This window comes from Lissotriton vulgaris, chromosome 1_1, assembly GCF_964263255.1.
Source record: "Lissotriton vulgaris chromosome 1_1, aLisVul1.2, whole genome shotgun sequence".
Classification (NCBI taxonomy): domain Eukaryota; kingdom Metazoa; phylum Chordata; class Amphibia; order Caudata; family Salamandridae; genus Lissotriton; species Lissotriton vulgaris.
This window is the reverse complement of record NC_141685.1, coordinates 2,108,177,146-2,108,249,234: the sequence shown is the minus strand read 5'-3', so window position 1 is coordinate 2,108,249,234 and position 72,089 is coordinate 2,108,177,146.

Genomic DNA, 72,089 nt, shown 5'->3' with positions numbered 1-72,089 from the left:
AAGGAGCCGTAGTAAGTTTCCCTTGTTCAATGTGTCGTGTCTCCCCTTCGATTTTTACTGCGGTTGAAGAATTATTTTACACCTGTTTCTGGCATAGACGGAGGTTGGTGATGTGCCTGACACAGGTTCAGGGTGTTGGGTTTATTTGCACTGTGTCCCGCCTGATGCATTGTCGGTGTTAGTGTAAACAGCTTTTTGATTTTTTGAGCCTTCTCCAATTGTTTCCTTAAGAAACTTGTATTCAATTTCATCCCTAACAGTTTGATTTATTATTTGTACAATTGTATTTGTTGCTCCACCGTTTTCAGTGAGTATTAATTCCTGAGGCACTGGTGGGTTTGATGTAACATTTTCTGTGAGGTCGTCTTCACCCGAAGATTTATTTTGTTTTTGAGTTTTAGTGAATATCGGGTATAGTTTATTTGGTGCTTCCCTTTCCTGATTTGGAGGGGAAATAATTGTAACCTCTGTAGAGACATGCGTGCGCTGACCCCAGCTCCTTCTGAATTGTGTAGACTTTTGGAGCTTTAATTGTTTTTTTTTGCATATGTCGTGACAGATTTGAATCGGTTACTAGTTGAAATTTCTTTGTTCTTTTCTTTATCTATGATTCCTCTAGTTTCTATTGTTTGATTAGTGATTATTGGGTCCAAGTTTATGTTTGTGATTAAATTTGTACAACTCTTTTTTGTAATTTCTTCTTGGGTGATTTACTTCTTTGTCAGGATTATTACTGTTTGAGCTGATTGTGATTTTAGATCTTCAATAAGGGTAGTAAGCATTTCCGGGATTGATGCCAATTTGTCAATTGTTGGCCCACAGGCGCAATCTGTGTTTAAAGAGGTTGCATTAACTTGGGCTTGTGTTATCAGCTTGTTCAAGTTAGCTATTTTTTTTTATCAATCCCTGATATTGCTGGTGCCATGATGTTAAGCAGGTCCAATTGGACGTCCATCTTATTTGATTGGTAGTTCAGTGCTTCCAGTGTAAGTTGAGATGTTTTAAAGAAAATATCCCATATTGTTCCTGCGTCGTTCATTGCTTCTAGGTGTGTAATATCAGTATTTTGGCCGTAGTTGACCCTTCCCGGAGTGTTATTAAGAAAGGCTTCACTTTCCACTGTTGCATGAGTTAGGTGAGTTAGTGTGTTGTCATTATTTGGATACATATGTTCCGATATTTTTCCCGACCTGCTGTGGACTTCTGCAACATCTCCACCTTGATTTTTCCCTCCTGGGTCCTCATTTGTCACGATGTTCTGTGAGCTGGATGATGGTACTGTATAAGTTGATGATTGTTTTTTAGTATCCATTGCACTTATATCCACATGTTGATCCATGTATTTTGTGAGGTTTGTGGAGGGCTAATTGATTTGTACCTCTATCTCAATAGGTTGTTGGGCCCCAGTGATGTGAAATTGCTCTTGAGATTTTTGTAGCGTTTGTTTAGCAGGAGTTTCAGTAGAATGTTTGTACCGTTGTAATGAGAGGTCTCCGTTCAGCAACAGTGTTGGTCCTTGAAGACCACCATGATTGGTCCATTTGTTCTATATGTTCTTGGACCTGCTGGGGCCCGTTCAAAGTTGAGGGCTCTATGTTAATTTAATCATTCTTTAAATGTAGAGCCCTTACCTGAGTAGATGGTGGGATACGCACTAGTGACCAGAGATCCCATCCTCTCCGCTCGTGGTGATGGGATAACATTGCATCCGCTGGATCTTTTAAAAAGTTAAACTTATTTCGAATGCTATTCGATTTTGCAAACATTCTGTACACTGGTGCAATTAAAGGCTGCACCACACCCTCTAATTTTGCTTTATTGTTTTTTACGGATAATCCTTGGGATTTATTTTTCCTTTTTGTTAGTGGAAGTGTTGCTCTCTCTCGTCCAGACCTCATAATATGTGTAGAGTGTACCTTGTTGCTCTTTAATATGCCTTGTATTCAATAATGTGAAATTTATATTTTAGCAAAACGCAGCACTCAGAAGCTGCATTTAATATAGGCCTCAAAACGTATTTTCCTTCCTAGCATGAACTAATGTACTAAATAGTGTGAAGCCTATGAGAACTTTTCGTAAAGTTTCTACTTGATCTCTAACACTCAATAATTCCTTTCACGCTTGTAGCTTACTTGACCAGACTTGCAACAAATTTGTTACTTACTAGAGCACATGCTTGGGAAAGGACTGACAAAGGATGAGAGCATGGACTCACGGACATCCTAGATGTCATAACCAATTGGATAAATAGAAATCAGTGGTCTTCTGGAAAAATGCATAGTAATGGATTACTTATTCTTCTGGATTTGTATACTTTACTTACTACATCATCTCATCCTATGGAAACTGACGGTCTGATCAAATTGATGATGTCACCGGGTGTCAACCAGAAATTGATGGAATATAATTGCCTAAAGTACAGACAGGGGATGCCCCTATCTTGCTGACCTTTCCAGCTTTTCTAGGAAGATTTCTTGACAACAGCTGTGGCATTTGATGCTGCAGTGCGGACAGGGGCGGACAAACCTGTTCATGATCTGGAACTGGTCCTTTGGCGGATTTCTGAACTTACATCTGTAGGGTTTGTATGAGAGTTGTATGCTTTAAAAAACTAATTTCTCATGATACAAACCCCTTCAGTCGAGGAAGATTTCCTTTTAAATTGATTTTTACAGCTTTATTAATGGTTATTAAAATTTGATAAATCAATAATTTATTTAGCATGAACATTTTCTTTAGACGTGATAAAGATACCAACTGAGATAACTATTCTGCTGGTTCTGTTTGATTCATTTGTTGTGGTAATTTTATCTGTTTCCAAATTCATGTTACCTGAACAATCTGTGCCTGAACAAATCCATTTGGTAATGAATAAATACTAACTATTATATTTTTCCAGATCCTCATATGATAATAGTTCATCTGATGGTGAATCGAGCCATCACGTCAAATAGGGCATCATGAAGCCAAATGTTCTCTAATCTTTCTCTTTAAGCAAGCAGTGGACCAATAGTCAATTTACATAAGGAAACATGTGGTGTGCTGAAATAGGTCTACTGCAGGATGCAAACTCCAGTATAGATGTGTATTTCCATAATAAATCCATTATTGTGATGCACTTGCATTCACATACATTTGCAGCAACATCATTTCGTGTTTCAAGAAATTAAACGTGTGTTTTAAAAACAAGCCCTTGTTGACACGCATTTTAGTCAATGGCAGATCTTTTTTGTTCTTTTTCTTTTGAAGTATGTCTGGTGCCTAAACGGCAGACAGTGTTTTGCGTTGGTGCTTAAACATGGGCCAAATCTCTCTGAGAGCTGTTCTGAAGCCACAGGCTTGGAAACACGTTGGCTCACATTTCTTTTAGTTGCAATATCAATGCTCTGACAAGCATAAATGAAAAATATGTCAAAGCCTACTTTATATTCCATGGAGACCTTGAAAGACATTCAAATTCTTCGTCTGGAGAAAAAAAAACAAATATTTCCTACTATCACTCAGCAAGGAACAGCTTCACGCTTGGCTTTTGGGTGTGCACTTGCAATTGTAAACCCTTGTCATGTGAACAGATGGAAGCAGAGGCTCTCAGCTTTCACTGGGTCCGGGTTAAAGGTCTCCTGCCTGAAAAGGTGGGCAGGACAGGACCCAGCAGCGGGGGCTTTCTGTCGCGTGACAGTGAGGAGGCGAGGGGGCCTGCTGGGGGAGGATGAATTCTTAGACGCGCACCTCGGCAGGTTCTCAGCAGACTGGCACCAGCTAAGCCTCAGCCTTGTAAAAGCACTTCAAATGTGAAAGCATGTCTAATCCAATCACAGGCAGAGGGGAGCCTGCGCCTGTACCTCCCAGATAGCATATTCATGCAGGCTTAAAGCGCGCTGCATTTCCAGCCGGCCCTCTCTGTCGCTTATTGACCGATCTGAATAACCAATGCGTGCTCCTCAGGCGCGCACCAATAAATCAGTTTACCCAGGCTAAATGTTTACCAATTCTAGGTGTTCGCGTCTCAAGAGCACCTCGATTCAAACATTCACAGCACCAATAAACCTGGGATGAAGCCGGTTGATGAAAATCCAAGATGTTAGTTTGAATGCTGGTTGCACGCAGTAAAACTGCACATCTATGTTGCTCTATTTCTACAGCGGCCACTACTACAGTGTGTATCCTACCTACCCTTTGATATTCTCACTTGCCAGACAGTTCAATGTGCATTTACGCTCGACATGTTCCGGGATTTCAGAAGACACTCTTTTCGGGTCAATCAATAGGGTTAATTGTGAAATACAAATATTATACATAACACCTGATAACGGAAGCATTGGGTTCATTGTAAAGGTATGAATCCAAATCATGTACATATAGTCATCACGTGCATGCGCCCGTGGGAATTCCCTCATAGGAATACGTGAACGCACTATGCATCACTCTAGAGCCGGCGCCCGCTTCAATAAACCTTGATGTGAATTGTGAATCTAGATCAAATATGGTGTTGTCTACTATACAAACGGAGCAAGTGGAGTGCACTGAAAGTGCAATTGATGAAGTAGATAGGGCATCTTTAGGAGCAACAGATGTCACCGGTATGCTGCTGCTTTCAACGTTGTGCAATATTTTGCAGCGAGGAACAGGGCAACATATTATGAACTTGTAATCTGAGTACACTCCATCCACTAATGGATGGGTTTTTGGGATATTTACCTGTGACTCTGTGGCACCTAGTGTTTTCGCCCTATGGCTGCTACTATAAGCTATGTTATGGAGTCCCTGGCCATTTTTGCAACCCACTATGTTCTAACCTGTTTGTCATATATTGCGTTTTTAAACTTTAGTACACCCCTAGGATAGTTTTATTAGTGAATTTGCAATGCATTTTAACCATCATCACCATTTAAATGTCCCACTAATATTGATTAAGAAAACAAACTGTGGCCGGTCTTTGGTGGGCTGGTGTTTGGTGTAAGTAAAGACCGAAGACCGTGTGATATTGTTTTGTGTGTGGTATCATCAGGTAAGAGTTTGTGTGTATAGAGTTAATCCCATCATCATGATTCTGGCTACATTACTCCAGTCCAGGCAGAAATGTGCATGGTCCCGTTGTGTAGCTCACAGAGTATATTGCGAAACTCAGAAACGTTTATTGGTTTGTCTATTTAGTTGTCAAGTGATAGTGGACCACAAAAGGTAGATTGACAGAAAATATATAATTGAATGAAGTGACATGAAGATGCAGGAAGAGCAAGTGGTATGTGCTTTATGGTTGAATATAAGGATAGATTCGCAGTAAAATCCATCTATATTCATAGCACTACTGAAACATAAAAAAACAAATCTTTCTTAGTATTTATGGCTCTTCTATTTTCTATTTGGGTCACTAAAATTTCAATTGTTGCTAGAATTTAATTAGTTTGTTTTCGTTTTAGGGGCATTTCCAGCACTGGACCTGCATTCCAGACAACACTTTTTTATTTGGATGTCTGGTGTTTTAATGTTAGAAAACACTAATCTCGTACTCTGGATCAAGCAGGAGTGATGCACTCTTCCACCTCTCACCACAACCACCAGTGATCAGTTAGTATATGTTGGACAATAATATAAATGCTGAAATGGCACTGGAATAAGAGAGAAAACAGAGACATTGAATATCACCGCTTTGACTCCTCACTGTGCTGGACATTGATGTCTTCTGGCCAGAATGGGCATCTAGAGACTATAAAAGTAGCCTGTCATGAATATTCTGCATCTAACCTTAACATTGAAAGGATGTACATTAAAATATCACTGTGTAACTAATTCTCTGTGTTATTGATATGAAAATGGCTTCCTGAAACTGAATCATAACAAAGTTTAAGTGACTACTTTGAGAAATTGGGTTGTTGGGTTAGTTGGGTGTTAACCTTGCACAAGCAACAGCCACAATCCTTGTCAGGGTGAACCACAAAAGTCACTAAATTAACCTGTTCCTAACCCTCTGGTAGCTTGGCAAAAAAGCAGTCAGGCTTAACTTAGAGCAAATGTGAAGAGTGTTTATGCAGCACACAATAAAATGAAAACACAACACAAGAAAAGTCCCATGCCAATTTAGAAACATAGAGTACGCTTTGATAAATGAGTTGACACCAAAATGGCACATATCCAATCAGTAGAACCTCAGTTATGAATTTTTAAAGTTAAAGGAAAAAATAGTGCCTAAAAGATAAAAGCGTCAACCACAAACATCTAGTAGAGCAACGCCAGGTCAAAGTTGAGAACTATGGTTTATGGCGATGGAGCGCAAGTCGGATACAAGAAATGGATTGATTCTTTCTATGTAGTGGGAGGGGATTTTAATTCTCATTTCGAGCCACTCCCCGGCCTTCTGGACGGGTTATCATCGGAAGAAGAGGCCAGATGGGCAGTGCCCCTAGTGGATGCTCCACCCCCGAAGGCTTGGACCCCACTAGCACTACAAATTTCAGCCCTCACCTTAAAGTTCGGAATCAGAGCTTGCAACGGGTGAATGAAATCTGACATACCTAGTAAAACCACCTACAATAGACCGGGAAGAGAGTCCCGTCTGGACTATGTCTTGGCCCAAATGGTGAAGTGGCCGACAATCCAGGACTTTAGGGTGAGGGAAAGGACCGACAGTGACCACAATGCACTTGAGCTTGACCTTGCTCACCCTGGCCCCCAAGCTCCCGTGACCAACGCGGAAGGGAATAATCCTGCGCTTCTCCTGGACAATAGCAGGAGAAGAATCAGGTGGGAGCACTTGGTTACAAGCAAGAATAAACTCCCCATGCTCTATGAAGGGATAACTCCCATCTTGGAAACTGTGGGGAGCTTGGATACCGAGGCAAATAACAAAGACTCCCAGGTCAAACTGTACAAGGCGCATGAGGACCTCATAAAAGCTGCGGCACCTCATTTCACCTGTAGTTCACGGAAGCCAAGAGGGGGGCGGCAAGGCAAAACATCATGGTATAACCCAGTATGCAGGCGGGCAAAAACAGAACTCCTCAGATTAATCAAGGAGGGCTCAGGGGGGGATAGCCTTAAGCAAAGCAGGCGAGCTTACAAGAAACTCGTTGCCCATGCTAAGGCCGAATGGGAGGAAAACCAGTGGGAAGAACTCACCAAGGCCCTAGCGATCCAAAACCAACGCCTGTTTTGGAGGATAGTGAACGGGGGATCGGGGAATCTACAATCGGCACTAGAGCCCAACATTGCCCCAGGGGTGTGGCAAGCTCACTTCCAGTCCCTATACAGCTCTGAGCCGGGAGAATCTCCTGTTGACACTGAGGTGGGCTGGCCGGGTTATGAAGGGGAGCCAATAACGTTGGGCGAGGTCACTGCTGCCATTTCAGGTCTGGCCTCCGGAAAGGCGCCAGGACTGGATGGTTTACCAGGGGACATGTTTAAACAGGAGCCCATTGTCTGGGCCCCTTACCTTGCCGCACTTTTCAATGGAGTGCTAGGCGGCATGGAAATCCCTAGTACTTGGCTGGGGGCAGAGGTGGTCCCCATCTTTAAAAAGGGCTCGCCTCTCCTCCCAGCCAACTACAGACCAATCAGTTTAATAGACGTGGCACAGAAACTGTTTGGTAGGGTTCTGCTGAACCGGCTCCAGGACTGGATGGAGGAAGTGGGTGCCCTTAGTCCTTACCAGGCTGGATTCAGGAAGGGGGTATCCACAGTGGACCAGGTTTTCAGATTAAACCTAATCTATTGGAGGGCAGCAAAATTCGAGGGCGGTAGTCTGTACACAATTTTTGTGGACTTACGGGCCGCCTTCGACCTGGTGCCCAGGGGGAAACTTTGGAGCGTTCTGGCAGAGATGGGCGTTCCCCCGGACATCCTATTGATCTTACAGAGGCTGCACCACAATAATTACGCCCGAGTGAGGTGCGGGAGGTCGGGGGAACTGACCGATAGATTCCCCGTTGGCCGGGGGGTAAGGCAGGGTTGTGTGCTGGCACCGACCCTGTTTTGTCTCTTCGTCAACGGGGTAATCGCCCACCTGAACGCCACTGACTATACTGACGCCCCCAAATTAAATGGCAGCAGGGTGCCCGCAATTATGTTTGCGGACGACACCCTGCTACTATCTAAAACCCCCATGGGTATACAGAGGATTTTGGATTCCTTTGTGGCCTTCTGTACTGATAGGGGGCTAGAAATTAATGCGGCAAAAACCAAATTCATGGTCTTGAATCCGAGCCAAAAATTGCGGCCAAATCCGCAATTGGGAGCTGTACGGCTCGAGAGAGTAGCCACCTTTGAATACCTTGGTGTGACTCTTAACGAAACCATGACTTGGGGATCCCATCAGAGCAGGGCTAACCTTAAACTCATCCAAACCACTGGAGGTATCGCCCGGATGATGACCGGTTCAACATACCGTCCATTGGGGGCACTAATCCAGATATATAAGGCCCAGGCTAGGGGAGCGATTATGTACGGGGCGGAACTGTGGGGTCACACACCATGCCGGAGTCTGTCACTAACGGAAAACAAGTTTATAAGACAGATAGCCGCACTCCCGACCAGCACCCCGCTCCTCCCCTTGAGGCTTGACTTGGGTTTACGACCATTAGCAGATGAAATAAGCCATAGCCTTTTGGCGCAGGCTGTGGAGCAGCAATGACCTTGCAGAATACAGGGCGGAACTGGTCGAACTTTTGAATCACCCAAAAGCGCTCAATATCCCCTGGATCAAAAACATCCAAGTCACTTGCATGGAATTAGGGCTCCCTGACTTATGGACTAAGCCGGCGAATGCCGCACTAAACATCTCCAAAAGGTCCCTGGCTAATGTATATCACGAACACAAATTTGCCAGGGCCCAAGCTACCCAGGAAGAAGGGTCCTTATCCTCCGTATTTCTGCAAAGCAAGGATCTGTATAGGTTTGAGAAGGTACTAGATCCTATTTCCCCTGTACTTGCCAGAAAGCTGTTTCTCCAATGGAGATACGGCACACTGCCCTTCCGGTCCTTTACAAGCGCCTGGTCATCGGCTCCCACCACAAAGCAGTGTCCGGTATGTGATGCAACGGAGGAAACCGACTTGCATGTGGCTTTTTTCTGCCCAGCCTACAAGGTAGCAAGAAAATACTGGCTTCTCCCGTTGATAAGGAATATGGGATGCAGGGAATACGCACCTATGTACAGGATTTTAAAATCTGATATTTCTGGCCCAACTGTTTTTGCTTTAACAAAATTTCTAACCAATGTTTGGCATACGCGTAATCGTATTTTAAAGGTGTTGGGTCCCTCTTAAAAAATCCTTTTAGATGCATAGTTTGTATAGCATTTTTTAGCACATGTATTCCAATGGTTTTTATTCTTTTATGAAATGATTATCTGTGATTGTATATGTGTATTGTGTATCTTTTATGGCCAAATGGCCGAAATAAAGATTGGAAATGAAATGAAATGGATTGGGCTCGGTGGACTTTACCTTTAAACTTAGAGGACATTTAAAAAAGTTTTCTGAGAAGGTAAAGTTCAGCGAGGCAAGGCTGCAAGCGGTTGCAATGATGTGAGCAGCAGTCTAGTAGTTGGGGGTGGAGATATGGGAGGGACAGGAAAAGGAGGAGTCGGGGACAGGATAAGGGCAGAATAGAGTAGGGACCTGAAAGGAACAGATGTGAATAAATCACCTGAAAGAAATCCTCGAGTCCGTGTCGTCATTGCAGTTTGGACTCGACTGCGGTGTCCGAGGAGGGGGTGTCATCATTGTAATTTGATTGTTGACAGCCAATAAAAACAAGATTGATGCCCCAATGGGCACCAAAAATATAAATACATGTTGACAGTTAATGATATCAACATTTCAATGATTTTATAGCATAGTTTATAAAGGTAATATTTTACTAAATACCTCGTTATAAAAATGATCCACAGTGCCACACTATATCTGCATGAGAAGTAAATAAATCTTATGTATGGGGGGTCCAAGCCACCCAGAAGCATGACTAATATCCATATTGTTTGAGTCCCAGCTCAGTACAGTCATTTCAATTATTCTTCGATAGTAGAAACAGGATGAGGAGGTTCTAAGTACAACACTCTGTACTCTGCCCATCATTTCCAAATTTCAACATGTTCGTGAGGGCACCCTCTCGCTTCAAAGACAGAGATTTCAAGGCTCATGTTGAAGTCTAGGCCCTTATTCCAGACCGTCACTAACGGGAGGGATTCATCCTTCCACACTCTGGCAACGTCTCTCTTTGCCAAGGTGAGGCCAAGAGACAACAAGTGGTGCTTCTAACTCTCTTGCCACCCAGACCCTCAGTAATATGCAACATAACCAGCCATGGAGAATGCGGGACATCCCACCCCATAACCTCAGACAGGCACGTGGCCACTCCTCTCCAAAATCTCAATATTGTTGGACAAGCCCACACCATATGTAGAAAGGTATCTTCCGCTGTCCCACACCGTAAGCAATGAGGGGATGCAATCAGACCAGCACGCCACAATCTGTGTTTAGTGTAGTAAGCCCTATGCAGATATTTTTAATTTGGATGAGTCGCATGTGGGTCGCTATCACTGCGCTGCGCGGGGACTCCAATGCCTCATCTTCATCTAGTGGACCCAGGTCGTGCTGCCATGCGTCCCTAGTTTTTTGTAGTGTTGTAGGTTATTGTTAATGAGTGTGCAGTAGATTTTGGTTATTTTATGGTCTACCAGCTTGCCCATAAAGACCTTTGCCTCTACAGGGTTGAATTCAGGTATATCTGCTTGTTGGTAAAGTCGGGTTTTAAGTTACAATTTTCAAAATGCCACCATTAGAAACCTGGAATTTTCCTGTCCTAAACAGTAGGTGCCTGCAGCCTTCTGCCTGCTCCTTGACCATGTGACTGGGTGTACTTGGCAGTCAGACTTTGTTTATTCCCCCCAGATAGCAATACAACAGAGGGATTAGGTGAGCCTGGATTGGCCATCAACAGGAAGGATTGGGGGGCAGAGCTGGGCACAGGCCCATTTGCAACTGAATAGGCTGTGTTTTACCTTTACACAAAAGACTTGTCACCCCTGCATTTTCATGGAGGCAGGAAAGGATAACAAGTAAACTTCAAGAACTTCAAAGAGAAAACTCTAAAAGCTTCTCCTAATTCAAAGAAGGCATTTATATTAATTGGAACAGAAAAGCAGTCTACATTGTTTCATAAACCTACTATAGGAAATAATGAAGCTTTTAAAATACAAACGAACATTTGAACTTACCATAAGTAATACTAATGCTCGTAGTAAGGGAATCCATGCCCCATCATGCACCAAAATCTTTCTGCACTAAGCATACGCCCACTGGAGGCAGACAAATAAAGCCGGAAATGAAATGTGACCCTCAAATGTCAAGTTTGTGGCAGCCCAGGAAGAAGAGGCTTTGACCTTTAAATGCGTTGGCAAAGAAAATATTAATTGGAGCAGAAAAGCTGTCTGCATTGTGAAGCCAGATGGCAGAAGGCTGTCGAGTGACCTCTCGTAGCACTGGCACATTATTTTGATACTTGCACACGACAGCCCAGACTTTGGACTCTTTGTGTAGCCAGAGTTAATGTGAGTGGGTTGAGGCTTCTCAATAAGCATATGTGAAATCTCCAGGGTGTATTGTCTCTGCCTGATGATATAGAGGGATCTTCCAAAGTAGAACCTCAGAATTGCAGGTAGTTAGAAGAAAATACCATGATCATTTCTCACACTAAACCAAAATTCATTATTAACTGTTCATTTGAAGCTGGATTAGGATGAATGTATCGAGTTCAAACTTCAGCTGCAAAGCTGGCAGTAAATAGACCAAGGAGATCTTCTGCCTCTAGCGCTATGAAGGAACTACATTGGCTCCCAATAAATCAGATGATAAGCTTTAAATCTTTGTGCATAGTTTTCAAAGCAACTCCGGGTAAGGCCTATCTGCCCCTGCATAGAATATTAAGGGGGATGTCTTTGCTCAGAAACTGGAAATCTCATTTGTCTTGCAAAATTCTGGGAAAAGTGACAGGGCAGTCAAGCCTTCATGATCAGAGCAGCTCCGCTTTGGAATAATCTTCCAGCCGCCTTAAGATTTGTAATGAACCTACTGCACTTCAGAAAAGTCTTAAAACATGGCTTTTTCCTGTGTAACTGAATGTTCATTGATTAAACTCGCTCAATAGCAGTTTGCATCTTGTCTAATTATAGGTCTTCAGCGCCAGGATACCTGTAGGGTGATAGTGTGCTCTATAAGTGTTATAAATAAACAAATTATATCAGGCAAAGGATGGCAGAATGAAGTCAACAGGTTGTTCACAGCCACGCTGCCATCCAGTATCTATATCAGCAGATTTCTTAGTAGAATACCATTGGACACTGGATTACACTACTTTTAAGGCATGGTGAACCTATTCAGAAACATCGCTAGTCAAAGCAATCGTAAAGTAGAAGAAACTAGTGAGTTGTTTCTAAAAAATCTTAAAAACCTCCGCAGAATACTATGAGTAAAAATTTTAGATTGATCATCTCAGATTAGCTCATGATTTTGAAGGGCATTTTATAAGAATGCAGGATTGGAAACTTGACTTTCTTCTGAATACTATCCACAAACGTGTGGACAAACTGAATTAATAAATCAAGATGTGGAAGCTTATATATGATGTTATCTGCAGGAACAGATATCTTTGGTACAACATCTAAGGTTGGAATAATATTATCGTAGTAATTCAGTTCATGCTTCATTGAATCAAAATCCATTTTTGTCATCAAGGAAATAATCCTCATTCTCATTTCTTTAGATATAGAATATGTAGTTAGTTATGTGCCACTGGTGGAGGAACACTTGTCTTTAATTTCTAATGCACTTGAGGAGATTAAGGGCCTGGTTTAGAGTCTGGCGGAGGGCTACTCCATCACGTGACTGTTATCTCACCTGCCTTATTACAAATTTACTAGGACATATTACTTCCCTTTGGATATAATACACTTGTGATAAGGCAGGTGGGATATCCATGTTAATTGTGATGGAGTAACCCAGCTGCCAAAGTCTAAATCAGACCTTAAGATAGCATAATTGATAGCCAAAGAACTGTAAATAAATATGCACATTAACATTGTGTAAGGCTTCAACCTACCAGCCTGGCAATTCAGTCTGACTTTCTACTAAGCATTTGCACGGAATATGAACATTTCAACCACATTTAATTGGTACATTTTCTATCACAAAAAAATATGCAAGAAGCTGAGAAGCTAGCTCTACCATTAACTATGAAGATTCACCAACTCATTTGTTTTGCTTTAGTATAAACTGGTGAAGAACAGTACTCTTCTGGTGGAGACTTTCCCATCTATTATAGTAGGTTCTGATAATGAATATGAAGTTCAGAGTATTTTAGATTACTGGGTACACTAAAGCACTCTTCAATATTTAGTAGATTGGAAGGGATTTGACTCAGCAAACAATATTTTGAAAACCAGCTTTACATCTTCCGGCACCTAGACTTCCAAACAAACAATCCTGGCACAGGGACTGTGTATAGGTCAGAAACATCAACACAGTATGCCTTACTTGTGGTCAGAGCAAGAAGGATTCAACACTTGGGCCAATCAAGGTAGATGGACATAAACATGAGTTACATTTTTAGTTTCTGGCATTTAGTCATTCAGAAGCTATATATATATATCTGTATATTGCACACTGAATTCACATAATTAATATTGAATGCAGATTGAAGTTAAACATTATATAAGATGGAGTCAAAATGGTGGAAATCTCCATCTCCTCCTTCGCAAGAAGAATGGTTGACAACTATGTTGCAAACAGAATCACATGAGAGAATATTTTATAATCTTCAAAATCAAACTGACATATTTCTTTGTGTTTGGTCACCTTTCCTGAATCTGAATAGTGGCATGGATATTGATGATAACACTCCAGGAGTGGATACTAATACCCCTTTATCTGACTTTTGACAATATACTTTCTTTCTTTCTCCTCTCCTCCCTCCTTCCACCCGTGGTTTTCATACTTTCCTATTATTGTATTAACTTATAGTTTTGTTGTATTATTATTTTATTATGCTACTATCTTATTGTTCTATCTTTTCTAATTTTCTTCTATTCTTTTATTCTTACTATATCTTACTGACATCTCATTTCTCTTCATATAACTTTTATTGATATGCTTTGTTAGTTCTTATATCAACTTTTTTTCTATATTCTATTCAATACTCCTTTCTTGATATATTTTATAATTTTCAATTTTACAAATGAATTACTCCTCGAGGACTGAGGAGATTTGTCATGTTACTATTTTCTATATTTTTAGTTATATATAATGTTTAATTTATATACTGAATTTATATAAGTATTGAGTTAACCTATGATTGATTCTTTAAGACTTTTATACCTCTTATATATGTTGCTTGAATTATTTAAATATTTAATATTTCTCACACCATATTTATTCAAATGTATACCTTACTATTTATCTTTATAGCTGTAAGTGTTATTTATTGGTGCCTAGTATTTATCATATATTCATTGTCTCTTTTTCTTTACCATATATTCTGTATATTTATTCATAGCATTCAAATTGTACGTTAATATTAACTTTAATGTACTTATGATGCAACAAAAAAAATATAACACAAAAAATGGTGTGTTTCGTCTATCTTTCCCAAAGAAAGATGGTGCCTACATAGTGAGAGTCACATTCCAAGTGACAACAAACATGAACGAGAATGTGACAGCTATCTTTGAACTTTAGTATATCTAGGTGTTTACTCTGGGGAACCTTGCTTCTCGAAGGGCATTTATTGTTTGCTTGCTTCTCACCCAGTTTGAAGCCTGAACTGTATATGATTATTTTCGTAATATTCTCTTCCTGGGATCAGCCACATTTCGTCAGTTTAACCAAATGTTGTTGGAGTGCCACCATATGTGTTTGTATAGATTTGGGCATTTCTTCAAAGGCAGTACTGTTTAATGACTGATTCTATTGAACTACAGTTATGCATTCGTTTGTGCAGTGACAATTTCCCATTTTTTCCAAATACTTTGAATCATGTACTATATTTGTATTTTTGAATGTATTCCAAACATCATTCCATAATATTTAAAGTAGTTAAGAGATTAGGTTCTGCATGCATATATCATCATACTGCAGAGGAGTTAGGCATTAGACTAACCTTTTATATCATTTGTTTCAGGCAAACCATTTCTACAGCACACTGGCAGCCTTATTTATCATTATTTGATACAACGCTATTCACCTTGCTGCTCTGAGCTACATGATATGGAGAGGGTAAAAATGCACCATATCTATCAAGATAAGGTGCATTCCTGCTCTCTGCCTGCACTGGTATGCATTCTGCTGCTAGGCAAGATTATTTTTGTGCAAGAAGGGACACCTTCCTGCAAAAAAAACAACCCTCCTCGTTTTTTCCTCGTTCAACCTGTGCTGCATTTTGCAGCACATGTAGAAAGAGGAAAAATAATGATATTTCCCCTCATTACTCCTCTCCTCCAAAGGCATAGCATCCTGACGCATTTGCAGGTATACCAGTATTGGCAAATATGTGAATGCCTCCCTGGGGGAGAGTAACGCAAGGCACCACCTAAAGCAGTCTTGCATTACTCCAGACTTACCAGGCCACACAAGGTAGTCTTGCATGACTTGGTAAATGTAATGATAGGTTTTGTGTCGCTGTGCAACCCCTTGCGTGGCACAAGGGTGACGCAAAAACCTTGATAAATATGCCCCTTAGTTGAAGAGTGCAACATAGCTCGAAAAGGTATATCATGCACAGTAGTTTAGACAGTTTGAGATAATTAATTTCAGAAGACTATTTAATAATTGATGTTGTTCTCTTCAGGAATCAAATACATGAGACAAATCCATGCCAGGGCTAGGAGAGGGTGCTATGCAGTAATGTGAATCTTTCTGAATTCCCCTTTTCCCTCGTTTTCTCAGGTGAGGCTTTTTAGCCTGCTCAGAGTACAAAGTGGGTGTAATAGAGCAGTATCAATGTCCAGACATCCCCACAGTGGATTCATGAGTCCAAAAGGGTGGGGTTGAGTGCTGAGACCAAGTAGCCTCACACAAACAAATGACCTTCTACCAACCAGCACCTGAAATCTGCCTCCATCTTCCTCGCAGAAACACCTTTGGATCCATCGATCCAACAGCGGAGGACGCTCCTTCTCTCACCTGGCAGCCAAAGCCTGGAATGACCTTCCCCTGAAGCATAGGACTGCCTCATCACTCCAAGAAGTCAGGAAATGGCCAAGAAGGCTGGCTGTTTGAATGAACAGAGCCCTTACAAGCAGCTAGCATCTTCAGCACCTTGAGATCCTCACAGGGGATTTGCCACGCTTTAAAAATCCTCATTGATTGAAACTTCCCTGAGAAGCCTGTTATTGCTGACCATCATTAATAAGTGCTGAAAAGGTTGCACTTGGCCAAGTTTGCAGAACCATAGTAGGAGAGGCCCTGGGACAGTAGAGACAAATAACCCCAGCTTCTAGAGCTTTGGCACAGTACCCTCTACCTGACCCATAATATCCAAAATGGGGTCAAATAGCACACTATTAACCTTTTGACTGCGGCCGGAATTTCCCTGCAGTGCGGGAAAATCCCACGCGTGCGCAGGTTGGACAGCTCACGGCTGTCCGACGCACATGCCCATGCGAAGTTGGGCGGCCAGGGGCCGTCCGATGCAGGCAAGGGGTTAAAGCTCCTGTGCCTTAGCTACGCAAGGCAAAAGACATCAAAGCTTATTTACAAGGCCCTTGCGCCACTTTTGCATCATTTTTAACAAGGGATAAATGACGCAAAAGTGACGCAAGGGGCTTGTAAATCTGCCCCACAGTATTCAACATCTGCTCAGAACTTAAACATGGATCTTCATGGGCCTCTTCGCATATTAACCTAACTTATGAAGCATTATTTTACATATTTGTGCAGCAGAGTTCAGTGCAACGAAGAAAACACTGAATAAGTGACTTCAAGCGTTTAAATGTTACGTTGATTTAAGTGTTGATTTCAAGTGTAATTTAGTATAATTTAGTCAAAAACATTTAATCTTGCAAAAATAAAATAGCATTTGCTAAAATTGTAAAACTACTGAGGTGCTAAATGGACTTTATCACCCATTATATTCCTGCTGGTGGTTTGTGAGATGGAGGTGGCGAGCCTCATTAGCACTTCATAAAGCACCTCTGGCAAGATGCGCGGAATACCAACGGCAACGCTAGCAGAAGGAATTTGTCATATTTAACATTCTACAGCACATTCCTGCTCTCTGCCTGAGCTGGCGCACAAACTGCTGTCTAGCCCCAGTGCAGGCACCCTTGCATAGCACTATCGAACAATATTCAAGAGGCCTTCACTCTGCACCTGGGCTCACACTAGCAAATAGGCACAGATGATTCTTCTCTGCCTGTACTAAGGACACCAGGGCCAGATGTATCAAAGGGTTTTACCCATTCTGTGTCTATGGGAATATGTGTTCAAACATATGGCCCCTAGTCCCCAAAAAAAGGATTCAAGGAAATCCCCTCAAGTCATGCAGATGGTAAACATTTTAAGCTTATAAAAATGCCCTAGCAAGATGTAAACCTGCCATCAAGAAAGAGGCCTGTAAGTCCCTATTAGAAGCTAGCAGGCAGTCCTATGGTTCATCCTTCTGGTAAGGTGTTAATGACCTTTTTTAGTGAGGCCCCTTACTTCATTGTGGAAACTGTATTCTTTTGTTTGAATAGGTAAAAAAAATCATCCTTATATTCATTAGGTGCAAGAGAGGAGGGCATTGCCTCTTTTGAGACCCAACATAGACGTTGAGACATCATCTAGCACCCTTGACTTTGACTTAGGGGATGGTATTATTGCCATTAAGAATTGCAGAAAAAGAAAAGCCCCAGGCCCGAACGGTATGATGCTAGATATGTTTAAGGATATCATTGATTTATTGGTCGCCTTGGTTACCAATGTGTTGAAAGCTTGGTAAAATGTGGCCTGCTCCCCACATGGAGTCAGTCCATGATTGTTCCAATTTTTAAAATGGAATAACCCCTCCCCTAGCTGGTACCAGCCTATTTGTTTACTAGATTTTACACTTAAGGTGGTGGGAAGGATACTTCTGTCAAGATTAGGAAGTCGGGCATAAGAAAAAACCCTAGTTATTGATATACAGTCACATACATACTAGGTACCAATAAGACCCTGATTTAGATCTTGGTGGACCGCTTTTTCAACAGTTTTCTCAACCGCCTGTTAGGGGGTCTGCCCACGTTACTTAGATGCTGGCTGTTCGACGGGTGAAAGACCATCGTAGTGACGCCAACTGTGCAAGGTATGTTCACCAGTATCAATGGCACATTAGGCGAAAGCAGCTGTCAGAGGGAGGACCGCCAGTGTTTCTGCCGGGTCAATCACAATGTGCCTTACCGTTGCTCTGACTGTGGTGGTAAAACCTCACCACCACAGTTGGTGTATTGGAAGGGATAAAGCAGATACTCACCTTTTCTCACTTCACACTTCCTTTTTCACCATAGACCCGATCTTCCAAGTTCTGCTGCTGGTGCTTGATTATGAGCAAAATCAATACCGTCGTGAACGGAATCGATGGTAAGCTCCACTTTCACATGTTACCTTTTGACTTGTCTGTTAACATTTGCACTGGACTCGTGCATTTTTAAATCTCTCTTACTAGCAATAGTATACAATGTACAATGCATATGTCTGTAATGTTCATGTTTAAGAAATTTTAAGAAACACACCTGTATGATCACATTGTATGTATGAATTTGGTGCAAGGTGCCTTCAAAAAAGTTAACACTTGCACAAAAAGAATATCAAATCTAAATTCAAAATTCACCATACTGGTGTGTTGAAATAACTATAAAAATATATGCAACAAACATCATAGGGATAGGTGCAAGTCCTGTACTGTATCCATTTTCAATAGTCACAATATTTTATAAGGTGTAATGGATATGTGTTCATACTAATCAGTCATCAAGGCGAAACAAAAAACTAGTATTACATCCCACAACATCTTTAAACATCAATTAGTTGGTGCAAGTGGCCATTACTTTGATGAATGCCTGCACCTACATTCAAATAACCATCACATACTATGCTAACCAGTGTATGCACTTAACAAAGTAGACATTAAAAAAATCTGTTGTATTACCTGTCATCATGGTAAAGAAAAATAAATGCTTCACATTTTAGTCAAAAACCTTGCTAAGAATGAAACAATTGTAAAGAAAAATTAATGCCAGGATTAGTTCGGTGAAATCAAAATTATGGATTTATTCCAAACAATGAGATAAGTCTGTCAATATTCTTTCAAAGCCAAATGTCAGTCCATAAATTGCCAACAAAGTCCTGTGCTCTGTTGTGCAGTGGCACAAAACCTTTTTCCTAATTCACTGCCAAGTGGAACCTCCTCAGGAAAGAACATCTAGTGGGTGAAGCAGGCACCTAAAAGATTTTACTTGGGAGGGGGGGTTGGGGGTTAAGAGGGGTGCTCTTGGGAGGAGTGGTTTGCGTTTAGGAGGAGTGCTCTTGGGCTTGGGAGAGGAATGCATTTGGGAGGAGTACTTTTGGTTTTACTAGTGGTGGTCTCTGTATTGGTAGGGGTGGATTGGGAGGTGGAAGGAGTGGGTTGAGGTTTGGAAGGGCTAGCTTTACGTTAGGGAGGGGTGGTTTGGGCTTGGAAAGGGGTAAAGGCAAGGGCAAACAACAAACTCACAGAGAAAATGGGTAGATGTTCGGCAGAGTTGGCTGATGTGCATGTGTCTGTTGAGGGTGCAGGTGCCTTTGAGTCTGTTGTATGTCATGCATGTTTCAGTATGTCTTGCTTCCTAGGTGTCTGTTGTTGTGGTGAGTGTGCCTTGTTTTTTGTGGGTGTAGATTTTATTGTGTGTGTGTATGGGTTTGCTGTGGAGGTGCTGGGTGTGGTCAATGTGGATGTGGTGGTACATGTAAGTGTTGTGGTGGGTGTGCTGGTGGCAGCGTCTGTGGGTGTGCTGCTGCAGCACATGGGTGTGGTAGTGGGTACTGTGTCTGTGGGTGTGCTGATGGTGGTGTATGTGTGTAGGGTGGTGGTGTTGTGTCTGTGGGTGTGGTGGAATGGGGGTGGTGCATGTGTTTGTTGAGGAGACTACAGTGTCTGTGGATATGCTGGTGGTGGCACATGTGTGTGTTGGTGTGGTGATGGGTTTGCTGCCTCTATATTTGGTTGTGTGCCTGTGTTTTTGGTGATGTTTGGGTTTCTGTGTGTGTGTGCTGCCTGTGTCTGAGTCTGAGTGGGTGCGAGCAAAAGGTGTGAGTGTGCTTGGGACTGGTCTGGGGATAGGGTATTGGAATGGGTGAGGTCCAGGAAGTGGGGCACAAAGTTGGGATGATTGGGAGGCTGCAGTCAGTAAGAAGGCTAGATCTTGAAAAGACCCATAGAGGCCAGACATAACACTGTGAATGCCTTCCAGGTATGCTACCATTTGTTGCATATGACAGCTAAGCCAGTGGATGGCATCCTGTACTGCAGTCTGGCATACAGCGATGTTTCAGAGGAGGTCAAAAGCCTCCTCACTAAGCGCAGCCAGGGAGACAGGATCAGGGGGAAGGTGCCTGCAGTCAAGGAGATGCCACCCCTTTTTGGGGGGGCGGGTTTGGTCAACCTACGGGGGCGTAAGAGGGAGAGTAGAAATTGGATTCTGGGTGGCAAATAAGGATACAGTTGGGAGAGTTTCGGTTGGGTCTAGCACCACTAGGGGGGACTCACTCATAGAGGCCTCCCAAGAGAATGTTGTGGCATTGGCAGCCTCTGTTGCAGTCACACCCTCTGTGCCAATGGGACCCTTGGTGTCAGTGTGTTGGACTTGGCCCTTAAGGCAGGTTCACCCCTAATCTTTTTGCTTTAGATCTGTGATCTGTATGGATGATTTTCTGGTCTGTGCGCACTTTTTCCCTGTGTCCCAGAGTAAAGTGCGTGCATGTAGTTAGGCTGGCCTGCTCTTCCATAGGAATGCATGGGGAATGTCTGTGTCCCTGGTAGTTCCTGATGCGTGGAGAGTGCAAGCCCGAATTTGGTATGTGCGAGCTCATGAGAATGAATGCTTCGCAATAGTGTATGTGGCATGAGTGTGTCATGTGTAGAAATGCCACTTCTTGGAGTTGGCATATTAATGTAAAATATGCCTGCCGTGTGATTGGCTGGAGCTAGCTGGTGAGCCTGGCTCCAGGAAGGCTGGATGGGTCTGCCCGGTGGTGAGTGTGAGATTAGCATGTTGATGGCTTGGGAGGAGTGCACCTGGTCCTTGATGGGCCTGGACTTTCCCCCCACAATGCTGGCTCCACCCCCTGTAGTGCGACTGATGACCCTAGCCCTGCCAGTGAATGAAATGGGTGGTTGGGGTTTCAAGGGTACTTCAAAACCAGCTGCGACTGGTTTTCCCCCACCTTGCACCTACAGACAAAGGGATTTTACTGTATAAAAATGGGGCTGTGTCCCCACAGAAATTGTTCTTCTTTTGGATCCTTACCAGAGGGGGCTGCTGCTGCTGCTGGGGCCAAGAGGACCGCCACTTGGTTGTCTCCCTGCCTGGAGACCTAGTGTGCTGGCTCTGGGCCCTGCCTTGCCCCCCTGCCTGCCTCCAGACCCTGCTGGAGCTTGACTTTGTGCTTGGGGAGCGCTCTATCTTGTCCCCAGCGCTGGGAGCGCTTTGTTTGTGCCTCTTAGCGCTGTGAGCGCTCTTCCCTGCCTGCCTAGCGCTGAGAGCGCTTTATTTTGATTATAGCGCTGGACTTTGCCTTGAGAGCGCTTGGGAGTGCTCTGATTGTCCAGCCGGTGCCCACCCGGCATCTGCCGAATCTGCTGCGCTCGTTATTTAATTTACGAGTGCCCACCTCGCTTTATATTTGATTTAAAGGCTGGTGCCTACCCGGCATTGCCCCGTGGTGTTTTTGTTATTTACGAGCCGGTGCCCACCCGGCATTGCCCCGTGATCACCGCCGCAGCCCAGGAGCTTCGAAAACTGTTGCCGGGCCGCTGCCTAGTGTGACCCGGAAGTCCCGCCTCCTTACCCCCATGGCCGCGCTGCCATTGGCGGCCCCAGCGGAAGTCAGGCGGAGTGCAGCGAGACAAGGCCTGGCGGTAGACGAAGGAAGCAGCCGGCCGTGTCCGAAGCTCCCTCGAAGAAGAGGAGTCCCGCCCGCAGCCCCCGCAGAGCCGCCCAGGAAGCCGAGAACCGGTGAGTGGGGCCGGGAAGAGCGAGTGAAGGGAGGAGGGCGTCGGGGCACATTGCCGGTGCCCACCCCTCCCCTCCAGTGTGCTGACCGGGCCTGAGAGAGACCCAGCTGTGTTAGAGTCCCGAGAGGCTCCGTGGCATTGGTTTGAGCCTGAGAGGCTCTTGGGGCATTATTTGATTCCCGAGTCCCCCGTTAGGGACTCCAACGACCGCCCTAATTGTATTTACGAGCCCCGAGGCTCAAGGGGGCACTTTGATTCACGAGTCCCAAGAGGCTCGAGGGGCATTCATTATTCTGAGCCCTGAGAGGCTCCCCGGCCACATCATTGTTTTGAGAGCGCTGAAGCTCTAAGGTGCCACATTTGCTTTGCGAGCCCCTGAGAGGCTCCTTGTCCACCCTTGTTCTTGAGCCCACGAGGCTCCAACGTTGCCCTAACATTATCTGCACCAGTTGCCCAGCACTTTGTGGGCAACTGCTACGTTTAGGCTTTGTGTTACTGGCTGCCTGCGCAGCCTGCCTGGCATTGAGACTCAGGGCATTTCAGCCCCTTGCGAGGCCAGTTGGCCTGAGGGACAGTTCTAGTGTTATGCTATGTGCACCCAGCGCATTGTAATTTACTTGTGTGTGTGATTCCTGCGCAACAAATGTTCTACCTGCACCTCTGAATGTGTTTTAATGCCTCATGTGCAATGTGTTTATGTTATTACCTTTCCTAAAAGTGACCTGCTTAGGTATTTTATGTTTTATCCCCTTTGCTAAGAGTGACCTGCTTAGAGGATTGTTTATGTTATTACCTTTGCTAAATGTGACCTGCTTAGGTGATTGTTTAGGTTTCCTTCCCTTTGCTAAAAGTGACCTGCTTAGGTGATGGTATTCCTTCCTTAGGTCCTAATGATAAAGTCCTAGTTCCCTGCATGATTTTCCTACAGAGTTTTAGGGTTTCGTAGGAGGTATTTACTCTTTACCAGTGATTACTGGTTGTGTGCTGCATTTACTATTTTGGTGCCAGTCATTATATGTTTATGCACTAAGTGTTATACCTACAAGTATTATTTCTAACAAGTGCCTACCCCTGACAGTGGTCCATGTGGCCCTGTCCTGTACATAATACCTTGTAAATTCTGCCTGTGCCTATTGGCACATTGTAAAGTTTGTGTGTTATCGAATGTGTTTTTACTATAATACAAAGGCTATTTTTTTATATAACCTTGTGTGGAGTTTCCTTTGTGGTAGGCCTTGTGTGTTGTTGCTGGGGTGCGTGCGCAAATACTTAACTCATATCGCCTCCAAGTTTTGCCTTGCTGCTCGCGCCACGTTACGTAGAGGGTGACCAGGGGTTATCTTGGCGTGTAACTCCCTTGCCCTGACTTGGGAGTGGTGGTCTCTGACTGACTTTGGCGTGAGACCTGGCAAGCCAGGGATCCCGTTTCTAACACAGTGGTATCAGTCCCTGAACCACAGTGGCCAGCTGCTTCTTAGCCTCTGTTGTCAGTTTCCACCGCCTGCTCCTGATGATGCAGATACGACATATACAATATTTTTTTAAATCTGTGTAAACGTGACTGATCATGAACAAAACAGTTTTCATATTTCACCTGCCCAAAGGCTCTCAAACTTTAGTTCTACATTAGCATAAGTTCATGCATGTATGCAACATTTTCAGCAACCATTTGGTCACAGTTTCATCATTTCCCATGATGGCTCCTGTATCATGTGTGATCCTGTCTCTTATCCATTTTTATGTTTCTACAAGAACTGTTTAAAAACTCTGATTGGTTGGGTTTTGTTGTTTCGAATAGTGAACGTATGTCACTAAGAAGGTTATCAACCAAAAATACCTTTGTACTGTTGTATAGAGTTTTAGGACCCTAGTGTAATTTTCCCGATTTATGCCCTTATATAGGTAAAATTCACATTACCCTTATATAGGCATAGAAATCATACCCATATTTAGACATATCCCGTACAGTTCGAATACGGCATGGCTAATTCCACTAGTTCCAAAAAGCCACAATGATTTCTTTGAAAACTCTGCTTCAGCAGTTAGGGACATCCCCTTTCTTGAATATTGATTTGTCCTAGAAATCATGGCGTTTTCAAAGAACTACTATTCCCTTGGGGTTCTTTGGTGACGTTATTATGTCTGACTTTATGTCAAACTAGGCAGCTTCAAGGTATAAATATGCCTACACTTGCACTAGCAAACACACAGTGGTTTGGAGCAGTTTGACTATGTACTTGCCCGACACAGCTCGCTACAGCAAGTGCCGAAGGATGCCGACCCTCCAGCTGACGCACTGACAGAGAGGCTGCCTTTCTCTCGCTGAGAATCCAGCTCCAGTGTTTCCAAGCTCCCCTTGCGGGATGTTGGGAAATCGAGTCCCGAGACAGAGATACCAGACCTCCTTCATTCTAAACCAAGGTACGGAGCTGATTAGACACTAAGAGAAATCTTGGATAGATTCTTGGCAAAGAAACTAAACACATACTCATTTCTTCCCTCGTACTAGACTTAGGTTAGGTACATCGGGGTAGGCGTATTTTAGAAGCACCAGTTGAGTACTTTTAGTCTTTGTTATTTATGTATGTATTTCATGGCTTAGAAACCATACAATGCTTTTACAGTATTATTTTATAATACTCTTCTTGCTGTACGCATTAGACTTTACAGCCAGTATTACAATTGTAGCAGTTTATTTATTCTGCATGAGAAACAAGACTGTTCAATAAATACTTTTATTGAAAATGCCCATCTCTCTATTTCTCTGCACCTCTGATGAAATGAAGCATGCAAGATTGACTGAGTAAAATATCTATCTATTGTTTCCACAACTCTGAAGATACGTTTTATTTTGGGGAAACAAAGTTGTCATGTTTATGCGGTTGTCAGAAACGACTCACTTCTTGTGTATTCGAGAACGTTTCTAGTGACCTCTGAGCTAGCTGGCACTCACAATTAAGTCTAACATATTCCATAGAGACCTAGTCGACTTAAGGCCTACGTCACATCTATAGGATATATTATTCCAATGCGCAGAGCCTATTGGGAATATAGGAATATAGGAACAACACTACAGTACAATGTGTTCACAAGGCCCAAAAAACTGCATTATTTTAATTCTCAAAAAGTAAAATATGGAGGAGGCGTACAGCAACAAGACAATATGGCCACCAGGCTGTGTTCCTCATGCAGGGCCGGGGAATTCTTCACCTAGAGGAACTCTTTTTCCTACTCTCATCACTTTTCCGACCCTGCAAATGATGTCAGAACTCGCAGGAGCAGCGGGGTAAGTTTGTTGGGATTTACTGTGTCTTTTTCTTCCAGTATTAACATTATGTCCACCAATTATCATCCCTTTTTAGGTTTCGGCTACCGTCCCACTGCGTAAGCAGTGGGTGGGCGGAGCCGAAATCTTTTGTTAGTAGTAGGGGGGCCTGAACACACCCCTCTTCTCCATTGGCTGGCCTCGTAAATGCTGGCCAGCCATTGGAGGAGAGGAGCGTCACTGAGTTCAGGGCCCGCCTTGACGCGATTCGGGGGCGTTTCTGGGTCTTTTTTTAAGCCCCGCCCCTTGTTGCCGTGTGTCCCGGGCCGCGCTGTGATTGGCTGCCGGCACGGGAAACCCATTTGACGTCATTACCTGGGCCGCGCTTTGATTGGCTGCCGGCCCGGGACATGTCAGAGGTTTCTTAACAGGGTGGAGGGGATATCGAGAGAAAGGCGGTCGTGATAAAGGCAAGCCCAGAGAGTCCAGCGTGGGCCCCAACCACGAGGACAATGGACCAGCGAGGCCACAAGTAGCCGGACAAAGAGCGAGTATAAGACTGAAAGGAAAAACACTCCTACGGCACCGCCCGCAAACGCCGCTCGAGAAAGACAAGTCTCTATTCCCGACCTTAGTGCTTGTTTAGTACGCCGCTTTCTTCTGCATTAAAATCGCTTCAATACCCGCATCAATTCCCTTCCAATCTGTCTTATCTAAAATTAATGGGAGACCGATCACTTGGATGAATGCTTTGGTGTTCCCATGGGGGCAAGAAGTCTAGTGTGGACTTCAGGGGATTAGGAAGTTTCAGATTTAATGCCTTGAAGTGCACATTTCTCTCGCCTCTTTTCATTTGATTGGGAGAGTGTCGGGGAATTTCAATATCATTTTATTTCGGCACGGTGAGGAACGGAGCAGAATCAATGGCGGCGGGGGGTGGGGGGGGAGCGGGGAGTGCCTCCCGCCCGCTCGCCTAATGCGCAAGGCTCCTAGGAAACCCCGGCCCCTTCTCCCCACACGAGCAACAAATTACAACATTCCCGTCCGCCTACATCGCCTCCCTCAATCTAGCCCTCCACCCCCCCCCCTCCCCGCAGCAGGAGAAGCAACGCGACCCCGCAGAACGGGGAGATCAGTGCTTAATTTGTGCCTGCACCTAATTCTCAGGGTCGGGTCTACACACACTGGTGCACTTAATTGATTTAGTATAGTAATTATTTGCTTTTAATTGCTTCACTGTTGACTAAAACTCACTTCTCGTCCGACTCCGGAGACAGTGTCTGCACTCTGTCTGCACTGTCACTCGCTTGAACGTCATCACTTACTTCAAGACAGTTCTCAATGGGTCATCATCAGAATATTTCTGATGATCTAATCTCACTTAATGCTCGCGGCTTGAATTTTGATGCAGCTGGGCTGGCCCAGTGGGCGGGACACTGTTGGGCAGGGCAGGCTGGATTTCGTTCTCAGGGGTTAGGGCTATGCGTGGCCACAGCAGCGTGCACACTCCACAGATTTTTTCAGAATGTTGTGGCAGTTTTCATTGCGCAGTGCGCACACATTCCCCCTCAGTGAGTGCCACGTTCTTCTCGTGCACGCCAACGATGTATCCAAGATAGACAACCCGACCCCAACAAGAGCATAACGGACTTTAAATCCGTGCCCGGCCACTAACAGCTTGTTAGAGCTAATTAGGCAAAGGTCAGTGGGGGGTGAGAGTCTAACGTTGCAGGGGCGGGGAAAGGAGCTCACTGGACCGTGAATCGGCACCGGTAAGTGCTGCCGGAGTGAGAGCAGAGGCAGTATTTGTTTTTATTAGTTAATTTGGCGCTGTAGTAGAGTTAATAAGAGACGCTGGGGAGGGGGGCTTGTGCCGTTCTCCCTTCCTTTGTAGTATCCCCGCTGTGCTGCCCCTGGCCTTTTCCTTTCTTGTGGTGCCCTGGCCTTCTCCTTTCTTGTGGTGACGTCCTGCTCTTCAGAGATGGAGTTGGCGCTTGAAATGAAGTTACCAGTTTCTCTGTGAAGGACCCGTTTTTTTTACTGCGTGGTAGGTGCTGGGTGAGTAGAGGTCCGTGCAACTCTTTAAAAATAGCGGCAAGCTGCACACCAGACCCCGGGAGCAGTGCGCATCTAATTTTTTAATTTAAACTGCTTAACGAGCCCTGTCGGAAAAATACTACAGGGGCAGGAGTTCAATACTATTTTTCAGCAGATATGTTTTGTGTAACCGGGTGTCGGCTTTGAGAGTGTAACGTAAACTTCCCTGGGTTATCAGTAGCTGCGCGCAAAGATAGTCTATTGGTATTATGCGTAGGTAGTGAGTTCCCAGGTCCGAGCTTTCTTATGTGCTGCGCTACTGGCTCAACTGAAGGAGCAGCTTATATGAGCTTTTGTGTCTGGTGCGCAAATATTTTTTGATTTTCTAGTCATACTTGCAACTAAAAAATGTTGAGTTTAAAGTTGAATTGAAATGTACAGTTCTATTATGCAGATTGCAGGGGCAGCTGGCGCCGGCCGTACGCTTAGTTATAACAAGATATTGGCGGGCCTCTCCAGGGTTAAGTTAAAGGCCCTGCCTCCGCCCTGCCCGCCCGGCCAAAGGTGAAGTATGTATTCTGCCCTGCTTCAGAGTACTGGTCTAAATAAATCCGTGCAGGCTGGCTGGCAAAAATCGGGCTTGTCTGACTGTGTCTAGTCTACCTCTCGCAGTGTTGGAATGCCCGTTCTGTGCTCGTCTCGGGGGTAGCAGCACAGCTAAGCCATAAGTAAAATTAAAAATAGTTAGCTAAACTGAACTCTGCTCTCGTGGGTTTAGGATTACTTCAACTTCTAACCCCGCCCCTGGCCTCAGCACGCACGGTATTGTAGACAATCAGTAGTGAACTACTAGTCCCATAATGCTTGATGCTGTTGTCAGTAAGAAACAGGCTGGAATAGCAAGTTGACGGTTACTCGATATGTCATATGAAACCATTATTCCATAGAATACCTTGGCTTGGTCACATGAGATGCATGTCAGGCATAGAAGTTGAATGACTTGATTCTGTGGCGCACTGGTGCTGGGAAGAGAAGGAAGCGCCATCTTGAACCTGGCAAAGGATTGCAACTTTTATCGGGATGCCCAGTGCCCTGCTACTACCACGCCATGAGACAGTGTTGTTATTAACCTAGTTACTTGTTATTTTATCTCAGGATTAGCCTGTCAAACGGAGAAGAATAGAAATTATACTGCAAATCATAACAAAGTATACTTGAGAATTTGTAAAGTACACGTTCACCCAAGGGTATCTTGGAGCTGAACAACAGATCGTTCGAGTTACCCAACTTAATGGTACTCATTTTATAGACCTCAGGAAGATGAAAGGCAGGGGGACCTGCCAGGATTTAAACCTGTGACCACACAGACAGGAAATTAGAAGCTCTACCTTTTGCAAAGGCGAAACCGTTGCATTGCAAATGCTTGTTGTGTTTGGTTCCCCTTTCCATTAATATTATCTTTATCAATCTTATTTCATATGAATACAATCTTGTGGCTTTTCACCATCTTTCTTCTTTGTTTACTAGCTGGGTGTTCTCATAATCCCTATTTTCTCCCTTCTTCTGTCCTCACTCTAATTTCTAACTTTTTTGTTCAAATCTTTTTTCTTACTTTTTCATGCAGGTTCTTATCTTTTCTGCAACCTTGTCCATTATCGTATCCACCAGTTCCTACTTTTCACTTTCTTATTGACTATGTTGGTTTATATTGAAGGTTTAGTAATGCTTGTTGCTTGATGGTATCTGCATATTTTTTCAAAGAGTAGTTTGCACATTGTTTCATGGACTGTTAAAGGCCTTCAGAATCCACTTAAGAAACAAAGAGTGCTATCTCACCTATCAAAACTTAAAAGCCATACTGCTTTATTACAAGAAACACACCTCAAAGAGCAAGATATTGCTTGCTTACATAGACAATGGGTGGGAAATACCTGTAGTTCCCAAGCTCTAACCAACAAACATGACGTTGTAATGCTGCTCCACAAATCTTTATGTATTCAATTGTTCAATGAAGTTGAAGACAATGTGGGAAGATGGCTTTTAATAAATATTAAGATTAACAATACTCAGTTTTCGCTTTGTAACGTTTATGGCCCCAATAGATTAGAAATGTTCATTTGGAATCTCTTCTATTCCCTATTAGTCTCATGTGCGTCAGAAAATCTGTTAGTAGGTGGTTTTTGCACTCAATTTATAGAACCGTTTCTCGATTGATGTTCATTACCTATAAAACCTTTCAGAAAGCCATTTCCTCCTAACGTTGCTAATGCATGGAAAACCTTCCATTCTTATGAGTTTGAATTTAAATGTTTTTATCCCCTGTTCATAGTTCACTCTCTAGAAAAGATTATATTTGTGATTCACACCAAGATAGGCTCCATCCTCCTTTCAGATCACACTCCTGTTATAGAGGATCTGGATACCCCCACTGACACACCTTATTTTCCTCGGTGGAGATTTAATAAGTCCCTATTGCTTGATAATCAATTTACTGAACAATAACAACCTTCTGTCATGAATTTTTAATTGCAATCTCTCCTTTGATGTAAGTATGAATTTAATTTTGGATGTGTTCAAAGCTACTATATGGGGTTTCATGATAGATTATGACACCATAAATAAACAAGCATTGGAAATGCAATAGGTCTCGCATTTGTTGAGTTGGAGCTATTGGCATTGTTAATTGCAATGTTTTTTGCTTATGTAATAGGTCTTGTATTTGTTGGAGCTTTTGGCATTGTAAATTGCAATTTTTCTACTTATGTGTTATTGAGTGTATGTATGTCGTGTGTTGTGGAATTATGTGGGTTGGATTGGATTAGTTGTATTGTATTGCATTGTAGTGAGTTTTTGTATTGCGCTACTATCACCCTACAGGTATCCTGGCGCTCATACAATCAAGGAACAACTGTACCTACGGCTCAGGTGATGATGACAGATTGATTAACTTCTGGGAAACAATAGAGTTTTCAAACCCTTTCTAAAATCCAGCAAGGAATCAGCTAACCTAAGATTCAGTGGCAGCCCATTCCATAACTGTGCAGCTGCTACACTGAAAGCTCTGCCCCCCCATTCCGGATCGTTTAAATATGGGAATAGATATTAAGCCTGTGTTAGCAGACCGTAAGTGTCTGCTAGGCTCATACCAGTTAAAATTTTCCTGCAAGACAATGGTCTGCTTCCATGAACCTCTCTGAAGACGATGCATAATGACTTGAAGCTAATCCGCTCTTTTATTGGCAGACAATGGAGATCCCTCAGTGCCATGGTTGTGGAGGAGCTCCATGATCTATTCAGAGTCAACTTTGCTGCTGCAGACTGCACCCGTTGCAACCCCTAGATTATATACTGGGGAGCCCCTGAATATAGGGAGTTGCAGTAATCCAGCCTGCTTAGCACCATACTTCTCACCACCAATGCTCGGGGTCATTTGGTAATAGGGGGAGAGTCTTTCGCAGCATGCGGATTAGAACAAAACAGACTTGAATAGTTCTGTTAGCTTGAGACACCATTTGGAGGTTGGCATCCATTAGCACTCCGAGATTTGGTACGGTATTAGTCGGACTTAATGAATCTTCCTCTGGAGTGAGCCTAAACTCAGTCGGGAGGTGCTTTGGAATTTTAACAGCTGAGAAATACATCACCTCTGTTTTCCCTCCATTAAGTTGAAGGGAATTACCTCTGAGCCAGCCAGCCATTTTCCGCATACACTCCTGGAACACCACAAGCAATGTCTCCTGTTTACCCTCTAGAGAGAAAATCAGTTGGGTATCATCCGCATAGTTAATCACACTGATACCAAAGGACTTTATGATGGACAATAAAGTTCTCAAGTAAACATTAAACAAGATGGGACTGACTGATGATCACTGCGGAACTCCATAATGGACAGGAGAGACTTTTGATGTAAACTGTGCTAAAGTCACCGTCTGTTGGCGACCCAGGAGGTAAGATTACGACCACTCAAAAGCTCTTGCTCTTACCCCGTTGTTCCACAGCCTTTGCATTAAAACGGCATGACTCAATTAGTTGTTTAGTTGTGTGGAGTGGAATTTTGTGGTGTGCAGTGGATTTGTGGTTTTGAATTATGTGGCATGGTGTGCTGAGAAATTACTTGGATAGTAATTATGTGATATTGAGTGTGCTGGAATTATGTGTTGTGGGATTATGATGTTTGGAGTGTAATTATGTGGAACAGTATTTTGTGTTGCGAGTAATAATGATGTGGTATGCTGTTGAGGTCTGCCTTCCATGGCACCAAAAAACCTAGAAATAATACTTACATAATACATGATGTAAACAGCCAAACATTAATGCACTTGGTAAGGATATGCCCTCCCAATCTTAATAAAACAAAGAACTCAGTTGTGTGTCTTTTCCTGTAGAAATTTGTACAGCATGCTCATTACTTAGCAAAATACGGGGTACAGCTTTAAGCGTCATATACAAATTAGATATATTAGGTTTATGTTAAAGGTAGCAATGCACTTTTATGTTTTTTACTCCCCTTCTCCCCGTCTTGCTTTCTTCACAAGGAATAAAAACAATTTGGGCTCTTTCAGTGCACCTCAACCATAAGCAGTAGCACACACTATTTCCATGCTGTGAATCACACACAGCTATGCCAATGCACCTCATAATTCTGAGAACGGGCACCCCAAGCACACTTGGCTATTCAGGGCAAGAACATCTCATAACTCTGCTATTGGGGTATGGGCCTGGTCTTCAGCATTCCTGTGATTCCAACATTGGATCAATATGTAACGCACTCCGCTAAAGTTTCTCAGCACAGAAACTCCAAAGTGCGAGGCACGGCTCTGGGCAGGTCCCAGTTCAAGAACGGAAGTATGTTGTAAATGATGTACTCAGCTGTGGGATTGCGTTTGCTACTATTTTTTGGTCTAGTGGGATTTGAATTGCTTTTTTGGTGCTGTTATATCACCGGTCTAACACACAATACAAAATGCTTACAACCAAACATATACACAAAATAGTAACCACACCCATACTACTGATGACCCTACTTGAAAGGAAAAGAAAACAGACACCAGTCTTTTATAGAATGCTTGAGACCAGGACTCTGCGAAACCTTACTAATAACAATACAGTGCCATATAAAACACTGTTAACACAGCATAGCAAATCCAGAAATGGTTGGACAAGTTATGCAGTGTTGGGGAAATTGTTAGTACAAACGAGGATGATGCTGGCGCTGCTCCAGCTGTGGGTGTGTGTGTGGGATGGGAGGTGAGAGGCAGGGCACACTACAGAATCAATGCACCCTAGAGAATGCCAGCACTGAATGACTGTCCCAGTCCACCCTTCTCCTAGTATCTTCTTCTCAAGCCATTGTGATTGGTTCACACTCTCCATCTGAGCAACGGGGGCAGAGCGCCGCGGAAAGCGCTTCTGTGGCAGAGTGGTACATTGGTGTTGGGTGGGAAAGGAATATCGGGCGTGAGGAGGCAGAAGCCGCTGCAGCATCCGTCAGTGAGCATGCAGTGGCACAAAGAAAAGGCATAAGCAACAGGTTGCCAGTGGGCAATTTTCGCCATGCTGCAGCAGCATTCGCATAATAAGATATAGCCTAATGCTCAGATGTCCCACCAACAAATTACCTTGACATGGGATCCATGCAGTAAAGAAGGAGGAGGAGCCATTGCACGCTCTAACAGAAAGAAGCCTTTGATCCTGGTGGATGGCTAACAAAAGAGATTTCTGAATGAGATTGCCTGCGCCTCAATAAAACACCCAGGGCAGGGACTTTGGAAAGCAGTCCACCAATAGGGAGCAATCATTTCTGATTGGCACTGCAGCGAGCGAGTGGAAGTCGATGGGATTGGTTAACACTCATATTGTAAATACATAAAAGTCTTGCGGAGCAATGCATGTGCACTGACTCTAGTCTTGACTAAAAAACAGCACTCAAACAATCTTTTCATCTCTTAAAATAAATTAAATCTTTAGAACATTAAAGTTTCTCTTCAAATAAAACAAATACCTTGTCGAAACTCATAAACGCTACAATGCAATATAACAAGCAATCCTCGGACAATGCTTGTGGCAGGCTACTTATGTTTAATGCTAAAATGTTTGGTGGCCACAACAAAGCAGGCATATCCTTGGCTAATTACCTTGAAATAAAGAAGCAAAAGTCCAGGCCATAACAGATAATAACTGGGACAGATACAATAGTGATTCCAAAATACTGGAGTGTTTTACAGGATACTATACCAAATGATATACTTCAGAGTCTTCTAGTATTCAAAAGTTAGATGCTTTTTTCAATTAATCCTTAAATGACCTCACCGTATAGTAGATCTGTCCACCCTTGGTACTGGAATTTCCGAGGAAGAGACAATTACAGCCATCACTCAACTTCTAAAGGATAAAGCTCTCAGGCCTGGCTTTTCTGTTCTATTCTACTTACATTGTAGGCACTTTTTAATCCCTAAGTTATTACTCCTAATTACCCATTTTTTTATTGCAGGGCAGATGCAGGGTACTTTCTCTCAGGCTATGCTTTGCTTGCAGAAAAAAGCAAAGGATTTATCACAATGTGGTAAATATAGACCCACCTCCCTCATTAACACTGATTGTTAATGTTAGTGTTAATGTTAATGCCCTTAGCATTAAGCAAGTTATTCACGATTTAGTGGGCATACATCAATCAGGGTTTTGTTAAGGGATAATATATTTCAGATAATTCCAGAATGTTCCTCAATATTATACATTCAGCTTCCAAATTGAAATCTCGGAAGTGGCCATAACTCTTGATGCTGAAAAAGCTTTTGATAAGGTTAATTTGAGTTCAAGTTTGGAGCTTTCAAATGGCATGATATCAGTACCTATATCCTACAATATTTTTTATTATTATTTTTTGAGCCTTCTGCCTCCATTTGGGTCAATGGCAATCAATCTTGTTATTTTCCTCTTTATAGAGGGGCCAGGCAGAGATGCCCTTTATCCACTCTTTTATTTATTTTCTCCTTAGACACCTTTTTGGAAAGAATTTGTAGATCCCCAACTTTTTCAGGTTTTCTATTTAAGCATATGGAGACAAAATTCACAGCTTACGCTGACGATATTTTGTTATATTTATCTAATCCAACCACCACATTCACAGAATATTTCTCAATATTAGATGAATAGTGCATGGTTTCAGGTTATAAACTTAATATAGGAAAATCCGAGGTTTTAGTCCTTGAATAAATATTGTCTTTCTGACATGTTCAAAGATACTGGCTTCACTTAGAACTCGAAGCACATTAAATGTCTAGGTATTTTATACTCAAATAATATTAAAGAAACCATTACAATTTATCTCACTGAAGTTAACTAAAACATTTCAAATTTGGGCGAAGGTTGGTCTCCTCTCTATTTGTCCTGTTGGGGCAGATTGACTACGTTTAAGATGATGATGTTATTAATACTCCATTTATATTTGTCCAGGCTCCTTATTTCACTTCTGTTTGCATTTGTTTAAATAATAAATCTTTCTTCGATCAGATTTCTATGAAATGGACAAGAGGATGGGATTTTCACTTAAAAGACTTCAGTAATCCAAAAATATTGGGGGATAAACTTTCCTAATCTTTGACTATACCACTCCACTTTCACGCTTAAGCCACCTGGACCTCCCTTTTGGCTACTCCTCCTGATTCCTAGACAGTCCGAGGTCAACTAGAGCATGCTCAGCTTACACCATTTTCATTAAGGGAAGCAACCTATATTTCTCAACCTGAAGTCTTTTTTCTCACCAATACTTTCTCATTCTATTTCCATTGCTACACCTCTAAGTACTGCTTCTAATCCCCACTCCAAAATTCTTGCTCAAACTTATTATGCCACCTCATGTTATCACTTTATGACCCATTGTATTAAATATTTCTCTCATTCCTGTACTCCGATTTCCCATGCACATCTTTCCTCTTTCTCTCCTGATTTTTCCTCACAAACTAAAGCATCTTACATTTACAAGATTTTGAATTTTTCTTTTACAAATAGAATTAAATGTACTATAGCATTACAGTGGTATATTGACTTTCACCAGGAATTCTCTCTTTAAACCTGGTCATTTGTATGGCTCAAGATCACCAAATATTTCTTTCTCTCGTAGCACAACTCAAACATTATTTTATTTTTACAACAGATTGTACCTAACTCCTAGGTGTTTTCATAAATTCAGACATTCCAAGTGTTAGTCATGTCCTCATCATAACCATGATCTTCTGCATATAAGCTCATCAAATTGGAAAGACATAACAAAAATTACCTTTTTTGGCTGGTGGAATTTGCTCTGTCATCACCATAGACTGGTTAGAGCTAATGCTATTTCTTTACCTTCAATGATTAGGAAAGATTTGTTATGGCTGCCACTCACATTCTAGTTAACTTGGCAAGTTGTTAATTTCACAACTTATGTTACCAAGTTTGATCCTCCATGAAGTCTACACTGTTCAATAGGTAGCTATAGTTATTAGTATACTGATGTCAATTACTGCTCTAGTATTACCTTTTCTAAAGCAACTTTTTTTTCTCTTTTCTTCTCTTCTTCCCTCTTCTCTACCTTTTTCTTTGTCTTTTCTTTTCTTTGTATTTTTAAAACAAATTATAAAAAAATGCTCCTGTTTTTTTAATTGTTTATATTCTTTAATTCAAGCATTGTGGTTCAAGTTCATATATTTATATGTTATGAACTTCTCATTCTTTCTTTCTGTATCATTGTAAAGTTGACCTTCATATTTCATTGTATATTTATAATACTTGCATCCTTTATAAGTTTTTTACCTTAAGTAATATTTGTCTGAATTTCTTTAATAAAGCATTACTGAGCTAAAAGAAGTAAAGAAAGAAGTTGTTCCCTTGAGATAAATACAAGAAAAGCTAAAACATAGCCCCAGAGTTCACACTATAGTCAAAACTAATGCAAACACAAAAGTATAAGATACAACATATTTATTATGCAACCGAAAAATAAAAACAAATCATTACATACCTATACATATCATGGTTACCAAATCAAATAATTAAAAAGAAAATACAAGTAATAACACAATCTATTGTGGCCTGCACAATTGAAAAGACAGACAAAAATTGTAAAACACAAAACTTGTAAAATACAGTTGGTACATTTAAAGCTGCCAGATATTAACACCTATGTTTAACCACTATTAATTTTGAATATAAACATAGGTGATGGAGACTTAAATTGTACAATAGTAAAAAGCGTAGACGCGTTTCAGTGGTTCGGTACAAATGGAGTCCACCTTTATCAAAACATTTCTTTGTTGTCTGTCGTAATGAAGGGTCTGTACAATTTCCCTATGGAGTTATGTCCTGGAAGTCTACGGTTCTCTGCTGTACGTATACTAGCGCACATATTTGTTGAGGTGTCAATGTTTCATGAATTCTCTGAAAAGATCCTGTATTAGATCTGCACCTTCCAGGGGAACGGGGAACGGGTTTCTGGAATTTACGCTCTCTATTGGTATATCTTGAGGATTTATGTCTCAGCGTTGGTAAAGAATACTCCTGCTCTTGCAGGGACTTGCCGGACGTCTCGCAATTTTTGTTTGAGAGGAAGCAGGGAAACTGCACTTTTTATTCTTATAGATAATAGTGCTGGCAGAGTCTGCTGTTGCAGGCGCTCGCCGTAAGACTCACAGAGTGTAGATGAAAAAGAACTGGAAAGCTGCCCTTCCTTTTTGTAGATAGTGGGCCTGAATTGGAAAAGGTTTCACATAGACCTCTCCTAAAGCGCTATGGCTGGGAGAACTTTGGCCGTCAATACAATCGGAACGAAATAGCCTCCGAGGGAAAACCGCTCCCGCTGTTCATGGGGGTTTCGTATCGAGTACACAAAAAAAGAAGTAAAACATGAATCAATGTGTGTCATCAAATACTGCGAGTTGTACAAATGTTTGTATAAACTGAAAGCCTGTTTCTTTCGTTTGGACATTTCACAGTGATTAAACTTACTGCAAGTAACTAAAGTATATGTCAAATGGAAAACATTCTAAACACATTCTATACTGAAGTAGCTTATCAATGTACCATGCACTATGTAGATATCTATGCTATTGAAGACATTAAAAAAAGTATGTTAGGGTGGATTGACAAATGACTTCTCTGGCATAATTAAATATATAGGTCTTGAAACAATTTTTTTATTTTATTTTTTTATATTTTTTATTAAAAGAAATTTTTATATAGTTTTTTTTCCCGGTGTTAGAGCACAACACTCAGCAGAATACCTTACAATGTATACATGATATACCTTCTTTTAACATATTTTACACATTACAGTTTCTGCCAAATAAAAAACCCCACGTAGGGCGGGAATGCAAAAGAAGAAAAAGCAAAACAAAACAAACAACTCAGAGTAACCTTCTGGTCGAGGGGGAGAGAAAATCATCCCTCCTACGGTGTGCTATTCAAGCCCCCTTTCCACTGCTCAATGGGTCTCCAGATTTTCTTCCAAATATTCTACCCCTTCGAACTTTCCTTGCATAGATTGCATTTTTTAAGTTATAAGCAGCCCAGATCTTGTACGCCGCTTGTAGTGTCTTAAATTTTGTGCGTTTATAATAGCTGAAGTCTATACAGTTTAGAAAGCAATTCCCTGCTTCAATCCCCACCAGGATATAATATAAGTTGGTATAACTGAGTCTGCCTCCCGGGCCCCAAACGCCTTCCCCTGCTCCTCCTATTAATCCCTATATGTATTGAAGTGTTTCTGCCCAGTAGTACATTCTGAAGTCTGGGGCCCCCCAGCCCCATCTCTCTCATGGCATTGTAATATAACGGTATGCTCTCCTTGTTTTGCCATGGGCCCAGATGAATCTATTCAGGATATATTCTAGTGTGTGGAACCATTTGGGCTAAAAGAAAAAGCAAGATTTCCCTAAACAAATAAAGGAATTTAGGCAGTATAATCATCTTCATAACATTTTTACGGCCCACTAGTGACAGGTGGAGATTCTGTATCCTTTCAAGGTCCCCTTTAAATTTATTTATTAATGGCTCCATGTTCTGCTCTACCGAGCTGCTTAGATCTGATGAGATCCTAATCCCTAAGTATATGGCTGATGATACCACCCTGTCGTCCTCGCAGTATGTGAGAGCATTCTTGATTATCTGGGTTTTAGCCCTGTTGATCGCATACCCTGAAACTAACCCGAACCCCCGGGCCTCTACCTCCACCTCCTTGATAGCATCAGTTGGTGCTGAGGTGATGATGGCAACGTCGTCTGCATATGCAAAAGTTTTGTACTTCTCTCCATGCATAATGAAAGGCGAGATCTTATTGTTGTATTCTAGCCGGCGCAGCAGTGGATCCATATATCAAGCGAATAGCAAGGAAGAGGAGGGGCACCCCTGCCTAGTCCCCCGCTTGATCTGCAGCTGGTTGGTGAATCCTCTATTGATCTTCAATCGGGCCGACGGATCCTTATACAATGTGCTGTAAGAACACGGGTTGACCCGATGAATCGCTGGGACCTGGATAAGTAAGTAGTACAAACAAAGTGGTCCCAGATACTAAAACAAATACACCATAAATGAAGAAACACTTATATGAATTCAAAGAGAATATAAAAACATTGTTTTTATTACTAAGACAATGGTCACTATGACCTCAATAAACCACAACTAATAGTAAATTAACAAACTAAAAATCACAATTCATAAATTGATTAAACAAACTCATGCCTCTGATGCAGGCATAGAGTGGAACCTTGCTAGAGGGTCTTCATCAGGACAAGGACGCGAAGGGGGGCAGTAAATCTGACACATTTAAATCGCTGAACTCTAAAGGGGGGGGTTCTATTCATCCACAATTGTGGATGAATAGAACCCCTGTGTCAGCCCGTGAATCAATCCAGAAGACTCCTGACCGATTTAAGTGGCTGTCTTCTCACTACGATATTTGAATATAAGACTTTTGTTACAACCCTGGACCCTAATTGGCGGCTACTTTTACCATCGATCTCAACCTACTTGCATCACAGAATCTAACCCCCCCTTTAGAGTTCAGCGATTTTAATGTGTCATATTTACTGCCCCCCTTCGCGTCCTTGTCCTGATGAAGACCCTATAGCAAGGTTCCACTCTATGCCTGCATCAGTTTGGGTCGAAACGTCGACACTCCTTCCTATCTTAAGCCTCTTTCCCGATTTATCATTTGTGATTCTGTTTTTCAGAGGCATGAGTTGTTTAATCAATTTATGAATTGTGATTTTTAGTTTGTTAATTTACTATTAGCTGTGGTTTATTGAAGTCATAGTGACCATTGTCTTAGTATTTATTCAGTCCCTTCACTACCCAGCCACTACCCTTCCCTTTCCATCTTATTAGGGGCACTAAATGTGACTAATTATTGATGTATTTTATTAATAATTTTTAAGATACACGTTGTGAATAAAAACAATTTGTTATATTCTCTTTGAATTCATATAAGTGTTTCTTCATTTATGGTGTATTTGTTTTAGTATCTAGGATCCTTATACAAAGCCTGTACAGCCCCTATATATCCTTTACCTATACCGCACCACCTCATAACCATCCACAGGTAGTCCCAGGAGACCCTGTAGAATGCCTTCTCTGCATCTAGTAGCAAGCCCGTGGCAGGGACCCCTGAGACTTCCGCTGCATCGAACAGTGTCATCATCTGCCTTATGTGTTGTGTGATTCCCTTTCCTGGGATCAAACCATGCTGCTTGGGACTGACGCGTCAGTGTTCATGAGTGTAATAGACCTGTAGGAGCCAGGGTCCATAGGGGGTTTGCACTTTTTCAAGATAACTATTATATCGGCACCCCCCAAGAATTTGGTATCAATATCCCCTGTTGTGCTTGTACCATAGTAGCCTATATATCCTTGCTGAACACCCTGCAAAATACTTTATGAAATTCGTCTGGTATTTGATCCGGGCCTGCCGCTTTACCCGAGGGGAGATTTTCCAATGCAGTGGCTGTCTCCTGTAATGTTATAGGGAGATCCAAAACAGTCTTTTCCTCTTCAGCGAGAACAGGATGCAGAATACCTTTTACATACTCCTGAATGGAAGCTGCTTCACTTGTCTGGGTTTGATCATAAAGTGTCACATAGAAGAGTCTAAAAAACGTCCTTATTCCTCCAGCGTCTGTAACTACGGGCCCCATGTAGGTAAATCTACATTTACCACTTCATGAATACCGAATCATACCGAATCGGTATTTATGAAGTGGTAAATTAGAGGGGGGGAGATGTAGGTATTTCAGATTCGGTAATACCGAATCTGTAAGATTCGGTATTTACCGATTCTGTAAATACCGATTCGGTATCCCCCATTGCTTCCTATGGGCCTTGAAGCCCATAGGAATCAATGGGCATTACCGAATCGGTAATCACCGATTCGGTAATTACGGATTTGTGCAAGGGTGCAGGGGGTGTCACTTTGACACCCTCCAGCACCCCAAAAAAGGCATGTGAGCCATGTGGCACACAGACATGCCCTAAGGGCATGTCTGTCTGTCACATGGCATAGGTGTGCATGCACACATGTGCGTGCACACCTGGATTCGGTATTTTAACACCCAATTGGATTGGGTGTTAAAATACTGAATCTGAAGGGCCTGTGGGACTGAAAGTAGTCCCATCTACATCCCAAATTTAAAAAATCGGTAAAATTACCGATTCGGTATTTTTGCGATTCGGTAATTTTACCGAATCTGTAAAATACCGAATCGGACAAAAAAAGGTCCCCTACATCTCAGTAGGCAAAATAGAGGTCGGAAACGGCCGAAATCGGCCGTTTCCGACCGGTATTTGGTACCTACATCGGGCCCTACATCTCCTTTGTCATCCGAGATCTCCTTTATTTCCCCTGCCGCTAATTTCTATCTTGTGCGAATCGCAAGGATGTGCCCTACTCTCTCACTAAGTTCATAACAACTCTCCCTTTTGATCAAGTAACTAGTAGCTGCTTTACTAGTAATACTCTTGCTTGCCTCTGCTTTGCCTAGTGTGATCCTAAGGAGAATATCCTCCAGGGGCACCTTCCTTACTATAGATGCATTCAGCTCCTCCTCTGTCTCTGCCAACTTTCTTGTAATTCTTTCGATTCTGTCCTTTTCCTGCTTTTTTATGTAGTGTATAGCTTAATGTCTCACCTCGGACGCCAGCTTTAAAAGCGTCCCAGACAACCCCCGGGGAGGCACAATCTCTCTTTATATCCCAGTACATACCAATCCACACATTCATATGTTTAACATTTTCCTCGTCTTGCAAAAGAGCCCTCTCAAATGTCCAGTTATTTTCTTTAATCACAACTTTCCCCAGTTTAAGCGTGAGTATTAAAGGATTGTGGTCGGATATTATTCGAGGTTGTTTTTCTATCCGTGCTCTTGTGGCTAGTGAATTTGAAACCAAGAAGTAGTCCAATCTTACGGAGATCCTATGGGGTGCTGAGTAAAATGTGCTACCAATGCCTACAGGGTTAAACCGGGCCCATAAGTCTGATTGTGAGTTATGATATGCCAGGTTGACTACTGCTTGGAAAATCCTCTTCTTGCGGCCGGTGTATACCTGCCCAGCCTCTGTGCCTAAGCCAGTCAGCCCGTTGATATTAGGGTCACCAGAGCATATAATAGGTTCTGACCATAAGGGAAGTTCGGAATCCCGAAACTCGAAAATGTCCGGGTCATCCTCTGTGGACTTATAGACTGATACTAGAGTGAATGTCTCACCCTTAATACTACACTCGAGAAGTATCCACCTCCCCCACGGATCCTCCTTCTTCCTCTTAACTATAGTAACCCCCCTTTTGGCTAGTACGGCACCCCCGAGTTTTAGTCCCCTGTTTTGTGCACGCCATTACTGAAAAACCCATCTGCTTCAGGAGATAGCTTTTAGTCCCCTCGATATGCGTCTCTTGCAGACATGCTATATCTAAACATATTGATATTATGAGCGCTGCCACTCACTGTCTTTTATTGCCCTCGTTGAGGCCACAAACATTTATTGACGTAATTCTAATACACATTAAAATATGTCATATTGCTGTCCTACCTTTCCCATCCAAACTTTAAAGGAAATATATATGCGTGCTGTGCTGTAGTGTGCTGTGAGTACCTCCAATGTAAATACCTTACGCCCCCCCTTTGAATCCCCCTTCTTCCCGCCCACCATCCCTCCTGTCCCAGCCAATGACCACCACCCTAGGACCCCCCCCCTTTCAGGCAAATAGGTCACACATGACCTATGTGTGGCCGCTTTTGAATTGCAGCTATCGCATCCCTCTCTCCCCTTATGACTATTCATCCCTGCTGTGCGTACCCCCTTACACCTTGTGACCTCCCACCACCATCTGCTTGGGTGCAGGGACTGTGCTTTGGGGCAGGCGCAAGGGAGGCAGCAAAAGAAAAAAAAAAGCCCCCGCCATTCCTAAATGTCCCACTGGAATGATAAGCTATATTTCAGTTCGAGCAAGACTAGCCAGCGTAGCCACCCTTCTGTCCCTTTAGCTCCTCCATATACTGCTGTGCTTTGATTTCAGAGAAAAACATCCTCGCTTGCCCCCTTGTGATCACCTTAAGCCTGGCAGGAAACAAAAGATAAGCCTCTGAGCCTGGAAAGGCGTAATTAACTGCCTTAGCCTCCACCTTCTTTCCACCGTAGCGTGGCAGAAATCTGGCCTGGCAAAGAAGGTAATGCCGTTGAACGACCGCTTAGAGTCTGGTCTTGCCTTATCCATAATTTCTTGTCTGAGCAAGTAGTTGCTTATATAAACCAAAATTGCACTGGGCATACCCTCCTGTACTCCTCCCCGCCCTTTCTTCAGCGTAAATGGGAACCTGTGTGCCCTTTGCACCTCGTTCTCCCACAGCCAGGGTGATTCAGGAAAGGCTTCTTTCAGTAGATTAATAACAAAAAGCCTGGCTTCTTGCCCCTCCGCCCCCTCCGCCACAACCAGCAGTCTAATATTGTTCCTTCTCTGGCGATTTTCAAAATCCTCCAGCTTCCATTGCATGTCCTCTACCATATTTTCCTGTGCCATTTTGAAAGTTTGCCAGCTACCAACATCATTTTCCAGCCTTCCCGTTCTTTCCTCGACCTGCGTCACTCTGTCCGTCACTTTTCTGAGAGTGTTTTGTATTGTCTTTGTTGCCTGCCTAGCCCTGCCGCTCTCTGCTCTTGCTTCACCCTGCATTTGTTTTAGGGTATTAAACAATAAGTCTAATGAGGCAGGCTGGGCTGGGAGGGGATTGTTGAAAGCGACTTCTCCTTCTGGGGGTGGTGAGATATTTCAATCATGGTACAATTGAGAGATGGCCGAGTAGTCCCAGAGAAGCTTTTTATTCGTGCCCGAGGGGGTCCCAGGTGCATTCATCCAAATTATGGATCTTCGCTTCTTCTGCGTGCTCCTCTTACCAGACGTGCTGGACCCAGTGTCTGAGCCTTCCTCTGAGCTTACTTCACTTGAGAGCAAAGATTCAGAGTCTTCATTCAGGGAATAAAAGCTGTCCCCCTCTGGTGAGCCACCCCCCCTCTCTCCGATCCCCCTTGCTGCTGTCTGACATTTGACTTGTCTTTATGCCTTGCCAGGCTAGTATCACTCCCCCAGGTACTCACTGTTTGGTGCGGGGTGTTCAGGCCAGCCTCTACCATCAGCAGGGCGCTCATCATATCCTTATTACACACATTTGAAACATCCAGCGCTACAGCAGTATCCAGGGGCCCTCCTCGAATTACATCACTGCCTGCCACGCTGCTTGACTGCCCGGCTGAGAGATCTCCCGCCCCTGAACCCGAGTGTTGCCTAGCGACCACTCTCACAGCATCCTCGAGGACGGCGCAGTCTTCGTTCTCTCCCACATCGGCGTTGGGCTGTTCTGTGGCCTTTGCTTTGAAGGCTTCAACCATGGTAGGCTGCCTCATTGTCGTATCTTTGTGTTTGGCACTTTCTTTACCGGGTTTCTGCATCGAAGTGCTCCAAGTCTCATCCGTATTGGCAGCATCTCCTACTTTCTCCCGTACTTCTGTCTTCTTTTTTATGCTCAGACGTGAGTCCCTTACTCACTTTGCCATTGGATTCAAGCAAGCCTGGCTGAAGACAGCTGTAATGCCAGAAACCGGTCCTAGGAAGCTTGTTTCCAGTCCAGGGAAGGCACGGCTTGGCAGTTCAGGCTGGACTGTTCCCATGAGGCACGGGGTCAGACTGATTTGCCTATGGCCATGTCTGAACTGGGGTGGCAGAGTGGGCTAAAAAACGGTGATGGATTAAACCCAGATCTGTTGACTGGGTGTGAGTGTTTGACTGGTTCGGATGCTCCGTCCATCACCACCCCTTTTGTACCACTGCGTTCTTTTTTGCTGCGGCATTCGTCGCTTTCCATACAGCACCCGCAGAGCGCTGGGCCGTACCAGGAGCCGGGGGATCTTTCTTTAGCATTTTGTCTGCTCCGATCCCTTCTCCGACCCCAGAATCCGTCTGCTCTTCACTTGTTTTGGAGGAGCATGGGGGCATCGTGATTTCTGCTCTTGTGCGGGAGAGGAGAGCAACCAAATTACTTAGCCTGGTTTTGAAAGCAGCGAGTAAGAGGTCGATTGGGGATGCCGGCCAGTTAACAGTCCTGTGTTCGCTTTGTCTTACTTGTGTCCGGATTTCAAAGCCTCCAGGGGAACACAACATCCTATTCAGTGCTCCTGCCTCATTCAGGAGGGAGAGGAAGGTATTGCGACTGTGGGCTTCGATCCAGCTTCGACCATCTTGCCTTGATTGGTCCCAGGTCTTGAAACATTTCTAATCCACTTCAGTACAGAGCAAAACTATTTTCATGTGACTCCATAATATCTCTAGTTATTTTAAGTTTGTTGTTACCATTGTCAAATTGTTTTTCAAAATATGCTGGCTTTCACTTTTCATACACATTGGTGCAACATCACAGTAATTATTACATACACTGATTCATATATACTTTTTACTTCAAATATTTAAATTTAAATCACTATATGCAACATATTACACTTTGATGCATTTATACATGTGCCTAATGAGTCATGAGTTGGGCCTGATTTAGAGTTTTTCTGATGGGATACTCCTGCATATATGTGATGGATGCCAAAATCCCTTTCAGCATCCCATTTTTCTCCATCATTCATTTCTTATCAAGGCATAACAAAGGGCATTAAGGAATGTGAATCGAGCAAAAGTGAATGTAAACAAAATATAAAAGAAAAAGAAAAAGCCAGTCATGCTGAATGAAATCATAATTTCGGAGCCACATTTTTTGCAGTTCAATGCACCTGGCATCAGAAAGGCAAAGGTGACCAAGAATTGCTCACAGAGTGAATGGTAGTCATATGAAGGAAATTAGGTTTGGCTTCTCTTTGTGGTGGTGGTGGGGATCTTGCCACCCTCTCCTGGTGGTCAGGATGAACATGTGCTCCTGCGGGGGGCTGGTGGATCCACAGTTGCTGGGACTGTGGTGGCTGCAGTTTGGCAGTTCGGGCTGGACTGTCCCCATGAGGCACAGGGTCAGACTGATTTGCAAATGCCCATGTCTGAACTGGGGTGGCGGAGTGAGCTAAAGAATTATGATGGATTAAACCCAGATCAGTTGACTGGGGGTAAGTACTTGCATTGTTCAACGCTCCGTCCATCATCGCCTTTGGTTTGGCAATGTGCCTCTTGTGACAGGGCCTCCCTTTCTGTGGCTGAGGCAGGTGTAGTAGGGCCAGATATAGCTGGACCACAGAAAGGAGGAGATGGTGCAGGAAAATCCTGGCACCTGCTTGCATTGTTTAACACTCCGTCCATCATCTCCTTTGGTTTTGCTTTGTTCTTCCTAAGTTGGCAGGGTATGTCCAGACATGGGTCCTTTTCTCACTTTGCTACTGGATTTAAGCTAGCTTGGCTGATGATGGCTGATTAGCCAGAAATCGGTCCCAGGATACTTGTTTCCGGTCCAGGGAAGACATGGCTTGGCAGTTCGGGATGGACTGTTCCCAGGAGGCACAGGGTCAGACTGATTTGCATGTGGCATGTCTGAACTGGGGTGGCGGAGTGAGCTAAAGAATGATGATGGATTAAACCCAGATCAGTTGACTGGGGGTGAGTGCTTGCATTGTTCAACACTCCGTCCATCATCCCCTTTCGTTTTGCTTTGTTCGGCCTAAGTAGGCAGGGTATGCCTAGACGTGGGTCCCTTGCTCACTTTGCCACTGGATTCAAGCTAACCTGGCTGATGACGGCTGATTAGCCAGAAACCGGTCTCGGGATGATTGTTTCCGGTCCATGGAAGACATGGCTTGGCAGTTTGGGCTGGACTGTCCCCATGAGGCACAGGGTCAGACTGATTTTCATATGGCCATGTCTGAACTGGGGTGGCAGAGTGAGCTAAAGAATTATGATAGATTAAACCCAGATCAGTTGACTGGGGTTGAGAGCTTGCATTGTTCAACACTCCGTCCATCATCCCCTTTGGTTTTGCTTTGTTCTCCCTAAGTTGGCAGGGTATGTCCAGACGTGGGTCCTTTGCTCACTTTGCTACTGGATTCAAGCTAGCCTGGCTGATGACGGCTGATTAGCCAGAAACCGGTCACAGGATGCTTGTTTCCGGTCCAGGCAAGACATGGCTTGGCAGTTCGGGCTTGACTGTTCCCATGAGACACAGGGTCAGACTGATTTGCATATGGCCATGTCTGAACTGGGGTGGCGGAGTGAGCTACAGAATGATGATGGATTAAACCCAGATCAGTTGACTGGGGGTGAGTGCTTGCATTGATCAACACTCCATCCATCATCCCCTTTCGTTTTGCTTTGTTCGACCTAAGTAGGCAGGGTATGCCCAGACGTGGCTCCCTTGTTCACTTTGCCACTGGATTCCAGCTAGCCTGGATGATGACAGCTGATTAGCCAGAAACCGGTCCAAGGAGGCTTGTTTCCGGTCCTTGCAAGACATGGCTTGACAGTTCCGACTGGACTGTTCCCATGAGGCACAGGGTCAGACTGATTTGCTTATGGCCATATCTGAACTGGGGTGGCGGAGTGAGCTAAAGAATGATGATGAATGAAACCTAGATCAGTTGACTGGGGTGAGTGCTTGCATTGTTCAACACTCCATCCATCATCCCCTTTGGTTTTGCTTTGTTCATCCTAAGTTGGCAGGGTATGCCCAGACGTGGGTCCTTGCTCACTTTCCCACTGGATTCAAGCTAGCCTGGCTGATGACGGCTGATTAGCCAGAAACCGGTCTCGTGATGATTGTTTCTGGCCCATGGAAGACATGGCTTGGCAGTTTGGGCTGGACTGTCCCCATGAGGCACAGGGTCAGACTGATTTGCATATGGCCATGTAAATTGGGGTGGCAGAGTGAGCTAAATAATTATGATAGATTAAACCCAGATCAGTTGACTGGGGGTAAGTGCTTGCATTGTTCAACGCTCCGTCCATCATCCCCTTTGGCTTTGCGATGTGCCTCTTATGACAGGGCATCCCTTTCTGTGGCTGAGGAAGGTGTAGTAGGGCCAAATATAGCTGGACCACAGAAAGGAGGAGATGGTGCAGGGACATCCTGGCACATATGGTTGTAAATGTCTTGCAGCCCCCAGCCAGGGAGGCCAAATTGGAGTTCAGATTCTTCAGCTGAATATTGTGATCCCTCTGCAACTGCTTCATGTCCTGAAGTTCTGTAAGGACCTCGACCCTCATGTCCTGGGATAGTTGGAGGGCTACAAAGACTTGGTTGATGGTGGCCTGGGTGTCAGTGACCCCAGTGGCCTCTCTATGCTGGCTCAAGTATCCCTCCCATGACGCCTACTCCCACTATCCTGTGACATTGTGTCAGTTTTCCCTGTCCCACTGGGTTCTGGCTGAACTGCAGGGGTTGGTGGTGCTGTCTCACCACCAGTCAGGACAGGGAGGCACAAGATGGGTGTTTTTGTTGCTTTGGACAAATAAGTGGAGGTACTGTTTCCTGAGGTGTTGTAAAAGCTGGGTGGTAGGTGTACGTGTGGGCTGAGGGAGACTCACTGGCAGACTAGATGGACCACAGAACTCCTCTTCATCCGGACTTTCAGAAATGGTATAGCAGGCTACAAAACAAACATTTGCACAACTTAGAAAGGTGTTTAGAATTAGTCATCATATAAACTGTGCAGTGCAGAGCCCCCTCCCTTAAAAATCCATCCACCGAACCAAAGAACTACTGGCCCATCTCTTTGCTCCTCTATCCAGCAAAAGTTCTCGAAAAAGCAATCAACTAGCAACTCAGACAACACCTAGAAGACCACAGTCTCCTGGACCCCTCCAAATCCAGATTTTGAGCTAACCACAGCCCCGAGACAGGCCTGATAGCAGCCACCGGTGACTTCAGAGCCCTCCTGGACCATGGAGTAATGGCAGTTCTCATCCTCCTGGACCTGTCCATCATGTTTGATACCATTTCCCTTCACATTCTGATCAACAGACTTCACCACATCGGGATCGAAGGAAATGCCCTCAAATGGATTGCCTCATGCCTCGCCGGCTAAACTCAAATGACCTGTCTCCCGCCATTCGCCTTAGAAGCCAAGAAGATCATCTGTGGAGCCCCTCAAGGATTATCCTTCAGCCTAACCCCCTCTTCAACACCTACATGCCCCCCCAACTGACAATGTCAGATTGCATGGACTCAACGTTATCTCTTACACTAAAGAAACTTAGGTCATCCTCTCAGTTTCCGAAGACCCCTCCACCGCTAAAGCTAACTCCCACAGAGGTATGATGACGGTGGGGGACTGGATGCAGGACAGCTGTCTCAAACTCCTCATGGACAAGATGAAAAGGCCTCATCTTTGGGAACAGGAATAATTCTTACGGGGTAACCCAGTATCCCTGAGAACCTGGGCGATACAATAGTAGTTTCAACAATGGTTCCTTCGGGTTTACCACAATTGCTTTAAGTCATACGTGCGTCTACCGCAGTAGTAAAAACATAACTTTGTTAATTATTATGCTACGTTAATTACCCGTAAAATGCAAAACCAAACAAAGAAAAGGGTCAGGGTGATTTTAATTATTCAGTTATTTTTCATTTTTTGACTGACACCTTAAATATAAGCATAAAAAACTTTTTCACAAGGTACAAAGTGCGGCGCAACAATTCTGATCAGTGTGCAAAGTGACATAACGTGAAATATTGTGACATTGTGACATATAAGTGACGTGAATACAAGTAAAGGAATAATTATGAAAAATGAAGAACAATTATTAAAGGCCAATTCCTGTGTTTTGATACTAGAGTCCAACACGCTATTTTAATTAGCTTTGATGTGCTGGGCACGGTAAATAGGTCCTTGTGGTGATTCTGTCGACGTTTCGACCCTATGGACACCTTATTTATGGGTCTCTAGCGGGTCTTCTTCAGGACGGGGACTGGGAAAGGATTATTGCGCCTGGTGGTTTAAAAGAAGTAAAACCATCAGGTTTGGATTTTACACAAGGGACTGTATTGGACAATGTAGTTACAAATTATTACCAGGTCTTCATTGAACGGGCATCTCAATATTCTACTTTGTAAGGGTGTCCTCTGCGATCTTGAATCTACATAATCAAACACAATCATTATTATTGTGCTGATTAAACCACATTAATTATATGGGGATTGTGATCAAACCTCACCGGTGCTTTACACTCACCTATAGTGGAGATCTTGTATTTAATCAGGGTTATTCCTATTCGTTGATGGCTTTTTTCTTAATTGCAACAATCGTTATTTTTATTTTCAACAATCTGTAAATTAATATTATAAGTCTTTACTGATTTATCCAAAAATGATTAAAAATGGTAGAAGTCACTATTGTACTCTCTTAATAGCACTCACCATTCGTATATGCGTGTGTCAAATACGGCCTTAGACAGAGGCGATGTTGCTGTCTATCTTAATCATGCCGCCTCATATTCATTACGGGATTTCTGCAATTTTAAAAAGGAAAGATAAAGATTCGTGAATCCACAGGACCCCTCACGTGAGCTTACAAATTATATAAATGGTCACTTGCTGTGCTCACCATCCATGTAATGTTTAGTTCCTCAATTGGGGGTCAATCCGGTCGGCTCGGCTAAGTAGTTTCGAGTGGCTCAACGCGGGTCAGAAGACGCGATAGATATCCACTTCCGCGTTTCAGCCTCGAGGACGTCGGCGTCAGTGTTGCCTGGCAACGCAACGTGTATTGCGCGCATGCGTCCTGATGGCATCGGCTAAAGTCTTTCGGCAATGTGAAACAACTCTAACCGATTGGGAAACCTCTCATTGCTAAGCAATCAAAAGAACGGCATATTATTGAAGAGCAGTGGGGATCCCGGTGTTAGTGTGGGTGCGGGATAAATTGAACATACTCCGCTGTGCTTGGCATTGGGGAAAAAGATCAAGAGTTTCACCCAATGATAATTTAAAGACTGAAGGGTGCAATGATTATTAGGAACCCACGTATTCAGAGGGGTGGTTTTGGAAGGATATTAAAAGTCACAGACTAATTGGCCTTTCGTTTCCAAGCAATCAATATAAACAGTCAATCTAAGCAGTCCAAAACATTAAACAGAATATGTTGATCTTACTGACACTGTTTATATTCACATTATTGCAAAAACATTCAGGAAATTCAAAAAACATTCAGAGAAGTGCTAAACAATTATAGCTGCCCCATTTGTCTCGCTGTCTCTTCTCTCTCATTCAGCCCCTGTAGGACACTGTTCAAAGAATGTATCCATCTGCATTCCTTATAATTCATAGCCCTCGCCAAGGATCCACCCCTAGGGCCCACAGTTACCTTTTCCACAACTCTCCACTCAATCTCTTCTGGCTTATGTTTGTAGGTGTTATAATGCTCTACCAATGGGGCCCCAATAGTATTACATCTAATTCGGCTTATATGTTGCAAGATTCTTGTTTTAACTCTTTGCGTAGTTTGACCTACATATAGCAATCCACATGGACAAGTGATGGTATATATCACATGGGTACTGTTGCAGTTGGAGAATTGTGCCAATCTGTATGTTTTTGAATTGTGTGTGAAACTTGATCCTTCCTGACAGAGATCACACACCTTGCAAGTGCCACATTTGTGGTTGCCTATCAGCGGAGGCAGATTCATCATGCTTCTTAGGTCCTGACCTTTAGGTGGATTAAGAAAAGCCCTGACCACTACATCCTTGATGTTTCTTCCTCGATTAAATGCAAAAGCGGCTGCTCCTCCATTTGTAGATCACTAGCCACAAGCTCCAGTACTTTTTTATAGTTTTCTTGATATCTGAACTCTTAGTGTTATATGTGGTTACACATACCAAGTTCTTCATGCCATCTATCTTTTCTCTCGGTTCCAGTAATTGTTCACGTGGATGATACCACGCGCGTTTTTTTGCTTTTTTAAGCAAGCTCAATGGATATCCCCGTTTCCTTAGTCGTGATGTCAAGTCTTCAGCTGCCTGGAAGAAGTCCTGTCGTCTATAACAATTCCTTCTCATCTTCAGGTACTGCCCGTAAGGCAAGTTGTCCCTTAGGTTCCTGGGATGATGTGATCCATACATCAGGAGTGTGTTTCTCCCCATTGGTTTACGGAATAGGTCAGTATACAATTGACCATTTTCAACCCTAAATATGAGATCCAAGAAATCAATGGATTCTGAGTTACTGGCCATCGTGAATTGTATGTTGTTATTCCTGGTATTTAGCCAAGAATAGAACTCTTTCAGTTCCGTTTCGATTCCTGACCAGATCATAAGCACATCATCAATGTACCTTTTCCATACATCGATGTTGTACAGGTACGGATTGGCTAAGTCATACAAGTGTTCCTCTTCATAATGGTCCATGAAGATGTTAGCCAAACTGGGGGCATATGTAGCCCCCAAGGCTACTCCTTTGACTTGATAGTAAAATTGATTTCTGAACAAAAAGAAATTCTTCTTCATCGCTATCAGGAGGAGCTCTACCAAGAAGTCAGTCGGTATCCAATTAGGTCTTTCTCTCCTGTTGAGTGTGGTTCTTATAACCTCTATTGCAGCAGTCTGGGGAATAGAGGTGTACAAAGATGACACATCTAATGTCACTAACATCTGGTTCTTATTGTCAAATGGTTGACCTTCCAGGAGTTGAATGATGTGCATGCTGTCACGCACATAGGATTTGGTGTGTGGGACCAAGGGTTGCAGAAAGTGGTCTATAAATCTATTGAGAGGATCCAAAATAGAACCACAGCCCGATACTATGGGCCTACCGGGGTTTTTTCAAGTCCCTTATGCACCTTAGGTAGAGCATAGATTGTTGAAATTCTCGGTTCCCGTTGGTTGAGGAAATCATGTTCATATTGGCTTAGAAAGCCCATATCCATTCCATATCTGGTTACTGTCTCAATCAGTGTCTTTATTTCAGGGGTCGGATCTCGTTTTATTTTACTGTAGCTGTCTTGCACTTGGAGTTGCCCGTGAATCTCGTCAATATAGTCTTGTGTATTTTGTACCACAATTGCTCCCCCTTTATCCGCTGCTTTTATCACTATGGCTTCATTACGTGACAGTTCATAGAGTGCGTCTTTTTCTCCTTTACTTGTGTTATATTTTACATATCTCCGTTCTCCTAGTGATTGCATGACGTCTTCTAATGCCACTTTTTCAAAGGCCAATATTCTTTCACTCATTGAGAATGAGGCTGGTGTAAACGTGCAGATTGGTCTAAACATCGTTGCTGATCTTGTGGGTGAAGAGTCATTTTTCATAAAGAAGTATTTCAGCTTGATTTTTCTGAAAAATCTCTGGAGTTCTAACCTCACTTGGAATGAATCTGGGGTAGTTGTTGGCACAAATGAAAGTCCTCTAGACAGGACATTTCTTTCCACATCAGTTAAAGTGTAGTCAGATAGATTAATGATAGGTTCAAGATTTGCTGTGGGGACGTTGGTATCCTGATTTAGAATTACTGTTATCACTTCAAGGTGGTTCGGGTCCAAAGCGATTTCAAACAGTACTGTGGGATCAGGCATGGGTATGGGGCTATGGTGCGATTGTACTATGCTAGTTTCAGATATATGTTGGCCTCCATTGTCACCTGATGTCTCTGGATTAAAGGGATTTAAAGAATTTGAAACCACCATTGTACTTGGAATATCATTCTCATGAGGCCTTACCAACGATAGGTCTGTCTCCTTGTCGATATCTCCCCATGTGAGTCCGGTTGATAGAACCTGACCCGGGATGTGCCCTGCGCTGACCTCCCCCGCCCCCATCTCCTGGGACGATCCCAATTCTGTTGTCTCCCCCGCCTCTGTTTCCTCTGGAGGGACCTTCCCCTAAAAAAGGGTTCTGTGCCTGATAATCTGAGTTACTCGTGGAGGGTTGGTTGGTATCTGAATCTGAGCCACTCCCTACAGATGAATTGGAAAAAGTGTAGAACCTGCGTGGTCCCTGTCTTCCCTTGTTTGTAAAGAAACCTTGGCTATCTTGCTGATAATAATTATTGGCTAGGTAGGGGTATGTGACCTTTTTATCATAGTTCTTGACGTCCTTTGCTAGTTTATCAAGTTTTCTCCCTAATGTGATCGTGTTAAATTCGGCCAAGGTTTTCTCAGCACGCTCCAACGCTTCCCTTGCATTGGTGAGAGCTGAGTCACCCAAGATCTCTGTCTTTAGGTCAGCTATCTCCTGTATTAGCTTCTTCACATAGTCAATAGCCGTCTCTACCCCAAGCACCATCCAGTGCCTGGAGAAATTATTGGCCACGTGGCTAAAACCTTCACGAAACTTGGGGACGTCTATAAAAATACCGGGCTCATTCCGAACCAGGAGGCCCTGTGGGATTATATTGGCTTCCAGATATTTGGTCAAAACATGACCATGCAATCGTGACCTAATCAGTTTTTTCTCCAATCGCTCAAGTTTCGCTAGTTTCTCATTTAGTCCAGCATTCGCTGGCAACCTATCGCTCCCTAATAGGAAACTAGAGGTACCTTGATCCTGAATCAATTTCGCTATATAATCTTCCGTGTATGACAAAATTTCTTTATCTGACATATTAGAATATATAGGGTATCGTGGGAAAATCAATCACATTATTAACGTACAGTACAATACAACATTTAATGAGAGTAAAAGAACCCTCGCAGGTGAATAACCTGCACTCTTAACGTAGCATAATAATTAACAAAGTTATGTTTTGACTACTGCGGTAGACGCACGTATGACTTAAAGCAATTGTTGCTAAACCCGAAGGAACCATTGTTGAAACTACTATTGTATCGCCCAGGTTCTCAGGGATACTGGGTTACCCCGTAAGAATTATTCTTGTCAGAGTGCAGGTTATTCACCTGCGAGGGTTCTTTTACTCTCATTAAATGTTGTTTTGTACTGTACGTTATTAATGTGATTGATTTTCCCACGATACCCTATATATTCTAATATGTCAGATAAAGAAATGTTGTCATACACGGAAGATTATATAGCGAAATTGATTCAGGATCAAGGTACCTCTAGTTTCCTATTAGGGAGCGATAGGTTGCCAGCGGATGCTGGACTAAATGAGAAACTAGCGAAACTTGAGCGATTGGATAAAAAACTGATTAGGTCACGATTGCATGGTCATGTTTTGACCAAATATCTGGAAGCCAATATAATCCCACAGGGCCTCCAGGTTCGGAATGAGCCAGGTATTTTTATAGACGTCCCCAAGTTTCGTGAAGGTTTTAGCCACGTGGCCAATAATTTCTCCAGGCACTGGATGGTGCTTGGGGTAGAGACGGCTATTGACTATGTGAAGAAGCTAATACAGGAGATAGCTGACCTAAAGACAGAGATCTTGGGTGACTCAGCTCTCACCAACGCGAGGGAAGCGTTGGAGCGTGCTGAGAAAACCTTGGCCGAATTTAACACGATCACATTAGGGAGAAAACTTGATAAACTAGCAAAGGACGTCAAGAACTACGATAAAAAGGTCACATACCCCTACCTAGCCGATAATTATTATCAGCAAGATAGCCAAGGTTTCTTTACAAACAAGGGAAGACAGGGACCACGCAGGTTCTACACTTTTTCCAATTCATCTGTAAGGAGTGGCTCAGATTCAGATACCAACCAACCCTCCACGAGTAACTCAGGTTATCAGGCACAGAACTCTTTTTTAGGGGAAGGTCCCTCCAGAGGAAACAGAGGCGGGGGGAGACAACAGAATTGGGATCGTCCCAGGAGATGGGGGCGGGGGAGGTCAGCGCAGGGCACATCCCGGGTCAGGTTCTATCAACCGGACTCACATGGGGAGATATCGACAAGGAGACAGACCTATCGTTGGTAAGGCCTCATGAGAATGATATTCCAAGTACATTGGTGGTTTCAAATTCTTTAAATCCCTTTAATCCAGAGACATCAGGTGACAATGGAGGCCAACATATATCTGAAACTAGCATAGTACAATCGCACCATAGCCCCATACCCATGCCCGATCCCACAGTACTGTTTGAAATCGCTTTGGACCCGAACCACCTTGAAGTGATAACAGTAATTCTAAATCAGGATACCAACGTCCCCACCGCAAATCTTGAACCTATCATTAATCTATCTGACTACACTTTAACTGATGTGGAAAGAAATGTCCTATCTAGAGGACTTTCATTTGTGCCAACAACTACCCCAGATTCATTCCAAGTGAGGTTAGAACTCCAGAGATTTTTCAGAAAAATCAGACTGAAATACTTCTTTATGAAAAATGACTCTTCACCCACAAGATCAGCAACGATGTTTAGACCAATCTCCACGTTTACGCCAGCCTCATTTTCAATGAGTGAAAGAATATTGGCCTTTGAAAAAGTGGTATTAGAAGACGTCATGCAATCACTAGGAGAACGGAGATATGTAAAATCTAACACAAGTAAAGAAGAAAAAGACGCACTCTATGAACTGTCACGTAATGAAGCCATAGTGATAAAAGCAGCGGATAAAGGGGGAGCAATTGTGGTACAAAATACACAAGACTATATTGACGAGATTCACGGGCAACTCCAAGTGTAAGACAGCTACAGTAAAATAAAAGGAGATCCGACCCCTGAAATAAAGACACTGATTGAGACAGTAACCAGATATGGAATGGATATGGGCTTTCTAAGCCAATATGAACATGATTTACTCAACCAACGGGAACCGAGAGTTCCAACAATCTATGCGCTACCTAAGGTGCATAAGGGACTTGAAAAACCCCCCGGTAGGCCCATAGTATCGGGCTGTGGTTCTATTTTGGAGCCTCTCAATAGATTTATAGACCACTTTCTGCAACCCTTGGTCCCACACACCAAATCCTATGTGCGTGACAGCATGCACATCATTCAACTCCTGGAAGGTCAACCATTTGACAATAAGAACCAGATGTTAGTGACATTAGATGTGTCATCTTTGTACACCTCTATTCCCCAGACTGCTGCAATAGAGGGTATAAGAACCACACTCGACAGGAGAGAAAGACCTCATTGGATACCGACTGACTTCCTGGTAGAGCTCCTCCTGATAGCGATGAAGAAGAATTTCTTTTTCTTCAGAAATCAATTTTACTATCAAGTCAAAGGAGTAGCCATGGGGGCTACATATGCCCCCAGTTTGGCTAAGATCTTCATGGACCATTATGAAGAGGAACACTTGTATGACTTAGCCAATCCGTACCTGCACAACATCGATGTATGGAAAAGGTACATTGATGATGTGCTTATGATCTGGTCAGGAACCGAAACGGAACTGAAAGAGTTCTATTCTTGGCTAAATACCAGGAATAACGACATCCAATTCACGATGGCCAGTAACTCAGAATCCATTGATTTCTTGGATCTCACCTTTAGGGTTGAAAATGGTCAATTGTATACTGACCTATTCCGTAAACCAATGGGGAGAAACACACTCCTGATGTATGGATCACATCATCCCAGGAACCTAAGGGACAACTTGCCTTACGGGCAGTACCTGAGGATAAGAAGGAATTGTTATAGACGACAGGACTTCTTCCAGGCAGCTGAAGACTTGACATCACGACTAAGGAAACGGGGATATCCATTGAGCTTGCTTAAAAAAGCAAAAAAACCCGCGTGGTATCAACCACGTGAACAATTACTGGAACCGAGAGAAAAGATAGATGGCATGAAGAACTTGGAATGTGTACCCACATATAACACTAAGCGTGCAGATATCAAGAAAACTATAAAAAAGTACTGGAAGCTTGTGGCTAGTGATCTACAAATGGAGGAGCAGCCGCTTTTTGCATTTAAACGAGGAAGAAACATCAAGGATGTAGTGGTCAGGGCTTTTCTTAATCCACCTAAAGGTCAGGACCTAAGAAGCATGATGAATCTGCCTCCGCTGATCGGCAACCACAAGTGTGGCACTTGCAAGGTGTGTGATCTCTGCCAGAAAGGATCAAGTTTCACACACAATTCAAAAACATACAGATTGGCACAATTCTCCAACTGCAACAGTACCCATGTGATATATACCATCACTTGTCCATGTGGATTGCTATATGTAGGTCAAACTACGCAAAGAGTTAAAACAAGAATCTTGCAACATATGAGCCGAATTAGATGTAATACTATTTGGGCCCCATTGGTAGAGCATTATAACACCTACAAACATAAGTCAGAAGAGATTGAGTGGAGAGTTGTGGAAAAGGTAACTGTGGGCCCTAGGGGTGGATCCTTGGCGAGGACTATGAATTATAAGGAATGCAGATGGATATATTCTTTGAACAGTGTCCTACAGGGGCTGAATGAGAGAGAAGAGACAGCGAGACAAATGGGGCAGATATAATTGTTTAGCACTTCTCTGAATGTTTTTTGAATTTCCTGAATGTTTTTGCAATAATGTGAATATAAACAGTATCAGTAAGATCAACATATTCTGTTTAATGTTTTGGACTGCTTAGATTGACTGGTTATATTGATTGCTTAGAAACGAAAGGCCAATTAGTCTGTGACTTTTAATATCCTTCCAAAACCACCCCTCTGAATACGTGGGTTCCCAATAATCATTGCACCCTTCAGTCTTTAAATTATCATTGGGTGAAACTCTTGATCTTTTTCCCCAATGCCAAGCACAGCGGAGTATGTTCAATTTATCCCGCACCCACACTAACACCGGGATCCCCACTGCTCTTCAATATTATGCCGTTCTTTTGATTGCTTAGCAACGAGAGGTTTCCCAATCGGTTAGAGTTGTTTCACATTGCCGAAAGACTTTAGCCGATTCCATCAGGACGCATGCGCGCAATTCACGTTGCGTTGACAGGCAACACTGACGCCGACGTCCTCGAGACTGAAACGCGGAAGTGGATATCTATCGCGTCTTCTGACCCGCGTTGAGCCACTCGAAACTACTTAGCCGAGCCGACCGGATTGACCCCCAATTGAGGAACTAAACATTACATGGATGGTGAGCACAGCAAGTGACCATTTATATAATTTTTAAGCTCACGTGAGGGGTCCTGTGGATTCACTGACCTTTATCTTTTCTTTTTAAAATTGCAGAAATCCAGTAATGAATATGAGGCGGCATGATTAAGATAGACAGCAACATCGCCTCTGTCTAAGGCCGTATTTGACACACGCATATACGAATGGTGAGTGCTATTAAGAGAGTACAATAGTGACTTCTACCATTTTTTATCATTTTTGGATAAATCACTAAAGACTTATAATATTAATTTACAGATTGTTGAAAATAAAAATAACGATTGTTGCAATTAAGAAAAAAGCCATCAACGAATAGGAATAACCCTGATTAAATACAAGATCTCCAGTATAGGTGAGTGTAAAGCACTGGTGAGGTTTGATCACAATCCCCATATAATTAATGTGGTTTAATCAGCACAATAATAATGATTGTGTTTGATTATGTAGATTCAAGATCGCAGAGGACACCCTTTCAAAGTAGAATATTGGGATGCCCGTTCAATGAAGACCTGGTAATAATTTGTAACTACATTGTCCAATACAGTGCAAAATCCAAACCTGATGGTTTTACTTCTTTTAAACCAACAGGCGCAATAATCCTTTCCCAGTCCCCGTCCTGAAGAAAACCCGCTAGAGACCCATAAATAAGGTGTCCATAGGGTCGAAACGTCGACAGAATCACCACAAGGACCTACTTACCGTGCCCAGCACATCAAAGCTAATTAAAATAGCGTGTTGGACTCTAGTATCAAAAAACAGGAATTGGCCTTTAATAATTGTTCTTCATTTTTCATAATTTTTCATTCACTGGTATATAGAACGTCACTTATATGTCACAATGTCACAATATTTCACATTATGTCACTTTGCACACTGATCAGAATTGTTGCGCCGCACTTTGTACCTTGTGAAAAAGTTTTTTATGCTTATATCTAAGGTGTCAGTCAAAAAATGAAAAATAACTGAATAATGAAAATCACTCTGGCCCTTTTCTTTGTTTGGTTTTGCATTTTAAGGGTAATTAACGTAGCATAATAATTAACAAAGTTATGTTTTGACTACTGCGGTAGACGCACGTATGACTTAAAGCTCATCTTTGGGAACAACACATCACCTTGGAATGACACATGGTGGCTTACCGAACTCAACCCACCCCTTACCCAAGCAGACCACACCTGCAACCTAAGCATCATCCTGGATGGCAAGCTTTCCATGAAGAAACAAGTCAACATAGTCTTATCTGCCTGCTTACAGACTCTTTGCATACTCCACAAGATCTTCAGTTGACTCCTGGTAAACACCAGAAGAATCGTCATGCCAACCCTCATCACCCGCAGACTGGACTACGAAAACACACCCTATGTAGGAATCACTGCAAGCCTCCTGAAGAGACTCCAGACAATACAAAACATAGCGGCAAGACTCATACTCGAAGGACCAATATCACACCCCTTCTCAAGAAACTACTCCGGCTTCCGATTCAGAAAACATGCCAGATCAAGATGCTGACCCACTTTCAAAAGTCATTGCACAACAAGGACCAGCATACATCCACAAACGCCTAACCTTCCACCAACTGACCAGACACTTTTGATCCTCTTCTCTCTCCCTCACAGAAGCCTCATTGATCTGCCAAGCCAAAAGCAGAGGGCGCTTCTTCTTGCACCTGGCAGCCAAGGCTTGGAACAACCTCCCCCTGCACATCAGAACCACATCATGCTCCAGCAATTCAGGAAAGAACTAAAGACCTGGATGTTTGAATGATCAAACCTCCACATAGGGGCCAACATCTCCAGTGCCTCGAGACCCTGTAAGGTGGTTAGCTGCACTTTATAAATGTCTAATTTATTAAGAGTTAAATTTTCACTTATGCATCTTTTATTTAGCATACAATGTTACACGCCGTGAACTTTTAAGGTAAAAAAAGTTTTTTTGTGAAACTAATTACATCATTTAAATTTCATGACAAGAAAAGGGAAATATACAAAACTCAACACAACATTTTTTCAAAAGAGAGCGTTAAATAGATATTGAACAATAAATGGCCCTATACCATACGTCAAAATATTATAGAAAAGGGAGAATTAGCAAAATTAAATAGCAATGTTATTATCACAAGGTATCATGGTAGTTGTAGTTATCTTATTGAAACATTCACAACACTTTCAAAATTGTGACTTGATCATACCTTGTGCAAATATGCAGTAGAAAGAAAACAGACATTTACTATGTGAAACACTTATAAGTTATTTGGAACACAAACACTAGCAAGCACCATAACAGCATGTGAAATGTGATAGCTATTGAAACCGGTTATCTGAGACACAATTTAATACAGTCAAGAAAACAAGCCAAACAAGATGCTACTGATATATTTAGGTTTGTATGTCAAATAAATTGTGCTGAACACATTAGCAACATCTAACTTCAAAGCAAGCAGGATATTTAGGCTTGGTGACACATTGAAAGGTCTTACTTACCTGTCTAAACTCCACCAGCGATTCCTGTACAGCTTTCAGGATGTAAAATCTGCAAGACCTTCTCCTCCCAGAGTATGAGTTGTAAGGGGGACCTGGGAGAACCACCACCACCCTAGGGGGAAGGTTTACAAGCCCCTTGTGACACATTTATGCCGCCGCTTCGTCACTTCTGTGACGCAGCGGCAGCGTAAATCATGCACCACGTTGCAACTTATTTACAACGTGATATTTCTAGGGAGATGCATCACGTTGAAAAGCCCTGCACCATATTAAACTGTGCTAGGTTTAATGTATGCAGGGTGGGCGTTTCATCGGAAAAAGCCTCGTAAAAGTGATGCATTGAAGTCTACAAGATTTCACTGAGTTATTTTTTAAAGGCTATTGCGACGAAACCTTACGCCTGTTTGAAGCCCGTCAGGAGTGACACCGCACGCTAGGTACAGGCGGTCCCTAAACATTGCTGGGTTGCGCTGCGCAAGCGACATGACTCCAGTAATGCGCCACCCTTACGCCATCAGATGCGACACACATCTGTCTATCCCTGCGCCATGGTGCGCCGTATTGTAAATGCAGCGCATCCATGGTGGCGCCAGGGTAGAATTGCGTGTCACATCTGTACTGGCGCATCCCTGCTAATATGCAGAGATGCTCTAGTCCTTGTAAATCTGCCCCATGGCTTCTAGGTGATACCAGAGAATGTACTCGCCCGCAGGTCTTTCCACCTGTTCCTAATTATCTTCTGTGTGCGCAGGTATTTTGCTACAGCATTCACTCGACTTTTCTGGATGGCATATACCTTTTCTGAGATAGGGTCGTATTTTGGACTTGGGCTCCAAACAATTGTAGCTCTCCTTTTTGTGCCCGGGAATTATCCAAATAAATATGATGAAATCAAACTAATTAACAACAAAGAAATAAATGAAAGAAGAAGTAGGGACAGGAAACAGGGAAAAGCAACAAAATAACCTGACTTCAGTGACCAAATTTCACCTCATGTCATGGAGCTGTGGAATGGCAAAAGATAATGGTTTTGAATGGAGTATGTTTTATAGTATGGAATGCTGGTGCAAACAATTAGCCAAAACACATCAGGTGGGTAATTCTAGCATCCAGCCTACATCGCAGGAATATTCCAATGTTAGCCGTGTCCCGTAATGGATTCACTCCATAGGCAACCCGCCTCTAGAACACCGGCAACACAACTACGAAATCTAAATCACCTCACCGCAATCCTGCCGCCCTAAGGTGGCGGAGTACTATTTACCAGCATTGCAGTCCACCAAGTTGGCAATGGCGAGCTGTGTACATGGTGACAAACACACTTTCAACGAGGCTGGAGAGTCAGTCAGCATACATCTAAATAGGTAAGCTGGATCTCCATCAGCTTGACGGAGTACATGGGACAGCCACAGTGGCAGGATGGCGGTAGTACCACCAAGATCTAGATCAGGCCCTAAATAATCTTGTTAGTAAATATACTACAGCTAAAACCTGTCATTTTTATATGCCATTTCTGAACCTGGCATGTGCGTTTGGTTGTGTCAATTACAACCAGGATACGCCTGGCCGTAGCTGTAGATGAGACAATAGTACATTGTTTATGACAGTTGTGTGTGAATGCCAGGGGGCAATGTAGTAGAAAGGGTGAGTGGACAAAGCCATTTAAAGTGTTTAGATGTGTCAGGCAGGTGTGCATATTAGCCCTTTTCCTCTACCCATATACATAATATAGAAAAATTCCTCCGAGTGGACAAATAGGTCCCACGCCTTCTTATTCTAATCCCTGCAGATGACGCAGCCCTGATGGCATGCACCATAAATGCCCCACAGAGAGTACTCCATAATCTCACTATCTGGGTTTTAAGGTAAATCGCTAAAAGACATACACTATTATAATCGATCCTGCTAAAAAGAAGGCTCGTTTGCATTTCATAACAATACAAACTCTTAAAAGACATTTTTTAATGTCTTGGCCTGCTCTTTAGTTGTGAAAATAATTAGAGACCTCTGCTGGACAGTAGAAGGTGATACATTGAAAAATCAATTGCAGCTGTGTTTAGACTTGCACGAGGATAGGCATGAGGCCATTGAGAATGACCATAATAGCAAATGTGTGGGCGGTATCTGGCGGTATAAAAAAAAAGTTGGCTGTTCCCTTTTGTTGTGCTAGCTATATATGTTGTGATGAATTATATATACCATTTATTGAGGGCCATATCCATCTGGATCCTTTATCACTCCAGCATGCTGTGGGGATGAAAGTAGCAGCTACACTAAACACAAAGATAATTTGGAAGTGTTTGCATTTAGGATAACAATTAGGAGGAGGGAGAAGTATGTGTAAGGCTTTACCTTCAAATTCCCTTTTTCCTACACAACAATACTTGTGGAGGGTTACCTTTTTAGTTGGATCCTATTACTATGCACAAGACTGAATGTTGCGTTGCCACTATCACACTCAGGTGTAGGATTATTCACCTAGATAAATCAGTGAAAATCACTGCTCCCTTGTGTGATATATTTTAGGGTCCTCACCCACAGGTACCACCTATAGCTTGTTTCATTATTATATCCTCGTCCCACTCATCTAGTGTGGGAGTACGGATCAAACGTTTCTAAGTTGAGTTCTTTGGCTATGTGGCTTTCCCTATGTGCTTTTAGGGATTGTGAGAAGAAATTAAAATTGTCTGCCGGATCCTACTACTTTTAACTATTGGTCAATTGGCAAGGTTAAAAACAGTGCGATGTCATATGGGGAGTAGTGACCCTATTCATCTGAGTTTGACATGTTTCAGCCGTTAGAATCGCCGTGTGGATCTGTCGGCTTTCTTCAGGTCCTTATTGGTGCGCAAATCGCTGTAAGTGTATATTCGTATTTTTTTAATAGTTTTAAGAATGGCATACACGCAAATCATACTGACCAACATTTTGGACTTTTTCCTTTCAACATTGGTCTGAGCTGAGGAAGGTAAAATCAATTGTTGTGCATTGTAAGTATTTTCTCTCATGCAGTTGTGCGTCTTATACACAATTGTGTTAGAAACCACTAATAGTCGATATCACAGTGTGCCTGCCAACAGAGACTCCACCGTCTCGATACCGGGTGTTTATTTGCTGACTCTTGACCCCACGCCTCGCGGCCCCCGCTTCGCGGGAGCCGCTCGAGGCTCTCCCAGTCTTGGTTGCCGACTGCCTGCCTGCATCAGAGGTATCGCCGAGGGATTTGCACACCAACAGGGACTGCGAGGACCAGCGGGCGCTGCGTGCAAACTCGCCACAGCTGGTCCTCTTCCCGCCCCCTCCCGCTGGACTTTAAGTAAGGAGGGTTGGATTAACTCCGTGTGCCTGCCAACAGATACTCCACCGTCTCGATACTGGGTGTTTATTTGCTGACTCTTGACCCCACGCCTCACGGCCCCCGCTTCGCGGGAGCCGCTCGAGGCTCTCCCAGTCTTGGTTGCCGACTGCCTGCCTGCATCAGAGGTATCGCCGAGGGATTTGCACACCAACAGGGACTGCGAGGACCAGCGGGCGCTGCGTGCAAACTCGCCACAGCTGGTCCTCTTCCCGCCTCCTCCCTCTATATAACTTCAACCAACAACGCGCTAGCGGGACGCGCGCGGGGCGAAGCGCGGAGCGAAGACCGGGCAAAGAGCGGGCCGTTTTAGGCCGGCAGAGACCGGACCGGGCCATCCCTCTGACGCCCTGCTTCTTCCAAGAACTAATTACCTCCTCTGGTTTGCGACCTTTGTTTACTCTAATATAATATGGCCACCAGGGTATCCAGGAGCAAGGCTGCCCAACAGTGCACTGGCACTTTGGAATTTTTTTTCCCCAAGGCCAATGCTGTGGCCAATAAAGGACTAACTGTGCTAGACAGCCAACCCGAGGAGGGTATAGATAATTTGTCACTGGACTCCCCGGAATCTTCAATTGATGCTAGCACACCACTACTTCTTGATGCCACCCACCTGTCGCTCATGGACAGTATTGACCAGACTATCGAGTCAGTCCTACAACAACTGAGGACTCCTTCAACTCTCCAGAGGGATAGAGAGTCATTACGCCTCTCTGGGGTTGTAGATCCCTCCCCTAATGTGGATTGTACGGAAACTGAGCTGCAGGAGGTGGGCCAGGTTACAGTTCCAACAGAACCCGCAAGTAGCAGAGGGGATCAACCGTCCAAAAGAAAGAGGTCAAGGAAGCTAAAAGGTGCAAAGAGGGCTAAAGTTGATTCAACTATGCAAAACCTGGATGTCAACACAGGCATTTTGGCCTCGCCTGGGGCTACTTCCCCGGGAAACAGGTCGGAACATTCTAGCCCCCCACCAGCCACATCCCTACCAGTGTGTACAGGGCCATTCATATTTGGTGCCCCCCCCCCCCCCCCATACCACAGACTTGCTCATCAGCTCACTCACGGACATTTTTAGAAACTTACTGAATCCTCTGTCTGAAAAATTGGACTCTATAGAGGCTAGACTGATGGCTATAGAAAACATCCACAAGAAAAATGGTCTTGGTCCGGGGGCGGGTTCAAATGTACAGAGGGCCCCCAGGGAGATTGCTAGGAATAGTCTTTCGACCCCTGCAACAATTACCCAGGCCCCAAATGTTTCATCAGTCCAGCCAGGGGATATCTCTAGCAACAACATTGCTTCTGTCCCCCAATTGCTTCCATCGACATCCCAAATGACGAGGTCCCCCGTTCCTGCTCCTAGAAGGTCTAAGCAACCGGCACCGTCCCAACAAACGAGAGAGGAAAGTTCAGCCAACGGCCACACTGGCCGTCCCATCAGCCCCAACGCTAGGCGCAGGATGGTTAATCTGCCCCCGAGGCAGTAGCATACACTGCGATTATGGTGGGAGTGCCTGAGCTTACCGGTGGTGCAAGGGAGCCGCAGGACTCGCTGCGCAATAAGGTAATTAGTTGGCTCAACATCAACAGGCCCCTTCCACCTAACCTAAAAGGAGATGTTTTGATGGTCAGAAGGGTTCCATGGATTGGATCTACTCCTAAGAACAGAGTGGGGGACTGTATAATTGTTAGTTTTAAAAGCCCACAGGTTGCCCCATACATTTGCAATTGGCTTGCTAGGGCTGATAACACCTCCATTGAATTAGTGTCTCTTTCACGTTTTTATCCAAATGCATGTAACCCAGCTGTGGGGAGGGAACAGGGGTGGACTAGAGTAGGCTTTGCAGTGGATGGCTCACGATACAGGCCCAAGCACAGTGTATTTTCCACTCATGGTAATTTCATCCACCCGAATAGATTTTCCTGCCTTGATCAGGTGGATTGACCACAAAAGGGTGATATTCAACAGGCCCCAGAAAGATCTGTTATCGGGGTGGTAGGCAGGGGGGAAGTGAAAGATGCTCATATGACTAATAACAGGGCGCAGGATCTCGCCAAAGAGGGAAGCATCAGGGGCCAAGCACAGTTACCACTTAATACCTCGATTGGTACTAATTTGACACCGGCAGCTGTGGTTGTTCCGCCTCCCACACTGGCTGCCACAATTGTCCCGGGAGATCCTGACCCTCCCTCAGTCATCGCACCAATTCCACCTGGCGGGGCAGGATCACCACCACATGGTCCAGGGTTGAGAATTCTCTCCTGGAATGTGGCGGGGATCACAAATAAGGTAGACACACCAGACTGGGATCTCCTGATAAACGGCAGTGATGTCTGCCTTTTTCAGGAGACATGGGCGAGGGAACCCCAGAGTAGAAGGGGGTTCGAAATCTTCGAAATCCCAGCAAAGTGGAATGGGAGGGGGAGGCCCTCGGGTGGCTTGGCGATCTGGGTAGCGAGTCACATTGGGTGCCAGGCGGAAAAGATGGACACACTTTTGCAGGATATCCAGTGTGTGCTGCTTAGATGGCCTGGTAGAACAACATGGGCCATTGTCAACGTTTACTCGCGCCCAGTCGCTGCGCCCAATGAATCCCCCACTCTAGACGAATTGTCATCCTTTCTAGGTCAACTGTCTGGCGACCACAAGATAGTGATGGGAGGGGACTTCAACTGTCATTTCGAACCCCTAGAAGGATTAAAGGAGGGTGCTCTCACCGCTGAGGACGACTATTGGGGAGTCCCACCCTCGTCTTCACCCCACCCTAAATCCTGGTCCCCGCTGGCAGTACAGCTTATGTCCCTTACCTTGAACTTCGCAATGAGGGCTTGCAATGGGCGTACTCCGTCCGATACCCCCTCATTGTGTACTTTCAATAGAAAGGACCATGAGTCAAGGCTGGATTATAAATTAATAGACATTACCATGTGGACCAAAGTTCACGACTTCAGGGTGCTACCAAGGACAGATAGCGACCACAATGCCCTACAACTGGAGATTCAGCATCCTGCACCTCTTGATGTGTTGTCCACTACTCCATTCGGCGACGACCGTGGGGACTTGCTTCTCTCCACAAACAGGCGCCGCGTTAAATGGGGAAAGTTGCTTAATACAGAAGATGGTATAAACAAGTTATACGGTTTAGCACTCCCCAGGTTCAAGGAAGTGGATGATCTTATAAACCAACCGAGACCCACTGATTACAACGAGAGACTAGCTAACATTCATGAGGAACTAGTGAGGGGCCTTGCCGAGGTTTTCCATCCAGTGGTACCGTCACGTAGGAAAAAGACTCGTACCCCGACCTGGTACAACTCTTCCTGTAGGAAAATCAAGTCCGAGTTAATTGCTACCACTAAAGAGGGCTCTAACAAGGCCAAGGTTGCAGATCTCAGGAGGGAGTATAAAGTAGCAATGGCCAACGCAAGGGCGGAGTGGGATTGGAACCATTGGCATGATCTGTCTGAAGCCTTAAATGCTAAAGACTCTAGGAAATTTTGGGCCCTGGTGAATACTGGGACGGGGGAACTCAAATCCGCAGTGGAGCGTAATATCGCCTCCTCTGTCTGGGAGACCCACTTTGGGACACTTTACCAAGATACCATCCTATTGTCCGATGGAGTGGCGGTTGAGCCCCCCGTCTCCCCGGAAGTTGCCCTGGAATTTTCTCTAGGTGAGGTGGTGATTGCAATGGAGCGCTTAGCGCTGGGAAAGGCCCCTGGGTTAGATAAGTTACCGGGGGACCTCTTTAGACATCACCCTGAAATCTGGGGCCCGTACCTTCTTATTCTTTTTAATGCCATCTTAGGAGGTATGGCGGTCCCCTGCTCTTGGCTGGGGGCAGAGATTGTGCCAATATACAAGAAGGGGTCTCCTCTGCTCCCGGCCAATTACAGGCCGATTAGCCTCATAGATGTCCCCCAAAAGCTTTTCGCGCGCCTCATCCTGAACCACCTGCTAGACTGGGTGGAGGCCAATGACATCATGAGCCCCCTACAGGCTGGCTTCAGAAAAAACATGTCGACCATGTACCAGATTTTCCGCCTCGTCCTGCTTTACTGGAAGACGGTGAGGTTGAAGGGGGGAAGGCTGTACATGGTCTTCGTGGACCTGAGGTCAGCCTTTGACCTAGTCCCGCGCAAGAAACTCTGGGAGGTCCTGGAAAAGTTAGGAGTACCCCCCTGATACTCAGTATCATAACTAGGCTACACGAGAATAATTATGCGCAGGTTAGGTGTGGGAGGGATGGCAATCTCTCGTCCAGATTCCCTGTCCGTAGAGGGGTGAGGCAGGGTTGTGTCCTGGCACCGACCCTGTTTTGTCTCTTCATTAACAACGTTATATCCCATCTAGAAAACGTAAAGGACAATGATGCCCCACATTTGGCAGGCAGGAGGGTTCCGGCAATCATGTTTGCCGATGATACCCTCCTGCTTTCCAAATCCCCCATGGGGATCCAGAGGATTCTGGATGGATTTGGTCTTTTCTGTAGACAACATGGTCTAGAGGTAAACACAGAAAAGACCAAATTCATGATATTCAATCCACCAAATAAAGCCAGGCCCAATCCCACCCTGGGTACTGCCAGCCTTGAGAGGGTTACTACCTTTACATACTTGGGGGTAACACTACAGGAAAATCTATCATGGGACCGACAGATAGCAAGATCAAGGCTTAAATTGTCCCAGTTGTCGGGTGCAATCTTGAAGGTGGCCAACACTTCCACTTTTAAGCCTATAAGCCCGGCACTCGAAACTTATCGGACTCAAGCTAAGGCAGCAGCTATGTATGGGAGTGAGCTATGGGGGTATAAAGCAGGCCAAGATTTGGCGAGAGTGGAAAATAACTTTCTTAGATGCCTACTAGCTCTTCCACGAGGCACACCACTCCTGCCATTGAGATTAGATATGGGTCTCCCCTCTATTGCTGAGGAGCTTGTGTCAAAGCCAGTGAAGTTTTGACACAGGCTTTGGTCCACAAACGAATTACATCATTATAGGCAGGACCTTATCCATGTCATGAGCCTGAACCGAAGTAATAAAATCCCCTGGCTTGCTTTCGTAAAAAATGAACTGCTCACTATGAACTTATCTGAACTATGGGAGGATCCTGTGCAAGGCTGCCAAAAGGTCTCACGCAAAGGCCTGACCCAAATCTACAAAGACAAGAGTCTCTCACTTTTGATGAATGCTCAAAATAGCGGCACCCTTACAGTGCGATTTCTGGAATCCAAAAATTCTTATGTATTTGAACCCTTTATGGATCAAGGGGGGTGATAAAATGTGTCCATGTTGTAACACCTACGAGGAAGACGACCTCCACATTATGTTTGTGTGCCCTGCCTATCACAGACCTAGAAAATACTGGATAGCGCCGCTCTGCAGAAACTTGGGGTTTAGAAATTACTCACAGGCATATAGAGTAATGAAAACCAGCACTCTTGGCCACATTGTGTTCGCAATAGCTAAATTTCTAATGGCAGTATGGCTAATCAGGAAGAAAAAAGCCCCTTAAACTCTGGTCACTGATATGATACGCTTTTTATTTCCTCGCTGGATAAGAAGGGAACTTTTTATAACTGTGTTTTTAATATGTATTTTAAAATGTATGTTATTGTGTTTTGTATTGTATCTTTTATGGTCTAAAGAATTTTTGGATTGGATTGGATTGGATTGGATATCACAGGTTAAAATAAGTATCAGGCAATTATAATACATTTACATACATACATAATAAAATCAAGTGATATTGCAATCCTTGATTGTGATTTCAAAAGTATATATAATCTACACCTAATTGGCCTTTTTAGTTAATAAAGCTTCCTAGGGTTAATCTGGGGGGGGGGGGCACTCCTTATAGCCACACTCAGTTGAAACTAATTGAGAAAATAGACTCAAACATAGCATGTATATTAGGTGCTCTGAAAAAGGATTTTTAAACAGAAGGTGCATCAGGGTGTCTCCTGCTTTTGTATTTCTCACTTTGTCAAAGGACAGCACCCACACCTTTACCTATTCAGCTCCCCACACTCTGTATCAAGGGGCAAAAGTCAGCTGTCTCCGGTTTTATCCTCCTTTTACTCATGTGACCATCACATGATCGGGATGTCTGTGAAAGCACTACTAATTTCTTGGGAATTGTGGCTCTAGGTTTTTTCTTTTTCCTATGTGGGATGTGAATCCGTGCCTTATTGGTCTTTGTCATGTAGATTAATTGCCAGTATTTTAGGATCGTATTCATATTAGTGATTACATCGTAAATTATAAGTTTTTGTTTCTTGAACAAAATATTACTTACTTTTCTTTGTCATGTAACAGTCACATGATCTGCTTATGAACTACAGAACTACTCAAATTGTGGGAATTGTAATTTTTTCTCGGGTGCAATGTAATTCCATCCCATTGAGTACTGTGCCTGTGTTGGTACGCAGGTAATTTAGTTCTACACTTAAAAAACACATGCGATATTGTCATGCATGATCTGTTGCATATCTTATAGGATGTCATGTCCCTGCATGGTATTTCATCATTCAGTCCTTTACGTTGTGTGGATAGTTAATAAATCAACCACTGTTTATTTTCAAAAAGAACTCTCTCTATATCTCTTGATTTGGCTTGGATTTGTTCTAGAACTATCCACTTGAGTTCTTATGTTGTATGACCTTTTGTAAGGTAATGTTTTTCCATTTTTGTTGTTGCTTGTCTGCAATGTGCGTTACTTTGATGTTCTCCTATTTTGACGCTCATTTTTCTTGTCATCATGCCTTTATAATGCAAATCACAGCCACATATTATCATATGGATGACTTGTTTTGAGTTACAGTTAGTGTGTTCGCATAATTCCCACTTTGTACGTAGTCCCAGATCTATTTCCTTAGTAGATGTCATCAGGTGGCAGACACAGCATTTTTCACAGGGGTGATGACCTTTTATTTCAGGGAGCCCAAAAGTGTTAAGTATAGAGTTTTTGGTTCTCAACATAGGTCTCGTTCTTGTGGGCACTATTGTGTCTTTTGTACTTTTTGCTCTTTTGTGTGAAAATAGAGGGTAATCCTATTGTCTAGATCCTATGTTCGGGATTCACCAGTTGCATCTTATAATTTTCTTAACCTAGTCTGAGGCAATGTTATTTGTATTTTTGTCTATTTTTACAGAGTTTTATATAGCGGGAACTTGAACCGAAGATATCGGGTATCGGAGAGCTTTACACGAGCACCAGTTGCATAACAGTTTTGTTTTTTGTTAGGCACTGGGAAATTAAGGGCCAGATGTAGGAAGCCAAATAGTGACCGCAAGCGCT